The sequence below is a fragment of the Molossus molossus genome, unplaced genomic scaffold (assembly GCF_014108415.1).
Source record: "Molossus molossus isolate mMolMol1 unplaced genomic scaffold, mMolMol1.p scaffold_m16_p_2, whole genome shotgun sequence".
In the NCBI taxonomy this organism is placed as follows: domain Eukaryota; kingdom Metazoa; phylum Chordata; class Mammalia; order Chiroptera; family Molossidae; genus Molossus; species Molossus molossus.
Window position 1 is genome coordinate 9,539,774 of NW_023425355.1, and position 72,089 is coordinate 9,611,862.

At 36.3% G+C, this 72,089-nt stretch overlaps 1 protein-coding gene across 2 annotated transcripts; it reads left to right on the top strand.

Annotated features, from left to right (window-relative positions):
• The first annotated feature begins 18,380 nt into the window (after positions 1-18,380).
• On the top strand, positions 18,381-52,480 carry GPR174 (G protein-coupled receptor 174). 2 transcript variants are annotated; one of them, XM_036271475.1, is made up of 4 exons: positions 18,381-18,615; positions 40,654-40,818; positions 46,670-46,775; positions 49,363-52,480. In XM_036271475.1, the coding sequence occupies exon 4, from the start codon at positions 49,911-49,913 to the stop codon at positions 50,910-50,912; it is 1,002 nt and encodes a 333-aa protein (XP_036127368.1). In that variant the 5' UTR covers positions 18,381-18,615; positions 40,654-40,818; positions 46,670-46,775; positions 49,363-49,910; the 3' UTR covers positions 50,913-52,480. The 2 variants fall into 2 exon arrangements, with proteins under 2 accessions (XP_036127368.1, XP_036127369.1); XM_036271476.1 differs by lacking the exon at positions 18,381-18,615 and adding an exon at positions 38,251-38,376.
• The last annotated feature ends 19,609 nt before the right edge of the window (positions 52,481-72,089 follow it).

Here is a 72,089-nt window from a genome sequence, read left to right on the forward strand (position 1 = left end):
CAATGGGAAAAGGACACCACACAAATAGTAACCAAAAAAGAGCTGAAATGGCTATACTAAGATAAGACAAAATAAACATTATTACAAACACTGTTACTAGAAACGAAGAGAGAAATTTACGATGATGTAAGCATTATTTTATTATTAAAATACTACATTGTAAACATGTTTGTACTTAACAAGATAACTCCAAAATGTATGTAGTACACTGATAGAATTGAAGAAAGAATTGGACCATTCAGCAACAATTGTTAGACTTTAATAACCCAATTTTAATTGATAAAATGAATTCTTATAAGGCAGAAAATCAACAAGAAAATAATGTAAGATGTAAGCACCATAATAGAAATCTATAGAAAACTCCAACAAACAACAGGAGAACACACACTCTTTTCAGGTAGTCATGAAATATTCTCCAGGATAAACTTAGGCTTGGGCATAAAGCAAGAATTAACAAATTTGAATGGATTGAAACTATACAAAGTACGTATTTTAACTACAACAAAATCAAATAAAAAATGAATAAAAGAGGAAACATTATAAATAACACATATAAATTAGGCAACAAACCCATAAATAATTGATGGGTCAAGGGAAAATGTGAAGAAAATGAAAGAACTGGCGTTGGTGGGAACTGGGCGGATGAGGACACGGGGATAAAACGGAGGATATCTGTAATACTGTCAACAGTAAAGACTAAAAAAAATACATTTTGAACTGAATTTTGAAAAATCCACAACATACCAAAACTTATGGGATGGTGCTAAAGCTAAATTTAAAGGAAATTTTTTATTCATAAGGAGCTATATTAAAAATGAAATTTGTCAAATCAATAACCTAAATTTATACCTTAAGACACTAGAAAAGAAGAGCAAAGTAAAGCTGAAGCAAGCAGAAGGAGGAAAATAATAAGGATTGGAGAGAAAATTAAAGAAAGAAAAGAAACAGAAAATAGAGAAAATTTATGAAAACAAAAGTTGTTTCATAAAAAAATAAAAAAATAATTCTATGATATTCCTGTATGCCAACAAATTACAGATGTTAACAAATTTAGATAACGTAGATGAAATGGACAAATTCTTAGAAAGACAAAAACTACTTTACTGACTTTGGAAGAAATGAAAAATCTTAACAGACGTATATAAGAAACATAGATATTATATTAATAGTAATAATAATAATAACTCCCCCTAAAAATAGTCCTCAGGAACAAATGGCTTCCTAGGTGACTTCTGCTTAACATTTGGATAAGAATTAATACTAAGCCTTCTCAAATGCGACCAAAATATACAAGAAGAGGACACACTTCCCAACTTATTCTGTGAGGTCAGTAGTTTCCTACAAGCAAAGCCAGATAAAGCTATCACGAGAGGTGAAAATAACAGAACAATATTCAACATGAATATAGATGCAAAAATCTTCAACAAACACTAGCAAACTGAATGCAATAAATATCAAATGTATTATATTCCACATATTCCAGGAATATAAGGTTGTTTGAACATCCAAAAGTCAATGTTATACATTATATTAATTAAAGGGGAAATACATGATCTTTTTAATAGACATGGAAGAATCATTTGACAAAATCCAATAACCTACCATAATAAAAATGCTCAGCAAAGTAATAAGAGCAGGGAATTTCCCCAATCTGTTAAAGAACATCCACCAAAAACCCAAAACTAACATCGTATTCATAGTGAAAGTGTGAAAATATGAGTGTTTCCACCCTAAAATTGGAAACAAGACATTGATGTCCATTCTCACCACTTCTATTCAATGTTGTACTAGCCAGGGCGAATAGAGAAGAAAAAGAAATAAAACTTCTCTAAATTAAAAAGTAGGAAGTAAACTAACTACCTATATTTAGAGATGACATAATCTTGTGTAAAGAAAACCTTCAGAATAATCTACTAAAAAACTATAAGAACTAATATTAAAACTAATTGTTCCAATAGAACTAAGAAACAAGTTCATCAAGGTTATTGCATATAAAATCAATATATAGAAATCAAGTGTATTTTTTTTCTTTCAATTTTAGTTTCTGTTGGTTTCAGATGTACAGCTTGGTGGTTAGATAATCACATACTTTACATCAGTGGTTCTCAACCTTCCTCATGCCGTGACCCTTTAATACAGTTCCTTATGTTCTGGTGACCACCAACCATAAACTTATTTTTGTTGCTACTTCATAACTGTAATTTTGCTACTGTTGTGTCTTAGGCAACCCCTGTGAAAGGGTCATTCGACCCCCAAACGGGTCACGACCCATGGGATGAGAACAGCTGCTTTACATAGTGTTCCCCTTGATATTTCCAGTAACCCAGCTAGCACCATACATAGTTCTTGTAATATATTTTACTATATTTCCTATGCTTTACTTATGTCCCTATGACTATCTTGTAACCACCAATTTGTGCTTCTTAATCCCTGCACCTCTTTCACCTAGTCCCCCAAAACAACTCCCCTCTGCCAACCACTAGTTTGTTCTCTGTCTGAGTCTCTTTCAATTTTGTTTGTTCTCAATTCCATTTCTATACCCTGGGATGAAGAACTTAAAAATGAAATTAATATAATTTATAATAATATTAAAGTGAATAAATTTAATGAACTATAAAATTTGTACATTAAAAATTATAAAATATTACCTAAATAATGGAAAGGTCCATGCTCTTAAAAATGAACACATTCAGCCCTGGCTGGTTTGGCTCAGCGGTTAGAGTGTCAGCCTGCGGTCCAAAGAGACCCAAGTGTGGTTCCCGCTAAGGGCATGTACCTCGGTTGTAGTTTGTCCCCGGCCCTGGTTGGTCGTCGGGTGGCAGCCACTCGATGTGTCCCTTTCACGTCGATGTTTCTCTCTCCCTCTCCCTCCCTCCCACTTTCTCTGAACAAAAAATGGAAAAATGTCCTCTGGTGAGGATAAAAAAAAAAAATGAACACTTTCAGAGAATTCACAATTTGCAATTTCAAAGCTTAATACAAAGCAATGGTAATCAAAATAGTGTGGTACTGGCATAAAAATAGACTCATTGATTAGTGAAATAGATTTGAGAGTTCAAATATAAAACTATGAGTGTGGAGATATATATATATATATATATATATATATATATAGAGAGAGAGAGAGAGAGAGAGGGAGAGAGAGAGAGTGTGTGTGTCAATAATTGGGAAAATAATAGTTTTTTGAGAGAGAGAGAGAGAGAGAGACAATAATTGGGAAAATAATAGTTTTTTAAATAAGTACTTCTAGGTGAACTGGGTATCCACATGTAATGGAATGATAAATCTTCATGGGCAAAAGTTCTTACTAGATAATATTTTTCCAAAGAAGATAAACAAATGGGCAATAAGCACATGGAAAGATATTCAACATCACTAGCCATTAAGATAATGCAACTCAAGACCAAAATGAGATACCACTTTATACCCCCTAGGATGGCTATAACAAAAAACACAGATAATCACAAGTCCTAGAAATGATATAAAGTAATAATTGGAACCCTTATATAGTTTAAGATTATGAAATGGTGTAGCTAGATGGGAAAACAGTATGTTGGTTCCTCAAATGGTTAAATATAGAGTTAGCGTAGAATCTAGCGATTGCACTCTTACATATTTACTTAAGAGAAATAAAAACTTAATCCCACATAAAAACTTGCACACAAATGTTCAGAGAAGCCTTATTCATGATAGTTCAAAAGTTGAAACATTCCAAATTTACATCAACTGATAAATGAATAAACAAAATATGATCTATCTGCAGAATGAGACATTACTTGGCAGTAAATAATATTGAGGCATTTATACATGTTACAACATAAATGACTCTTGAAAACATTATGGAAATTGAATAAAGTTACTCACAAAAGGCCACATATTTTAGGATTTTATTTATATAGAATGTTCAGGATAGACAAATCTGTGGAGACAAAAAATGTGTTAGTGATTGCTTAGGGCTGGAATGGTGAGGGGAGTGGGGAGTGACTACTAATGCTTTTTGTTTTAAATTTTTTTTTTCTTTATTGATTTTTAGAGAGAGAGGAAGGGAGAGGGAGAGATAGAAACATCAATGAGAAAGAACATCAATTGTTCTCCTCCTGCATGCCCCCCACTGGGGATTGGACCCAAAACCTAGGCATGTGCCCTGACCAGGAATTTAACTGGTGACCTCTTGGTGCCTGGGTCGATGCTCAACCACTGAGCCACACTCGCCAGGCAACTGCTAATACTTTTTGAGGAGGATTTCAGGGACTGTTCTAAAGTGTCTAAAATTGTAGTGATAGTGCACCGCTCTGTAAATACTCTAAACAGATGAAGTTAAAGGTGTTGGATTTTGCCTACATGTTATATACTGATTTAAATGGTAGAATTCTAATTCATGGGACTGCAAAAAATTGTACAAATGGATGGAGGAATTGTTTGGAGAAGTTAACTTTTTAGACGTTTTCTAACACACACCACTGGAAAGGGACTGAGTTTCTTAACTTTTCTCCAATAAATATATATCTAGAATTAGACACAGTAACCTTTTGTAGTTCAATCACAGAGGTAATTGTCAGAGGTAAGATGATGAGATCTCTGTATATAGCAGTAAAATGTTATGCTAGTGCTGGAAACTTAAAGAATGAGAAATTTTGTAGCCACATTCTGAGACTGAATTTGGAACATCTTCTTAATGCACTATCATGGTGGTTTTTCATAGAATAATTTGAAAGCTTGCTAAGTGCTTTGCTTATATTGACTCATCTATACCTCACAATACCTTCATGTAGTAGGTTCTATTATTATCCACATCATACAAAACAGGAAATTGATAAATTGAGAGGCTAAATTTTATGCCTAAAGTTAAAGAGCTTGTGAGTAGCTGAACACCGTTTAGAACCCAGGTGGAATTCTAGACACTACTTTTAACCATTGTGCTTTATGGCCACATGATGTCAAGTTTGGGAAGGATCAAAAATAAGCATGGGTTGGCCCTGGCCGGGTAGGTCAGTTGGTTAGTGTGTTGTCCTGGTGCACCAAGGTTGTGGGTTTGATCCCTGATCAGGGCACATAGAAGAATCAACCAATGCATGCATCAATAAGTGGAACAAGAAAGTGATGCTTCTCTCTCTCTCTCTCTCTCTCTCTCTCTCTCTCTCTCTCTCTCTCATCAATAAATAAAAATGTTAAATATATTAGTGGGTTAAGCCACTTTTTAAAAATATTTTTTAGCTTTTTTTATAATTTATTTTTGTTACAGATGTTTCTCCTTTTCCCCCCATTGACACCCTTTCCCCCCTCCCGCCCCGCCCTATTCCCAGCTTTGTTGTCCATGTCCATTGGTCATGCATGCATGCATATATTGTTGATACTTTTAAAGATGTCCCTGTCCCCCCCCTTTGTCCACCTCCACCCAGCCCCCTTCTTCCCACATTGTTGTCTGTGTCCATGGGATATCCATATATGTTATTTGGCTAATCTCTTAACCTTCTTTTATCCAGTCCCCCTATCCTCCTCCCCTCTGATAGCTGTCAGTCTATTCCATGTATCCATGCCTCAGGTTCTATTTTGTCAGTTTATTTTGTTCATTAGATTCCACATATAAGTGAGATCATATAGAATTTTTCTTTGACTAGCTTATTTCACTTAGCATAATACTCTCCAGGTCCATCCATGCTGTTGCAAAAGGTAAGAGTTCCTTCTTTTTTACAGCCACATAGTATTCCATTGTCCATTGTGTAAATGTACTATAGCTTTAAAAATATTTAAGTGATTTATTCAAATAAATTTTATATAAAAAACATTTTATTATAAAACCCTTGACTCCAGAGCTCTTTTGAACAAATTGACAATATTTGGTATAGTCTTACTTTTCTTTCTTTGTTTAAATGTCTTCTGAAACATCCCAATCTTAGTCTACTTGGGATGCCATAACAGAACACTACAGACTTGTAGAGTAAACAACAGAAATAGATTCACTCAAAATTCTGAAGGCTGAAAAGTCCCAGATCAAGATTCTGACAGGATTCAGTTTCTGGTCAGAGCTTCTCTCCTGGCTTGCAGATAGCTGCCTTCTCATTTTGTCCTTACACGGGGGGCTTGAGAGAGAGAGCATTTTGGTATTTCTTTCTCTTTTTATTTCTTATAAGGGTAGCAGCTATATAGGTTTAAGGCCCCATTTTTATCACTTCATTTAGCTTTTTTTTTTTACTCCCTCACAGCCCTCATTGGAGAGGAGAGGTGGAGGCTGGGAGGTGAGGGTGGAAGAATTGAGCAAAAGAGAAAAAAATAAAGTCACTGAATGAACCTCCTCCAAGCATGGTCACCTTGAGGGTTAAGGCTTCAGTATATTAATTGTGGGCAGGATACAATTTATTTCTTAGCAATTCCCATCATGAATAGTCCAACGTCTGCTTTTGTACCTTCACAGTGACAGGGAATTCATTTTGTTGTCTAAGCTGTCTTTTTAACATTTGACATCATCAATGGCTTGAATGATTTTTCTTACTTTCATCAAGCTATGTCTCTTGGGAGTTTGTATCTACTGCTTCCAGTTCTCCCTTTAGGGTTGTGTTGTTTTATCTGCTTATGTAAAGGGTTTGGAACCATAGCTGGTGGATAGTAATTACTGAATAATATATTGTTATTGTTTGTAACAATTATTATATTATTTTGTTAGTGGTGTTGATTATTGCTCACTGTTCATTGAGTGTGAGCTGTCAGCTGAAATTTCTCAGTCTTTTCTATATGTGATGCTGCTTAGCCACATCACTCCTGTGGTCCTGTTAATTAAGTGGTTGGTTGCCTTTTCTTTTAAACATAAGAGTAAGGCAGGGCATCTTTTCTATTTTAACCCATCTTATTGGAGCCAACCCTGCTTAAGTTCTGTTGGATCTAAAATGATGAAACTTTTCAAAGCTCTGAAACAGTTCCAAATTTACCATTAGGGATCTCATGCAACAGAGAGAAATCCTGAGCCAAAAATAAGAGATATATATGAAGTGGTTGAGGCATGATGCTGTCAGGTTATATCTGTCTAAAGCTAGTTGCTTCAACAGCAGTTGAAGTAAAATATGTGTCTAAAGGATGTGAGGTGTCTGACACCATCATCATCCAAACCAGCTAGATGTCCTTGAGCAATTCTCTTAAGTATTAAATCCTCAGTTTGACTTTCTTCATGAATGAGAAGAGCATAATAATACCTGCTCTACTTATCTTGGAGATCTATTGGGAGTATAGCTTATTACCACTTTTGGAAAGCCTACTTAAGAATGAAGTCAAACCAGAGTAAATGAGAGAAAAGATGTGACAAGAAACATATTCTGCTTCTATTGTCTGAGAACATAGACCCAGAAATGTTTGAAGTCCTAGCAGATTCAGGTAATTGAGCTAAGACATGTTTGTTTTTTCTAAATCTAGTTTGAATTGGGTTTTGGTCACTTGCATATGAAAGAGTCCAAAACATCCGGGGTAGGGCAGGAGCATGGCTTTTGGGATGGGGGAGCAGAGACACAGCCACTCCATACATAGCTGCAAGTGGAGCAACTTAGTCACTACTACCTCACTTGGGTGTTGCTGGGCTGACAGAAAACTGGGTTGATGCTATCCTTGGTAATAGTTCAGTTGTGGTTTATGATGAACTGAAGATGTGACCTTTGTTTAATAAGTGATGGCCAGGAAATTTTTTAGGGCAGTGAAACTTCTGTATAATACTCTAATGGTACATACATGACTCTATATATTTGTCAAAACCCATAGGACTTTACAGCACAAGGAATGAACCTTAACATATGCAAATTTTCAAAAAATCATTTAGGAAATTGAGGAATCCCCAGATGTAATGCAGACTGTGGCAAATAAATGTCACTGCATTACAAATATATAGTGAAAAATTATATATGTCATTGTATGAAAAATATTGAAGATTTTTAAATTAAGCTAAAAAAAAAAAAAGTGGTGGCAAGCAAAATTAAAAAGGCAGTTGCTGAGTCCTAGCCAGTATGGCTCAGTTAGCTGGAGCGTCACCCTGTCCCATATATCAGAAGGTGGCGGGTTCTGTCCCTGGTCTGGACACTTGCAGGAGGCAGCTGATCAATGTTTCTCTCTCACAACAATCTCTCTCTCCTTCAAAATCAATTAAAATACATAATTGCTGATAAATGCTTTCAAGTATCTTTGATCCAATGCCAATTAAAAAGCAGGTCAACATTAAAGAGTTTGTTCATTTGTTGCTGTGTATAATTTCCTTTTTTTTTTTTTTTATCCTCACCCGAGGACATTTTTCCATTTTTTATTCAGATAGAGTGGAAGGGAGAGGGAGGAAGAGAGAGAGAGGGAAACATCGATGTCAAAGGGACACATGGAGTGGCCGCCACCCACACGACCCAACCAGGGCCCCACCCACACGACCCAACCAGGGCCCCACCCACACGACCCAACCAGGGCCGCCGGGGAAAAACTGCAGCCATGGTACATGCCCTTAGCGGGAACCGAACCCAGGTATCTGTGGACCGCAGGCTGACGCTCTAACCGCTGAGCCAAACCGGCCAGGGCGCTGTGTATAATTTCCTAAGCAAAACAATTGAGAAAATGGAATCTAAACCTGTAGGCACATTCTCGATTGGAGATAGTGTGGTACATGAAATCTGCCCAGCCTAATTAAGAAGAAATGTTGATAGCTCATGTGAATGTGGATATTCTGCTCTCACAGATCATTTCAAATTAATTTTCTCCTCTTTAGTCAAAGGGAATTTCAGCAAACCCTTGATAATATAAGTGAGTGATGAAACCAGTTTAGTCCAGTTCCCTAAGTCAAGGAAAAATTCCTCCCTATTGATCTTTCATGATTTTCTACTATATATGAATAATCTATGGAGACCACACCTGTAAAAGACTTTTTTTCCATATTTCCCCCCAATGAAAAGCATCTTCATAATCTACCAATCTCTGCTTTTTTAAGTCAGAGTTGGGGTACATGGCAGGAAAATAAATATATTGTGGCATCCAGCTGACCCCACTTCTTTGGTCCCCCAAGACTATTTCCTTTTTCCAGAGTTCAGCACAAACACAGAGAATGTTGCTATGAAATTCTCATACTTTACTCTGGCTGAAACATGTCTCCTCACCACCTTCACCTTTAATCCATCTTTTATTCTTCATTTCCCTTCAACTATCAGCCTGTTTGCATTCCTTCTATATGTAGAATCCAATTATCTATTTCCATTCAATTTATTCTGTTGTGAATTTATTTTTACCTCACTGTAAAACAGACATTGAACCAGAAGCAGACATTCCTGAGTTGGCAGGGTCCCACCCCTCAGTTTCTTTCATCTCCTGATATAGTCAATTCTCTATTGGAATATGCACAAAGAAACACAGGCAATTCCTAAAACAGGTATTCTAGTTTAAGGATTGCACACATGGTGGTTTTAAGGTATTTTATCTTTTTGAATATTTCTCTTCCTAATCTTATTTGACTTAAAGTAAAATTTCAAAGAGTTTTATATCACACCAATTCACTATGAAGTTAAATGGTTTAGGAGTGTCCCAAAGGGTTTCAACATGTCAGTTTTGGTTTTAAATTATTCCTTGAGTGACTTATTTTGCAATCAATCCTAGCCCCTTTTGCATACTGTGATATAAAATAGTTGGCCAATCTTACAACCCCTTGGAAGATATTCTATGTTGGGTTACCTAATACCCATTCTAGCCTCTTTCTAGTTTGGCTTCCTGTCCTATTAAGTCTGGAAAACTAAAATCTAACTGAAACTGGCAGCTGGTGTACAGGCCTGTGACACAGGTTTGGTTAAGTAGATGAAACTTCATGATACTTGGGAGTAGAAGAACACAATATGTGAGGCTGCAGCCATATTAAGGAGCGGATCTTCAGAAAATCCTCTGAAAAGAGGCATCTGATTCTTAGACAATTTGGGAAAACTACCATATCCAGTCCCTAATGTCATAAGTATATTTGGAGTGGTGGATGGTGACCATACTGGTGATTCTGCTAGAATATGTTCATGGTATGACTGGGCATTGCTCTTGGCTGAATTGCCCCTGTCTGTGTGGTATCTAAGCCTGGTTCTTTGTCTCTGCTAGAGATCCAGTGATTTATCTAATAATCTTTAATAAATCTTTTTCTGTTTAAATTAAGTAGAGTTAATTTTAGAGTGTCTATAACTAAAATGCTAACCTATGTAACTTAAACTTTTAATCCCAACCACAGTAGCTACATCCATTTGAAAATATATTAATTGAATGACTTAGTACTAAGACTTCCTTGCACTCATTTAAAATACCCTTTTTTTATTGAGTCTACCGTGTCCTTGGGTCTTGATTAAATCTGACCAAGTCTTTCCAACAGCTATTAAATATGGCAAAGGAAAAAATGCATCTTATTTAGAAAGATAAGATGGTGGAGACAGAGATTACGTGTTGCAGTGTTAAAAACACTGAACCGAAGTTGAGAAATTGCGTTCTAGTTTTGGCTTTCCTACTTCCTGGCTATAAGAACATGTGCAAATCCCTTACCTTCTCTAGGCCTTAGTTTTCTTCACTGAAAAAATGAAACCAGTGATTTTTAACTTTTTATAGGAGTTGTGCACACTCAAATTTATGGAACTGATAGTGTAGGTAGCTAGACATTGGGAAGAAAGCAAAGTGAATTGGACACAACCTGTTTGTTTCACCAGGAAGCTACAGCATTGTCCTCCAAGGGGATTAACATCCCTCTTTTTCCCCCACATAAGGAGCAACCGGCCATCTGGTACGAGATTGTCAGGGGAGCAGGGGCAGCTCAGGGCATGTACAATAGAAATAAAAATGACACATGGGGAGTTGTTTGACCATAGTGGTCTGTCAGTCTAAGCTGGGAAAAAAAGATCAGTGTCTAGGTGGTAGATCCATCAGCAGCCCACAAAATCTTGGGAATTTGATTGGTTATTTTGAAAAAGCTTCTGGTTAAAACCCCAGGGGAACAAAGAGCATACTCTCTCTGACCTGCACTGGTACATTTGTTGACATGTTCTCCCTCCATAGCCATGTGGCCTTCTCAGCTGCATGGCTGGCAGCCACACAGACTCCAAACTCAGGGGTCCAGGTGAGAATCAGTGTAACTGCAGCACAGCCAAGAATAACCCTAAGCTACCTGGATGGGGACTGAGACCACTAAGCAGCCACCTGCAGGATCCAAACGACTAAGCTTTATATATATTTAATATGAAACAGAAACTCTGGACACTGACCTTTGTTTTGGCCTTGCTGAAGAGATGGTTTGTCCTTTTCCATAGTGGGATGGAAGGAGACGGGACACTGGAAACCCAGGGACAGCCTTCCCGAATAAACCTTGCCTTACCACAATCTCCTGTGCCTTGGGTCTGTGAAATGCTTTTCTCTTGGTCCCATGGAAGAGCCTGATTTCCACCTACAACAAAATCTTTTCCAAGTGTAATGTATTCGCAGAATCAATCTCTCTCTCTCTCTCTCTCTCTCTCTTTCTCTCTCTCTCTCTCCCCCTCTCTCCCTCCCTCCCTCCCTCCCTCTCCCTCCCTCCCTAAAAAAATACATACATTTTCAGATATTCTCTAAGCTGAAGAACCTGTGCTTTAAAATTTCATCAAATATCATGGCCAAAGCCTGTTATTCAACATTTCCATACCCTTTGTACCACCTCTCCTCTTCTGTCATTACTGAAAATACCAGTAATGGTATTTTGGCTGTATCCAAAACTCTGAGCACTCTCTTTTCTATCCACAGTGAATCATCAAGGAAAATAGAGACAGGGTAAGAGAAATCATTTCTCCTTAGAGTCAAAATAATTTCTACTGAGCTTACCCTGCTTATACTATATTGTACAAGATGTGTCACTCTCTGGGCTCAATTTCCTCACTTATAAAATAAGGAAGTTAGACAGATCAGTGTTTTGTAGCCATTTGGGTAATCACTATCTGAAAACCCTCACTTGTACCCTTCCTGCTAGATTGTACTTCCTGATAGCAGATAGTCTGAAGTGGCAATGCTCATTGGTCCAGTGCTTCTTAACATTTTTTGTTCCTAGTCCCTTTCGGTAACCAAATTAAAATGTAGATTTACTTCCCCCAAAAGTGCACATATTAGTGCACGAAGAAAATATCATAAATATTTCAGAGATTCCAGGACTTTCTGAAGTCCATGCATAGCTCACCAGTAAAAACTGATGTACTGGAAAATGTCTAAGGTTTATTTTACTTAAAACCTCTGTGAGTCTCTTATGTTTTTAGCATGTTTGACCAAAGGCAAAGTTGTGTGGTAGATACTTCTCTACACTCTTCCCATCACTCTTCAACATTCTTTTCCTGTTGTCTCAAAACTTCCAGGACCACGACTGAGAGTCAATTTACCTGATAAACTCACAGTAAGTAAAGAATTTGAGGCTATATATGTTACCCTTCTCAATAAAGTTTGCTTTTGCAATAAAGGACACAGAAGTGGAAGAACCAAAAAGAAACACCTGAAACACTGACTTTTCAGACCTGGTGTCAGGTATGTGAGCGGGCTTTTGTGGAGTATAACACTTACATTTAGTATTATATTGCATGGGATAGGTGACCCTCTAGCTTGTGTTTGGAAAAGGGTTTTTCTTTCTCTGTAAGGCTTTGTACACATGTGTATATTTGAATAAGGCTGTATAAAGTGATTTTTGTGGGCTCCAGCTGAATCTTCTATCACCAAGAGTCCAATAAAGTATATACCTTCCCTAAATGTTTATTGTTAGCTATGACTTAAAATCAGTAACAATGAAACCACTCTAGCCTTGGATTCTGTGCATATAGATCCAAATAGCAGCATTTTTCTCTATTCCCTTCAGTCCTATTTTTTATTAGGAAATTCAATGCTTATTTATACTTACACTGTGACTTTTATAGAATATTCTCTGGACATTTTTGAAATAACAAGTTAGGCTCCCTCCAGGACCTGACTTTTCGCAATACATAATAACACAATTATTTCTTATTTTGAACACGGTGTTCTGGACCATTTAATTTTTCCTTTATTTTCTAGATAAAGGATAAAAATTCAGTTAATAAATTAAAGTACTCTACATTGGTTTTGCAAATGAACATGGGTCTTGAGTAAACTGGCTTTTTGTATTTGGCCACTGGGCTATTTGTGTGGGATAGAGAAATAACTCTTCACTAATTTTTTTTCTCCTTTCTTTCTGGATTCAGTGAATTTCTGTAAAGTGAATTCTGTCATTCCACCTTCTTCCGTGATCAAGTCAGAGGCTCACAAAGAAAGAAAGAAAAAACATACAGATATCAGATACAACAAAACTTTGTCAAATAAAGGAGTGGAGCTGATTATCCTGAAACTACTTGAAATTTTGGTACTGAAAGATATTTTGTAGTCAGTTTAGGACTATGTGGGAGTCCCCTAAATATGAAATCTCCCTTATCTCATATTCCCATAATCCCAAGGCTGTGGTAGTTTTTCTCTTGACCCTGGGTATCTCCTGAATCTATATTTACAAGTTCTTCTTTTATTGTCTGTATATTCATAATGATTAATATAATCTGGTTGCAATATTATACTTTACCAAAAGGCACCACTAGGGCCTGAGTATCAACAATGATATTATTCTTTGTCTTAAAATCCTAATTTCAAAACTCCAAATCAATTCTCAGCATTTCTTGACTACCAAGCTGTGTAACTTGGGGAAAGTTACTTAACAACTCTGAGCCTTTTTTTTTTTCAACTATAAAATGGGGACAAATAGTACCTAAAACACAAGATTGTTCTGATGAATAAGTAAGATAAAGATTGCAGAACTGGTAGTATAATACCTAATACATTGCCGACTCACAGACCATAAAGTACCCTACCCTTAAACAACAACAACAAAAAAACCAATTTACTTAAACAAAGGATAAATAGAATTAGTATTTTAACTAGTAACTCCCCCCAAAAAATAATTTAAGTAACCACTTTTTAAAAATGTTTTTAATCTGTTAAATACAGCATTCTGATGTTTTATTGATAATGAAGTGTTAATTCTGTACAATTACATAACAAAGCATAAAGTACTTTACAGATTATAAAGTGCTAAACAAATGCTAAAAATGATAAAATCATGACCAATAAAAGTTAAAACCATAGAAAATTATTCGAAAGGGAAAACCCATGGTATTGATTTACTTATTTGTGTTTTTTATGTTTACTTAAGTCTCATATCTGTGAAAATATCACAAAGTATGTATATCAGTCTAAGATTTCAGATTCACATGTACTTAATTATAATTTTTTTATTAATTTTTGTTACAGATGTTTCTCCTTTTCCCCCCACTGATTCCCCCTCCCCCTCCCTCACCGCCCTGTCCCCAGCTTTGTTGTCCATGTCCATTTTCATGCATACATGCATATAAGTTCTGTGGTTTATCTCTCCCCCACCACTCCCTCTTTTGGGGATTGTCAGTCTGTACCCCACTTCCACGTCTCTGGGACTACCCCATTCCTCAGACTGTTATGTTCATTATATTTCACAAATAAGTGAGATCATATGATGCTTGTCTTTCTCTGCTTGGCTTGTTTCACTTAGGATAATACTTTCCAGGTCCCTCTATGTTGCCTCAAAGGATAAGAGATCTTTCTTTCTTACAGCTGCATAGTACTCCATTGTATATATGTATCACAGCTTTTTTATCCATTCATCTACTGATGGACACTTGGGCTGTGTCCAGATCTTAGCTATTGTAAATAGTGCTGCTACAAACATGGGGGTACATATATTCTTTCTGATTGGTGTTTCAGGCTTCTCAGGGTATATTCCTAGAAGTGGAATCACTGGGTCAAACTTAATTATAAATTAAAATAAGTTCACTTTTATAACTTTGCCCAAAATGTAATTTTAAATTATTTTACTAAATACCAGAACAACCTAACTTAGAAAGACACAGTTGAGTATTTGTTCAACGAAAAAAATATAGTTTTCTTTAGCATTGCCTTGACATGTCTTTTCATATTATATAGTTTTTAATGTATCTTATCTTATTTGGGTGAATTAACTGTTTCTTTGAAGGTTAGTAACTCATGAATCCTGTGGAATAAATTGTAGGTTTCATGGTGTGAATATATTTACAAAAACTATGTTAATGATACTTTGTATTGTACCGTGCATTATTTTATGTACAACAGAACAAAGAAGCTAAGTTGAAAATGTAATTTTGGAATCATAAGGTAAACATTAAGTGATAATGAAACATTTATTAAAAAGAAAATTCTCTTCTCAAACCAATAATAAAAGCTCAAAACTTACCTTTATTTCCACTTTAATATATATTTTTTTACATTTCAGAATTACACTACTGAGAAAGCATAAAGGAATCATCTTGGTCTGTATCCTTAATTTGAGTGGGCTTGACCTTTTTCTTTTTTAATTAGATCTAAGTAAGACAAAATGTCTTCTTTTATGTGTAAAGACAGAATCATAGAAGTTAGCTTTTGAGTCTATTTGTATTTGACCTTTCCTCTGTAACTAACAAGACAAAGTCTTGCCACTGATGATATAACTGCACATAAATCACCCATTTCATAGATGTCATGAGACTGGCCAGATGAAAATAACTTTGGAGAGGATATTGTCTTAAAACTGAAGAAACTTGGATTTAGATCCCCACTTTATCATTAATTCACTGTGATATATGAACCTGGTTCCTTCTTTCTTAACTTCATCTTTAAAATAAAAGCTTATACTAAATCATCACTCATATCCCCTTCAGCTCTGATATACTATTATTATTTAGCCAATTTGTCGTGAAATTTAACAATGTTGCTGTAGGGGTATTCTTTTTATTTTAATCAGGCTAAAGTTGCTTGACCTGAAAAGGAAAGATAAGTGCAGTCTAGCTCAGGAAATTTCACCACCGGGTGTATTATTTCAAAATAAGTGATGATTGTCTCCTAAAGCTTATTAGGTTGAAGCAGACAGGAAGTAAAGAACATACTAAAAGGTGAGCTTGTGCAAAGCAGAAACATTTATGGGTTTTTAGAAAGCTGAAAATATTTGCTTTTTACTTACTGAAATCCTGTTATTCTTTTTGTTTTTTCCTTTTTATTGAATTTATTGGGATTTCACTAGTTAACAAAATTATACAGATTTCATTGCAGAATTATTTGCAATAGCCAAGATTTGGAAGCAGCCCAAGTGCCCATCAGTAGATGAGTGGATAAAAAAGCCATGGTACATATACACAATGGAATACTACTCAGCAATAAAAAAAGAAGAAAATCTTACCCTTTATGACAGCATGGATGGACCTGGAGAACATTATGCTAAGTGAAATAAGACAGCCAGAGACAAAAACAAATACCATATGATTTCATTCATATGTAGAATCTAATGAACAAAATGAACAAATAAAATAGAGACAGACTCATATATGGAAATCCTGCTACTCTTAATAGATTCAGCCCAAACTCTCCTTGTCCTGGAAGACTTGCCTGACTTTCATCCTGAAATTTTACTCCTTATCCCAGTCCTTCAGGATCTCTGATTTCCTCTGTGAAATGTTGTAGCATATATATGTGTTGTCTTATATTTGAGACAATTGCATCTTTTCTGCTTATTTTGATTCTAAAAAGGTGCTGGGAGGTGACACCTTTTCATTTGCCCTCAGCCCTCTCCCATAGTTTTTTCCACATTTTCTCCTCTCAGTTGTATTTGATTTACTGGTCTGCTGTTAGCAGTTATTCAACAGATGTTTGCTGAATGGAGCTAAGACTGTGTTAGAGGGAAGAACATCACAATAAACTCTAGGCACACCAAAAACAAATAGGAAAAAATTATTTAAATAAACAAAGCATAACTTGAATATTATGCCAGAACATGAAGTACAGAACAAAAAGACTAAACAAGGGTGATATATTTTAGTCTACTGTCAACATAGCTGACCTAATGCAAATTATGATTAAATTAGGTTTTTCCCCCTTATATTTTACCCCACTTGCTCAGAACTCTTCTCACCATAACTAGCCTAGTATAAAATTACTAAAGATTGCTTTGGCAGTTCAATTTTATTATCCTGAGATCTCTTCAGTTTTTCTTTATATCCTGCTCCCACCATCTACTCCCATCTTCCCAATTCTAATAAACTCATTCACACCAAGGTTTTCAAGTAAGTGTATTTCTAGGAGCAACAGGATTTGAAAATCAAGACATCAGGAAGAAGGGAACACTTACCTGCAAATGACTGATGTTTCATGTATTAGTGAAGGAAGCACTTTGAAGCAGAGAGCCTTACAGGTTCTCTCTATAATATACCACAAAGGTATGTCCTGACATGAGGCTGGACCTGCACTAACATGCTTCCTTATTCCATGGCCTATTTGAACAACTCTCTTGCTCTAATATAGAAATACTACTCGAGTCTTGAGGATTGCCTTCAGCTGCCTTCTGTTCATCCTCTAGTAGTGCTGTTGGTGGTAGTGGCGGGGGGGTGTTAGGTGCCTAATACAGTGTGGCAATTGGCTCTGGGCTCCGAGGCTTCTTGGAACAGCACCTTCAAGAGGCTGTGTCTATGGGTTTAGGCTACAGGAAACCAACTTCTTTTCACTCAATCCTCCCTAACCACTGAGAGGAAATGGGAGCTTACCTGCACTTCCTTGTCACAAGGACTCTGAGGGGAACGCAGAGTGGGTGAGCAGGAAGTGGGAGGTGAGTTTAGTATCTCCAAATTCCTCTTTAAAAGTAGGGTATTTATTTCAGTGTCAGGAGTTCGGAGGTTTGTACATACAAGAATACTCTAGGCAGAGGTCTACCACATCTTGGCTTCTTGTATTGGGAATTACCTAAGGCACATGCTTAACTAAGGAAATGTCCACTTTGGTACTTAAATACAACAACTGAAGAACAGTGAGAAAGGATCACAGTTTAGATTGCAGTGGTCCCCTAACTATGGCAGGAGCCAGAGGGCACCTAGCTTAAACAAAGGGCTCCATAAAGAAATAGGCTGTGCATTATCACACTCAATGCTGAGTGCAACCACAGGATTAGAAGACAATGCACTGTAGCCCTATAAATAGAAAATGCCAGGCAAGAGGTTCTTATGCTAAGTTTGAAGCTTTTCAGGCTCAATGTACAGCCCATAGTGTAGCCCTGTACCCTGCATCATTAATGAGAGGAAGAGAGAGAAAGAGAGAGAGAGAGCGAGCGAGCGCGAGAACTAGAGCAAGCGAGAGCGAGCTACCCCTTGGAAAACGGAAATGCTCAGTGTTCAGAGTGGCTTGCATATTTCACTCTGACATCTCACTGCCATGTTTTCCAACATGGTTAGTTAATGCTGAGAATTTTTTTTCCCTATTGCTTTCTTAGTTTTTCTTTTGGCTTTCGTTTTGTTTTGTTTTCTTTTACTCTTTCCTCACTTCCTCTTTCTCTCCTTCCTCCCTCCTTTCTTTCGTGTTCCTTTCCTTTTTCCTTTCTTCTCTCTCTGTCTCTCTGTCTCTGTCTCTCTCTCTCTCTTTCTGGTAGTGAAGCGGGATTAGATTGGTGGTGCTCAGAACAGGGAGCCGGAATTGATGCACAGATCAGTAGCATCCTTTTTGCAGTGGCTGTCTCATGAATTCTTTGGAGACCTAAGGAGAAAACAGAAAGGAACTAAAACGGTAGGTTCCAGTTTTTTAATGCATAATTAACACTTATCTGTGCCTTTCACTCTTGATATCCAGAATTTTTTTTTTCACACCAGGTTCTGGGTAACTAGTCAAATTGAAGGGTGGTATAAATATAATAAACCAGAACTATCCGGGTATGTCATTTTCTTGATATTTTCACAAACAAAAATAATTATACTGTTGACTGCTTGAGGTGAGAGAAGAGAGGTAACTTTGAACTTGGATAAATGTAAGTTTGATATGGAGAGATTTTTTCATAATGTTTCACTCAGTTGATAATATATAAAATAGTCCTGTGAACATCTGTAATTTAACCAACTCAATTAAGTTGAGCTACTTGCATAAATATGCAGGATGTATTCAATATATGCTTTGCTATAATTCTTTAAAGAAAATATTTTTATTTGTTGGGTGATTAAAATGGTTAAATTTATGTTGTGTTAGTTTCAAAAGGAGCTCTGATGAAAAATAAGAGAACTGTAATGTCTCAGGACCTTTACCAACGTGAATGCATGATCCTAAGAGCTTGTATAAGTTACATATTTGTATTGTAAAAGTAAATTATAATCAATGTTAGCTATATAGATTCTGCCTTCAAATAAAAAAATCCAGAAAAAACAACAACAAACACTTATAATAAGAGAGAGAGGGGAAATAAGAAAAACAATAATCACAGTTGTTCTGTTCCTCATAGATAAACTATATCAGAATAAATAATTAGTACATTAAAATTCAACAATGAGTAAAATGATATTGGATTAAATTTACATTTTTAATACTTATAATCAATAATGTATTTCTTTAAAAATGTAAGTAAAAGTTTTTTTGGCTTGCATGTTCTTTCTCTTTTTGCTCAAAGAGAAAATATTAAGGGGCATGCCTTCTACTTTTAAACCAAACGATGAGGCTATAAACTACATGTAACTACTAAGAGCAGCATTCATAGATTATAAGAAAGGAAAAGATCGATTTCCACTGTGCGGCTTGATCAAGGATTAAATCTCAAATCACTTTCTTCCTCCTTTCTCTGCTGTCAATAGGGGTGTGTATGAACTTCATTTTATACTGTTCTAATCTTCAGAGGGGAGAAATGTGATAATTTTATTCAATTAGGAGGGCTACTATTTTTAAAAGAGCTTTGATCATTTAGCAAGTAGTATTTCTTTCCTGAAACTACTGTAAAACTCAAGTTTGGTGACAAAGGCATCAGTCTTACAGATAATATTCAATCTTTCTCAAAGAAGGAGTTCACCAGCCATAATAGCAAATATTTGGATCACATAAAAGCCATTCTCCAAGATGTTTGTATCAGAGGGAGGATATTTTTTTTAATTACAGGAAATGTTATTTGCACTTGTGAACACATGCACTGCTTGACTTTGCTAAATGTTTGCAGTAATATTTCTGTGAGACAGAAATCATGTAGTGTGTTTATTCTTTTGGGGCCAGTGTAATATGGCCTGATTATTGGAAAGGCGAATAAACACAAATTTAAATTGACCCCTTCAAAAACATCACTGAATTTCCACCTAGAGGCCCTTAGGAATGAATGAACTCAATTATCACCCTTTGCACGAGGTAACTGAAATGCTTTTTGCCTTACTGTCATAAACACTTTTGGCGCCAATCAGATGCACTGAACCAGCAAGTGAATTTAACTCCTTCTTCTGACCGCTACCTATTTCTGTGAAGAGGGACCACAGATAGTCCTGTTTCCCTTGCCCGTTAAAGTGACCTCTCAGAAGTGTTCTTTTGTGCCATAGGTCTCAAGAATCAGTCTCCAGACTACAAATCAGAGAATAGAAAATAATCACAAAAAGATTCAAATACTGTCACTCACAGGAGCAATGGCAAAAAGAGTTTTAGATGCTTTTATGCTTTCAGAAGTGACAGAGATTGACAATTTTCATTTTACAGTTGGAAAAACTGAGGCTCAGAGAGTTGTAGTGACTGAGCCAAGTACCTCTGTGAATCTGTGGCAGAGAAAAAGCTAGAATTTAGGTCTCTTGATGCCTCATCCAGTGATTCTTTCACTTCTTATTGTCTAAAAATGCTTGAGGTTTAAGAGAGACATGCTTTATTCATTGGGAAAAGTTAAAAGAGTCATTTTGAAATCACTCAAGAACCTTTCGATAACAGGGGCACACTTAAGGCTGTTCCTAAGTGCCCTGATAATGTAGCAAACCTCGATTTGGGGTTTTTAACCAATGTTTTCTTGCAAGAATAGGAGAGAATTTTCCCTACTGCGCCCACAGAAAAAAATCCAAAAATGCAAATCGATACACACGAAGTGTAATACAACAGTAATACAGACATGGCCAGATAATGGATGCTTAGGTGCTATGTTAAATGCCAAGGCAACAGATTGGCCAAGCTATACAACAAGATATAGTATTCAGTAGGTCCTGAGGTGTAGGAGTTTTGAGACTTCGAAAGGCAGTCAAGATTACAGGGTATGTGCCTAGCAAAAACAGGGATATGAAGCTTAGGATAAAGTGTGAGGAAGCATAATATTATACTAATTGGTGGTATGTGAATCCCCAAGAGGATGCAGCAGTTGGAGGCTTGGCTATTGTTAATGTTTATATGACAGGGTGATAATCTGAAATTAGAAAATTAAAGTGAGTTCTCTTAGCATAATACTCTCCAGGTCCCTCCGTGCCATCTCAAAGGGTGAGAGGTCTTTCTTGCTGCTGCATAGTATTCGACTGTGTAAATATACCACAGCTTTTTATCCACTCATCATGGTGAAGTGGGATGGGGGTGGAGTGGGGGTAGGGGTTCAATGGGGAAAAATGGGGGACATCTGTAATACTTTCAACAATAAAGATGAATTTTAAAAAATTAAAGTGAGTTATTTTGGTATAAACAATTGGGAGTGCTGAGTGTGCTTCACAGACATCATTTTCATTTGCAGCAATGGCTACATTAGCATCAGCCAGGAATTAAGATGCAGAGTTCCTGAGAAATAATCAAAAGTGCAGGATATTAACCAAAATCAAGTCTGTATAGTCTCTGGAGACTTGGGTTAGGGCCAGAAATTTCACTGACTCTGATTATCTAGTGAGGAAACCGAAGTTTAAACTATTGAGCATAATCAGTCTGTCTGTCACATAGAAACATGCCTTGTGCCCAGAGCATGAGCTAAAGCTGCCCATTCAGGCTCAGTTGTATCTCAAACAGTATAATTACTATCTCACTAAGTATCTAAAATATACGCAAATGTCTGCCGCCAAGTATAAAGCCCTCAACTCCTTCCTTACTTCTTCGCAATATATTTGTTTCTTCTAGAACACATTTGCTCAGTCTCACACTATTTATGGCAGACAATGGCGAGGCTTTCTCCACATTCTCAGCAACAGAAGAAAGGCCTTAATATTGTTATAATTACAGTTACTTAGCTAAAACTCTTTTCGGCTTTACTTGGTAGATAAGATTTAGGAATATAAGTTAAGAAACATATTACCAGATATTTGTATATGCTGATTACTTATTTTTATGTGAAAAAGTAATTATTATAAATTATTTATAAGGAAACAGTAATGATAATTATTTAAATTTGGGAATATTTAATATTTTTAAGTGACACAAGTTAACCTAGGAATTGATTCTTTAAAAATGTTTAAACTTTGTGGCTACTTTATTTTGATTTTTAAAATTTAAAACTTATTTATTCCTAGACGTGGCATCACTGGGTCAAATGGCAGTTCAACTTTTAAGTTTTTGAGGTAACACCATATTGTTTTCCATAGTGGCTGCACCAGTCTGCATTCCCACCAGCAGTGTACTAGAGTCCCCTTTTCTCCTGGAGAGTATTATGCTAAGTGAAATAAGCCAATCAGAGAAAGACAAATACCATATAATATCACTTATTTGTGGAATATAATCAACAAAATAAGCTAATGAACAGAATAGACCCAGAAACATAGAAAGGAGTACGGTTTAGACTGACAAACCTCAGAGGAAGGAGGTAGAGGGGATGGATGAGATAAACCAAAGAACTTATATGTATATATGCATAACCAGTGGACATAGACAACAGTGCTTGGGGGGGGATAGGAAGGAGGGTGTCTAGGGGGGCAAAAAGGATAAACATCTGTAACAAAAATAAATTAATTAATTTGAAAAAATTGTTTATTTGCTTTACCTTCAATTTTATTTTGTGTCAGTTTCAGATGTACAGCATAGTGGTTAGACAATTATGTACTTTACAAAGTCTTCCCTCACCCCCAATATTTCCAGTGCTTACTCTATTTTGAAGTGTCAGACCAAATGTTGTGCTGAAAAGTGAATGACATGTAGAAGATTTGTTATTTATATAATGTGGGTTTTTTTTTTCTAAAGCCATTTTATTTCAAAACTGCAAAAGGAAATGTTTTCTTGGTTTTTATGATTAATGTCACATCAACAGATACAATAAAGGCACTCTGATTAGAGGCAACCAAAGTAGTAAAACAGTGGCTCTAAATTACAGAAACAATGTGTATCCTAAATTAACTACAAAAAGTTGAAGAGCTCTCTCTCTCATCCCAAGAAAATTAAAGTTGTTGAAACTAATATACATTTGCCAACGTGACTTATATTGTGCATCTGAAAGAATCAAGGATATATACTAGATATATTTGTAAAGAATCTAAAGCAACCTGGCGGGTGTGGCTCAGTGGTTGAGTGTTGACCCATGCACCAGGAGGTCACCAGTTCGATTCTCAGTCAGGGCACATGCCCAGGTTGTGGGCTCAATCCCCAGTTGGGGGCGTGCAGGAGGCAGCCAATCAATGTTCTCTCTCGTCAATGTTTCTATCTCTCTCTCCTCTCTCTCCCTTCCTCTCTCTCTAAAATCAATAAAGAAAAAAAATTAATGAAAAAGAATCTAAAGCAAAACACTAGTGTTGTCTTTAAACACAATGATACAACAAAGCTGGGTATGTTTTATAAATAATTCTATTAGAATTGCTCTAAGATATAAAGCTGTGTTTATATATGCCTCTCAAAGAGGTGAGTTAAATGCTTTTCCAAATAATCCAGTTAATGCAGATAAAGAAAGAGTATAATCCAGGTCCAATAAACGAACTATTCTTCAGTAGACACTGTGTTGCTCTGTTATTGATTTACCCAATTTACCTGGATAGTTTAATTTGTAAGTTTAGATATCTTTTTTTTTTTTTTTTTGGCTTGGGTGATAGGGACCTGCAAAGGTAATTTTAAATCTATATTTTCCTGCACTTTATTAATTTTTATACCAAATAATTAATTAATTAATTAATTTTTATCCTCACCTGAGGACATTTTTGCATTTATCTTCAGGTAGAGCGAGAGGGAGAGAGGGAGGAAGCGAGAGAGAGAAACATTGACGTGAGAGAGACACATCGACTGGCTGCCACCCACACGACCCCAACCAGGGCCGGGGACAAACTGCAACCGAGGTATGTGCCCTTAGTGGGAACTGAACCCGGGACTCTCTGGTTCGCAGGCCAATGCTCTAACCTCTGAGCCAAACTGGCCAGGGCAACTTATTTAATATTCTAAAGATAAAATTCTTTGTCTCTTCCTTCCCACATTTTAATAATAGCAATAATAATAATAATAACACCCTCCTTTTTATCTGAGTCCATTTTTTATCATGCTTTATTTTTTTTGTATTAAATTATTGTTTAAAACTTGTTTTTCCTTCACCTTGACATCTTTTAATTATAAAAGTACTAACAAAGTTGTCTTTTTCTTCCTAAGAATGTGTGAGAGTTAAAACTAGGTGTTACTGATTTCTAATCATTCATAAAACTAACTTGATATAATAAAGTTCAGTCAATTAAACTAGCATTAGTCTCTCTGAAGGACCACTAAAGATAAATATTTGGTTTTTATCGAGAGCAGGCACTATCCATATCAAAGCATCTGATAAAGTAATACCTTCCTCTCTGAACGTCTATTACCTCCTAAAGCTTATCAGAACTAAAAAGAAAAGTGATTTGTGTTTTTCTCATCAATGGGTGTAATAAAGCTACCTCGATGATGTTCTACCTAGCTGAAGCACAGTTTGAATACGACAAACTGTGAAGTGGTCAGTTTTGATAACCAATCCAGATTAAACAAGGAAAGAAGATTTAGGGACCAAGTTATTCAGAGTGGGGAACATCCATTGGATTTTGGGCTACTCAGCTTTGCTCTCATCACTTGATAAAAGGTCCTTTTGGTCACAGAGGATACAGTAAACATCCCTCAATTTTAGATCATGAAATTTGATTAAGCAAAGTATGTGAAGACATTTTGCAATCTGCAAAGAGAACAGTGCTGTTTCTCAGAATCCACAGAGTATGACGTGGGTCATTATTTGACATAGAAGTACTTGTTAATAACCATTTTTGTTCTAAGTTAAAGTTGCAAGAATTAAACATTGAAAAATGTCATCTATGTGTCTGATTCTTTCCTAGGAGGAAAATTACTCAGGAAATTTAAAACTGCTTGACCTCTAAGAATCAGTTCATTTGAAAATCCCTCTGACATAGTCCAATAGGGAGAATATATTAATTTTGATTGCCCTGGGTTGTAAGTTACTCCCTTACTGGAACTTGGGCCAAACATATATAATCAAAGTAAAAACCTAGATTAAACCAATATATGGAGAATACGGGCATGATGGTTAATCATGATGACTCCTCCCCAACTGTTGTGGGATCTCTAATATACTGGATAGAGTTGAAGTCTTTTGTTCATTCTTTTCATGTAGTGTTACATTTGAGTAATTGTTGGAAATATTTTGGATACATATATAATGAAAATTGATGGTGAACCACCCTTATACACTCCCTTCCAAAGACTGTATGATGTTGCTTTGGACATTTTAAGTCTAATATAATAATATTTTCATGCATTAACATCCTTGTCATGTTGGACCAAAAATATGAAGTACTTCTAAGAAGTGATGATCAGTTTATTACCTTTCTTCTGTAACATTTCAGCATGTTTATTAAAAAGATGAAATTGATTTATTTTCATATCTAAAATGTGTTTTCCAAATAAAATTTTAATTTAACATAGTCCTTTTGTGGGTATGGAATTATTTTTAGGTTTTAAAAATTCATTTTGGAATGTAAATTAGTTTTGATTTCTTCAGTCCCACTCCTAGGCATACCGGATTCATTTTCTTCATGGAGAAATCAGAGCCTTTGGCTTTGTGCTATTCTCACAGCTCTGGGAGGCCAGTCTGGTTTTTGTAGCACAGAGAAAATAATAAGAATTCTCCAATGTGATTCAGGGGTTTAGAGGTACATTTACTGGTTCCCAAATTCTCCTTAAAGCTCAAGGTGTGAACTTTAAACCAGGGCCAAATTCCTCACCATGAACTATGGGTCAACATCAGGTTCAGGCCATCCCTGAGCTGTTGATTTTTTCCACTAAAAAAAGTATGCCCTATTCTAAATTGATTATCTTCCTAGTAGTGACACCAGAAAAAAAAATTAATATCTAATCAGCTACAGAGTTTAGGATTCACCAGGTTTTTGGAGCATATCTAATACTGGTTCTAACTTTGATTTTGAGTTTCCTAATAGCCAAAGATAATAATGATTCTTATTTATTGTGCACTGATGAAGTACTATGCATTTGGCAAGAATTGTTATATTTTGATAATAACTGTATTTAATTTCCCCCATTTTGTAGATGATAGATGAGGAAACCAACATTAAGGAAATGAATAACTTTCCCAAAGTTGTATAACTTCCCTCCTGTCTTTCAAATTCAGTTCTCCTAGTTGCCAAAGCTCTTTCCAAAATGCTATGCTGTCTTGATATGATAAAGCCATATTTCACTATTTTGTTCTTTTCCATTTGAGAGTCAGGAGAGTTTATAACAGGAATCAAGATGCACTAATTTAAAAATAGATTTTGGTTTTGTTAGATTTAGGCTGTTAGATTTTGTTAAATCTAGGAAATGAGGTGGTAATAAAACACACAAAATACAGAATAAAATGGATAGAAAGGGGGATCATAGAGAGCATAGATGAAACATTTTAATTCTCATTAACTAATATTTATATCATGTTCACTATTTTTTTCAGTACAGCATGAGTAATAGAAGTTATACACGATACAGCCCTAGCCCACATGGAGTTTATTTACTTAGGGAGGATAAAGTAGAACATATTAATCTGACTATAAAATAGGGATTTAGAAGAAGTATGTGAGTTATTAACACGTTTTGCCTTAAACAGAGTCACCATCCCCATTCACACTAAATTGATGTGTTGCAAAAAGGATATCACATTAGAGATTTTGAAAAACAAAAGTTTTCTTATTCCTAACCTAATCTATGTTATGCTAAGATTAGAGCAAAGGTTCTGAATTCCACATATAAGGCTATGTCAGAGACTAGGACAGAATATGTAATTTTAGATGTAAGTTAAAATCAACATAAAGAAAGCGCTCAGAAGAAAAAGTGCACATAGAGATTCTCCTAAACAGGTCTGGGGAAATAAATTGATTTACGTGTATACTTGACAATTGGCCTCCTACTACACTCTATATTAGCTATATAGTATCAGAATTGGAGGGAAAATTATGACATTATTACTATATAAACTTGATTTTACACACCAAACATACGAGGGTAGAGCTATGTTCATATCTGTGAATCATTTTGTTCCTTAGGACTAAGGACTTGGAGGTATGGGATTCCTGTCCCAGGTTCAGAGTACAATTCATGGTTACATTATGGAGGGAATTAACTGGAATCTAACTCACATACTTACATTTAGCTGATGCCACCAGCTAAAGAAATCTGGGTAAAAAACTAAAGCAAATGTAAGAACAAGGTTTTAGGGTTGTTTATTTCCTAATAATGTTGATTATTCCCCACATACTCCTGCAGTCTTCCCACCCCATATCTATGCTTCCTGTCCAAAAGAAAAATAGAACTAAGGCCTTGGGACATCTGTTTCTGAACTCTGTTTTAAATCACCTTTTTAGTAGTCACCAGTCAAAGGCTTGAGCTTCAAGTTGTGCTTCTCTGGGACTGTCTAGGGGTATAAACCTGAACAAGGCAGTAAGCCTCCTCATTTTTCAGTTTCTCTACTGGTGAAAATGGTGTGATTGAAGGCATTTGTTCTTTAAGGGAATGGATCATCATGCTAATGCCTAATAAGTATTCTGCAATCTTTTGGTCAGACCTCCTTTGTACAATTTGCAAAATGCCATGTGCAATTGGATTGGAATCACACCTGGAAAATTAAGTTGCACCTGCCTTACAACCTGCCAGATTTCCTTCAGCACATGGGAGCGTTATTCTTGGTCAAGCTTGAAGCTTAAATGCATATAAGGAGCAGAATAGTTATAAGGATTGCAGCTGAATAAATGAAAAAGAGAAGTATGAGTTTTATGAATTAGTGAAATCACTGCCTTTAGAAATGCCATATGGAATGTCCCAACCACATCAAGGTTTGTACCCTAATTATATGACAGCTTTCTATAGAGCTTAGCATTTGACTTACTCAATTTAACAATTGATTTTACTTGTTTCTCTCTTGCTTTGTATGTTGGGTATTGCTCATCTCATCACTTCATTTAGTTTTCCTATATTGATAATTTAGAAAACTGTAGCAGCAGGAAAGGGGCTGAAAAGGGAAAATAACATTTGTTCCATTTTGGTTATTTCCTCCCAGTCTTGCATGCCAGCGGGAAAGGACGTTTGTGTGTCTGTTTCTGTATGTAAGGAAACGTGGTTAGGAGGAGAGATGGAGAAGAGGTAGAAATACGTGTTGACTTTTTTTCTGCACATAGTAAAAAACACTGGCTTCCATGTACTTTGTAACATTAGTAAGGTTTACATCCAAATGGCATGGCTATAGCCACACACATATTAGAGAATGTGTAGTTGAGAGGAAGTGGGATGTGGATAAAAGAACACAATGCTTTTGAATTAAAACTTAGATTTTAGTCCTCTGTGCCATTAACTTGCTATATAACTCAGGATGAATTCCTTACTTTCTCTAGCCCTCAGTTACCTTGTTTGTAAAGACTAAAGCATCAAAAGAAATTGAAACATTATAAAGTCTCATTGAATTATTATCTATGTCAACTTTGGGCTCATCAATGAAAACAGTGTTTTGTCCGATGTGCTCAGTAAGTATGCTCTGACTGAACTTGTCCATGTGTAGGCTGCTGATCAGGCTTCCGTGTATGTGGTATCTAACCTGTTTAAAACATCTCCCCTAATCTCCTCCCATAGTACTCTGATCCTTTTTTGCTTGGGTCTACTATGGTTCCCATGAATTCTTAAAATAAGTCTGCTGGGAATAGACCTGCACACTCTCTTTGAAGGTCCTGGATAAAACCTTCTACTCCTCTTTCAGTAATGGAAATCTATTTATAAAATCTCAGTGGTTTTGAGCTTGAAAGTAGACACACTAGCCCTAAGGAATGTTTTGATGTGGACATAACAGGAACAAATCTGTACCAACCAGGAAGGGCTGCCTGAGTCAGTGGCTCTTGGATTGGTTTCGGAGACTAGGCAGTTAGGGTTGTGGTGTGAGAACTCTTCATCAGACCTAAGTTGATAAAACATTGGAAAGGAAAGACACAGGATTTCTTCATATCTTTTCCAAATTTTGTCTAGTATTGGGCTTGTCTACAAGTTCAGACTTTCCACTATACTTAGACTATTAGCACTCAAAGGAACCTGGGGGATAACTTAGTACAACTTCATTTTGCAGATGAAAGACTGAGACCCAGAGATAGAAGGGACATTCCCAAGGTAACACCACTAATTAGTATAACGTCAAGGCTAGAAGTTATGTCTCTGATCAGTGTTCTTTTCCCTACAACCCACTTTCTGTCAGCTTTGTACCAAGTGCCTTGTCTTGGGAGTTGAAACAAAATGCAAATAAAACAGAATGGCTTTAATGTATAAGGCTGTTCTGGAAGAAATTGATGAAGTGACCCCAAAACCAAAACCCATTTTTGATATCTTGTCTGACTCCTGTACATGAAATATAATAAATGAACTGACTTAGAGATTGTTGAAAAAACTAGCTTGAAACAAATTTGCTTAAATGGCAACTATTAAGTTGGTTGCTTGCCTTCTGTTTTACTTGCCCTCTTCTCTCCTTTGTAGAATTCCTACCAACACTTATGATAAAAGCTGGATTTTCAAGTTATCCTACTATGTTACACCACCTAAGACTATCCCCCTCAAGATTCCCTGAGTCCCTTCTTCTACCAAGTAAAATGTATCTCTCTTTGCATTTTATCCCACTCACTTTCTATAGTGAAAACTAGCTTATCTAATTGATTACAGTTAATGGGTTAATATAACAATCCTCCTTGTAATATTTTCATTTTATTAGATTATTAGAGACAAAGTGCCTTAAAGTATTTTATTTATAATGGGGTATTTCAGGGAAGGCTGAAAGCCTTGGCAACAGATCATTGGGTAGAGTGGAGCAGAGAAACATGGGGCATGGTTTTTGATGCCTCTAAATCACCCCACATAGGAAACCACCTACAAGCATTGCAAGGGTATGTCTATAAGGCAGTTTTGTGTAGAAGACACTTTATCTCTTAGCACCTTTAGTGACAGCCTGTGGCCAACTGGATCTCCCTCCATGTACATTCACTGACCAATGAAAGAATTGTGGTCATTAGAACTCAGAAAAGATCCCAACTGAGAAAAAGTCAGTTTGTGCCCTCCAACTGTGCTATGAGTTTGGCTAGAAGCTGTGGGATTTTTCTAAGATAGCTCTTCATACTTAAGAGCTCCTTGTGACCAGGCAGTGACTTGTGAACCTTGCCACTTACATTACTACCTTCTCCCACCCTTTCCGAAGCCTGCCACATCAAAAAGAAATGTCAAATGGTAAAGGAATTCCCACTCACTCTACTTTGCTACCACTAAGTACTAAGTGTAACTCTCTCCATGCTCTCTTTTGCACATGGTAAAAATTTTGAGGGTCTCGGCTTTCACCTGTTGTAATTTCCCAGTCTTTTGTGAAAATCTTCTTCAATCTACAGTTGGTCACTGTTCTATGTTCTTTCAGGCACGAATACATTAATTCAACCAGATTCCCCATAGCTTCCTTATGAGACCCTATTACTCTGACTAAGGATTTCCATCAGCACTGGAGAAAATATTAGGTACTCAAGTGTGGTTTTCACTTCTGTTGTTGGTATCATCCCTGAAAGAGTGCTCTTTCAGTCTGTGGGCCCTGGGCAAATATTGTCCACTTTAGTCATACAGTAGAGAATAAAGCAGAGAATAATGTGTGTGTGCATGCGTGTATGTGTGTGTGTGTGTGTTTTGAGGAAGGGGATGCCATTGCTGAGAAGGAAGATTATGGTAGCTGTAGGTGAATCGCATGAATCTTAGGCAAGTGTCTATTCACTTATTAGTAAGCTTAAAATTCAATGAGTCTTAGGATACTGTCTGTTTAAGGATGGATTTGAAAGATACGGATTTTGGAGAAGGGGAATTGTGTTATGTTTGCTTTCGGTTCCTTTTATAGGTGTATATTCTTGGGAGAACTCTATTACCATAGAACCAGCCTAGATATCTAACCATTGAAAGGAGACATGTCTAATAGTTAAGCTCAGTTTAAAAATCATGAGGAAAATGACTACATATTATCACTTAAACATGGAGAAAATAGTCACATTCAGTTGTATCTTTAATCAAGAGGTCAGGGTTTTAATAATTAATATAACTCCTTATGGTGCGATACTCTGTATGTGAATACAGAGTGTGCATGTTTAACTTACATATTTCATATATGGGTTTATGTATATCTGGAAGCCAAACTGAAGCCATTCCATCCTTTCTTTCTACTTGCATTTTCTTGTAAAAAGAAAAAGAGCTTCTGTTAGAGACCACTTAAGATATTTTCTCCCTGATGTAATCAGGATGAGCGTAGTTGGAGAGCTCAGTGAAACAAGGAGAAAAATATCAGGCACCTGTCTGAAACATATTATGCTTGTAACACTCATAAATTACTGATTAATAATCAGTGGAACAGCCTACAGAGCTAATAGCATACTTCTATTGTCAAAAGTAATTATGGGTTGGCTCAAGTAAAATACTACACCTCATTTGAAAGTATTAACAAATTAAAGTGCTGATTGAGCCTGAATCCTTGTTGTGATATGAAATTCAAATTAACTTGGGGAAATTCAAATGCATTTTAATTAATAGCCCTTAAAGTCCCTGATCATGATATAACCCCAGACTTAAGAGAAAGTGAAATACACAACCACTACTACTAACAAACAAATAAAAAAACAAAACAAAACAAATAACAACAATAAAGACATTTTATTAATAAGGATGAAAATATACTTATGTACATTTTTTAAATGATTTCCTCTGGGAAATATTAGCTGGCCAACTTTTTTGGGTGGACCACAGAATTTATGTATGCATGTAATTATTTTACACTGTTTAAAACACTAAGAATTTATTCATTTTAGTTAATATACTTATATAACACTTACTAGAGAAACTTAGAAATATTAACTTATTAAATGCTCATTCAGCCAGGCAAAGGAGATTTTTTTTTGGTAATGAATACCTTGGTGTGGCATGTAGGATATGTTGATGGCATAGTTGGAGAGGTTGTGAGAGTAATGGAGGAAGTCAGATAGAGCTAGGACTAAGGCAAAGATAATGTAGATCAGAACAATGTTATAGAAAGGACATATGACCTAGTAGTATAAATTGGAGACAAACAAGCGAAGTGGGGGCAGAGGAAACTTTGGGGCAATAGGCACATGATGCAGTGAGCAGATGAAGTTTCATTGAATTGTACACTTGAAACCTGTATGGTTTGGGAAACCAATGTCACCCCAACAAATTCACTTTATTAGTGATATCAGTAATATTCCCAAAATTGGGAAAGATAAGGAAAGAGAAGCATCTCAGTTTTAGATAAATTTACTCTTAAGATTACTAGCCATTTGTTTTAAACTTCTTATAATCCCATCTCTGAAGCCTTGTCTAAATGACTGATAGGTAGATATATAGATAGATGATATACATTCACTGGAAAATTGGTCTATAGTTTTATTTATTTTTTCTTTATTATGTATAGTCTTTGTCTTGTTTGAGTATCAGAATAGCACTGGCTTCATAAAATGAGTTGGGTGGTATTCTCTCATCTATTTTCTGACAGATTGTATAGAATTGATATTAATTCTTTAAAAGTTTGCCCTGGCTGTTTTATCTCAGCAGTTAGAGCATGGGCCCACAAACCAATGAGTCACAGGTTCAATTCTGGTCAAGGTTGTGGTTTGTTCATGGCCCTGGTCAGGTTCGTGCAGGAGCCCACCAGTCAATGTGTCCCTCTCACATCAATGTTTCTCTCTCTCTCTCTCTCCCTCCCTCTCTCCCGTTCTATCTGAAGTTAAATAGAAAAATATCCTCGAGTGAGGATTTAAAAAATAAATAAGTTTGATAGACTTTTTATTAGCAATATGGCTATTCAAATTATTTATTTTATATTGAGTTAGTGGTAGCAGTTTATGCTTTTTATGAAATGGGTCCACTTCTTCTAAGATATTAAATTTATGTGTAACAGTATTTCTAATATTTTGTTATTATTCTTTAGTATCTATATGTCTTTTAGTGATATTTGTGTTTCATTTCAGACATTGCTGATTTTTTTTATTTCTTTTTTCTTTGTTCATCTTTCCATCTTGCTTGGGATTTGCTAATAGTATTAAACTTTGCAAAAAAACCAAAACCCAGATTTTTTTTCATTGATTTATTCTATTGTTTTCAATATAATTAATGTTTTTAAATACTCATCTGAGGATATTTTTCCATTGAGTTTTTTCAGATGGGGGGGGGGAGAGCGAGAGAGAGAGAGAAACATCAATGTGAGAGAGACATATTGATTGGTAAACCTGCAACCTTGGTACATGCCCTTGACCAGGAAGAACCCAAGACCTTCTGGTCCACGTGCTAATGTGCTAACACTGAGCCAAACAGGCCAGGGCCAATATAATTGATTTTTGCTCTTATCTAGATTATTTCCTACCTTCCACTTGTATAAGGTTTAATTTGCTCTTCTTTTTCTAATTTCTTGAAGTGGGAATGTAGATATTTGATTTTAGACTTTACTTATTTTCTACTGCAAGGATATAATGCTATACATTTAGAAACACTGTTTTTATTTCGTCTTTAATAAGATTAATAAGATGCATTTAAGGAAAATGAATTATACATAAATCCAAGTTTATGCTTAAATCGTGTCTAAACGCATCATAAGCCAAATTCATTCCTCAGGCCTAAAGGTGTCCAGAAGTCCAGCTTTGCTCTCTGAGTAGATAATGACATAGAGAGATAAGCTCTTGGCTTATGTCAGAAACAAAAATTAGCACACCAACAGGAAAATTTAATAAGAAAAAAAATATATAATCTTTTTATAACTGCATGTTTGGGAGACCAGTGCCTGTTCAATATACTTTCAGGTACTTGCTGTGTCCCCTGGCTATGGTAAAGGAAGGACTTGTCATTTCCTGCTATAAAAAGGCAGCAGGCTGTGGTAAAGAAAGTAAAAATAACACCACATTGCCACAAAGAAGTGTGTGTGTGTGTGCACGTGTGTGTAGTAGGGAGGTGCAACCTTTTAAAAACCAACTTCTATTTGCATTTCTTTTAATCATAATAAAATGTGGCTGCTTAAATGTATATTCTAAATAGTTTAGATTTTAAAAAAATGTAATGAGTATCTTTTTAATCTTATGCTATGCCATAGATCATAGATTGCAGATAAATATGGGAAATTTTAGTTGAGTAATTTTTTAAATGTCAAATGGACATTAGCTTGTAGGGACCTCTGTTACTGTAAAGGATGTGTTTTCTCTTTGATTGTTTTTGAAGTTTCTACAATTTTATTCCCAAACACTTAGGTAAATACATTGTGATTATTTTGGGGTAGCCATTGAGGAAATCCTGATTAGTTCAATGGGATGGCATTGAGAGCATGTATTTTGTTCACTGCCAGGTTATCAATAAGGAAGAGAAAAAATTTCCTGTTGAGAAAAAAGACACTTTTATAAAGAAGAAAAATAGATGTAATTCCCAGTCAATAAAGAAAAAGTTATTTAAAAAGTGGCCTCTGTAATCTCCAAATGCTTTGTAGTGACCAGTATCAATGACTAAAACAATAGCTAGAAATGACTAAATATGTGTTTAGATTTTATAACTTAAAGAGCCTTTAAATATATACAGCAAAAATTACTCAAACTGGATAACTTAAAAAATGGTCCTGGATGCCCAGTTGGTGTGAGTCAGTGGACTGAGTGTCATCCCATGGACTGAGTGGTCCAGGTTCGATTCCTGGTCAGGGCACATGCCCAGGTTGCAGGCTTAATCCCCAGTAGGGAGTGTGCAGGAGGCAGCCGATTGATGTTTCTCTCTCACATCAATATTTCTCTCTCTCTATCTCTCTAAAAAAAATTAATAAAAACATATTTTTAAAAAATGATCCTGAAAATGTGCTGGAACATTTGTACTATCTGACAGATATTTCCTAAATATCTGCTAATGGACATCTATTTAGTACACGTCTGTTCTAGTATTTTGAGAGATATACAGATGATCAGGACAGAGTTCCTACTCTCAAGGATCTTGTAATTTGGTGGACATAGAGACAACTAACTATGCCATCAGACAGGATGGAACACATCAGGCTATTACAGATATGCAAGCAACATGCTGTGGAAAGTCAAATGAAAGAGAGGTCATTTCAAATTGAGTGACTCAGAAAGTCTTGGAGGAGGTTACAAGAGAATAAAAATTCTCCTTTTTATCAAGAATTTTTGCCCTGGCCAGTTTGACTCAGCAGTTGAACGTTGGCCTGCAGACCCGGGTTCGGTTCCCACTAGGGGCACGTACCACAAAACAAAAAGAAAAAAAGAAAGGAAAAAAAAAAGAATTTTCATGTCAAAGTGGGAAGGTGGGAATGAGAGGCTGGAACATAAAAGCACTCAGGCTAAATTGAAAGACAGAGACATCAAGGTACATGATCTATTCAAGGACAGCCTGGCATTGCAGAAACCTAGAGCATTTGGAAGAGTATAACATGAGTCTGGCTAGAAAGAGAATATAGAGCTTTAAATGTCAGAGTTTTAGACCATCATAATATGGACATTTGGAGGATTTTGCACCAGTGCATGATATGCTTCACTCTGTATCTGATAGAGACATCTGCAGAAATGTTAGTCTAAAATAAGAAAGTTATGCTATTTAACATAATAGAAAGGAAATAGGGTTATTACTCATGTCAAAATGTAAACAGAGTTAAAATATGAATGTTTGTTTTTCCTTCTGAAATACTGCTGGGTGTTACTGATACCATTCTGGAAAGGTATAAGAAGTTTATATTGAGATGTCTTATTTGCTGGCTTATTTATTTTAGCTAGAAACTTCCACTCTGTCCTTTGAGTCAACCCAAAGTAGAAGCTCTTATTATTTTTGTAAGATCATCTACAAAAATTTTGGAAAAAAGGGATTTTCTGAGATTCATACTTCTCAACTCATACTATAGATTGCAAAATGAGAGAGAGAGAGAGAGAGAGAGAGAGAGAGAGGGAATATAAATTTTAAATTCAAAGAACAAGATCACACAACATTGGCTTATCCCATCTTTTTTCAATATATCACAGTCTTGAATCATGTTACTATTCACTCCAGTGAAATAAGGAGTCATAAAAAATGAACAAAATACTACAAATAATGTCACTTACTGGAAAATTTACTTTATTTAATAGAAGAACATTATGCAGTGAACACAGTATTCAAAATTCCAATCAAATATTGCCCATGCCCCAAGCTCCAAGGACTGACATGATCCCAGGTTTGACTCGAGATTGGGTCTGTGATACTTTAGGATATTTCAACCCTGTCTAGGAAGGAGTAAAATTTCCAGGTCTTTGAGAATCTAGTACCTAAAATAATGGTATGAGAACAAGAGAGTGTTATATGAAAGAGTTTCATGAGACTCAATTTTCACCACCTTTTTCAATCAATATGTTTGATGTCATCTTATAGAAATGTGACAGTAGTTATGTTTGCTGTTTCATACCCAGGGTATCCTTATTTCAGACTTGTGCTATAGAGACCTCCAAGTAAATATGTCATGGCTTGGATTTTTGTATCATGATTACAGTATATTTAGAGACATATCCAGGGCAACATACACTTACTCCTCTAACACTTTACAGTTATAATTCATTTCTCAAATATGGTGGCTTACAAAATAAGGAGAATCTGTATTAAAAACGATGTGCCACCCTATCTGCTTCCACCTGTCATAGAGTTTACATCACTGGTGGAAGACTAATCAAAGAATCCATCCAGTCATCTTCTTTTCTATTGAATTGTTTTTAGAGAGAGAGAAATATCAATGTGAGAGAGAAACATTTATTGGTAGCCTCAAAGATGGGCTCCAACTAGGGATTAAACCCACAACCTAGGCACGTGCCCTGACTGGGAATCAAACTCACAACCTTTTTGTGCACAAATGCTCCAACCAAGGACAGTCGTCTTGCTTTTCTGATGATATCTCAGTGTTAGTAACAAGAAAGATGCCTCTAATAGGCAAGAGTTTTCAGAAGGCTCAGGTTGCTTCTACTAGTCAAGAGGGTTGTACTGCTGGAAGAAGTGTAGGACTGCAGTAGTGGTTCCTGGCATGTGGTCACTCCTTGAGCAGTGACTCAAGGACTCGGGAGGCTTATATTTTGAAGTGAGAGACAAAGCAAACTCTGCCAAATTTATAGGATTACTTTCCAAGCACAGAACACATGGTAGAAGATTGAGAAGTAACCAACCAGGATCCTGTTTGGTTTGAGAACCAGATAAGCCATGCTGCAAAGAACCAAAAAACAAGATAAGTCCAACAAAGACAAAACTGCCACTAGTGGTGGTGGTGGTGGTGGTGGGGGGGGCTTATTGTCAATTACCTGGGATAGCAGTGTTCAGTGTGTTGTATCCCTCTCCCATGCCTGATTCACATCCTGATCTAAGGATAGAGATCTGTTATCATTTAAAATTCAAGAATGAGATTCCCATATTTTAGATTAATTGCTTTCCTCTTGGGATAGTAAATGTTTTATGGGCACTTTTGGAGTAATTATTAAAAGTTCCAAGGGTAGTTTTTAGGGTAATCACTAAGGGCTAAACAACTCCTTTTTTACCACTTGCATTTAATATTTAAAATCTTAAATGTCCATCATTTTCCACCAGGATTATTTATGCAGTTTTTGAAGATCCTAGTGTCTGCTGAGAGGTTTTCACATCACATTTTTGTTCTTTAACATAAAATGTTATAGATTTGGGGTAATATAGTATGGATAAAATAGCCCCAAAATGTAAGTAAAACACGAGTAACTATGGCAGGTGGACTATTAAGTACCAAGACCAGAGAAAGCTGATACCCTAACTGAGCTGAAAGGCAAAGTATGCAGAAGCTCTGGGATCTATTGCACATGATCCAGAAATTCAGAGTTTGTGGAAGGTGCTGATATTACCCAAGAAAATCTGGTCGGGATTAAGTTCCTGGACTCTAGCTTTAACGGTGGGAATCTGGCATTCCAAGTCTAAACTCTCTTTGTAGAGCAAAAGACTTATCCATAAGAAAAAGGAGTTTCAGCCCAGCCAAAAGTAGAAAAGAATTTCTTTCTTTTTTCTTAAAGCAGAGCTTTTTGGCAACCTTTGAAATCACACCATGTTAAATAGCTACCTACACCCAAAATCAAGAACAACACTGAGGTGAGGCCCTGGAGACTGGTTTAATTTTCCAATCCACTCTTGCTGTTTTTACCAGAACCTATAATGTTGGTTTATATCTCCACTTTTGCAGCCTATTAAACCTAGGAAGCAGTAGATAGGACACACTCTCAAAGAAAAAGAAATTGCAGGAAAAGGACTGCAAAACCGTGAAAAGGGACAGAAGGACCTGATTATCTTGGACCTTAGTTTATTTCATGTAATTTTGGAAGCTTATAACTTTCCTAAAATTCCCTTTTCTTTTCCAAATGCTCATGTCTGGTCTGAGACACAAGGTGAACATTCAGAAAAACTGAGGAAAATTCCCACAGCCAAGTCAGCACTGAGAACAGGAACTACTACATGCAGTTTTCCTACTGTAACATAACTTATGATCTCCTCATCACATCTACAAAGCAAAAATACTTGAAATTTAATGTGTAAAATGGAACTCTTTAATATGTTGACTTGTATTTTAGATGAAAAATTATGATACACGTACCCAAAGTGGCAAACAAGAGAGTCATTGACAGTGAGATAGATATTGGGTTACATATAATTCTAAACTGTGCTATCAAAAGCGATTTACTACTTTCTCTAGTATTTTAACTATGTAAAAATAAAAATTTGAGATCCAATATGAATCATAAGTTAAACAATAGTCAACAAAATGGAGGTATATTAAAATTGTTTACAAAAGAATATAGCATATATAAGATGAAAGATCTTCCCATTAGGTTGAGCTCTGCTCTAGATGCTCAAAAAACATTGTCAAATCTACTTGAGTTCCTACTACACACAAAGCAGCTGGGCATTTTAGGGATGGAAGATTATAAAAGTCAGTAAAACATAAAACACAGGGTTAGTGGGTAAGGAGCTCAAAATTGTGTGGGATGTATAAGAAGGAAGCATATTTATCCAAAGTACTATGAGAAACAATGAGAGAAGGATAGATCAACCACCACTTATCTTGTTGTTTTTGTTTTTGTTTTTGTTTTTTAGCATCCTCGCCCGAGGACATTCTTCCATTTTTTGTTCAGGTAGAGTGGGAGGGAGAGAGAGGAACAGAGAGAGAGAGAGAGAGAGAAACATTGACGTGAAAGGGACACATCGAGTGGCTGTCACCCGCACAACCAACCAGGGCCGGGGACAAACTGCAACCGAGGTACATGCCCTTAGCGGGAACCGAACCCAGGTCTCTCCGGACCGCAGGCCAATGCTCTAACTGCTGAGCCAAACCGGCCAGGGCTCAACCACTTGTCTTGAACAAATTGTCAGCTAATAGAAAAATATCAATTAAGATTATTTTTTAAATTAAATTTTAGTTTTCAATCACAGTTTGCATTCAACACTAGTTTGTAATAGTTTGAGGTGTACAATATAGTGGCCATTCATATACTTTACACAGTGATCCCATTGATATTTCAAGTACCCACCTGGCACCATACATAGCTATTACAATATTATTGACCATACTCCCCATGCCATACTCCACATCACGTGACTATTCTATACCAATTAGTATTTCTTAATCCCTTCACCTTTTTCACCCAACCCTGTGACTTGCACACCTGTCTGGCAACCATCAATCTGTTCTCTATATCTCCCATGTTTCTTTTTCTTTTCTTATTTTTTTATCCTCACCCAAGGACATTTTTGCATTTATCTTCAGATAGAGCAGGAGGGAGAGAGGGACGAAGAGAGAGAGAGAAACATCGATGTGAGAGAGACACATCGACTGGTTGCCACCCACACGACCCCAACCAGGCCGGTGATAAACTGCGACCAAGGTACATGCCTTTAGCAGGAACCAAACCTGGGTCTCTCTGGTCCACAGGCCGATGCTCTAACTGCTGAGCCAAACTGGCCAGGGCTCCCATGTTTCCTTATCATATATTCCTTTATGGAAACTACTTTCTTTATGTAATCTTTCCTTAAATTCTTTGATTTCTGCTATTTGTTTATGAACATTATATTTTTCAAATTAAGATAAGATCTTAGAGTTTTATTTAAATTGTATTGCAAGTAAAAAATAGTTTGGAAAAAATTTCAAATTTGTATATTTTGTATTCTCATCCAAAAATAGTGCATAAGTTTGAAATATTCTTTATGACTTTCAGGAATTTTGTAGTTTATTTAATGTAGATCTCATATATTTCTTGTTCATTTTTTTCTAAGTACTTTATATTTGATACTAGTATATATGTTTTTTCAATTATACTTTAATTATTTAATACTAGTATACAGAAAAGTTATGTCATTTTCTTTATTTTGTTACAGCTGTCAATGTAAGAAACATTCAAACCTGTGAAGAATTTTTGTGAGTTTATTTGAACCCAAACTGTTGACAACTACCTGGAAACAAAACCTCAACGGATTGAGATAATGCTCCGGAGAATAGCAGTTTTGCACCTTATTTCATACATTACAATCAAAAGAGAAAACGTAAGTAGGTTACATGAAATCCATTGGTGATAGATTAGGGAGGTGGGAAAAAGCAAAGCAGGGAAACCCCTGGGATTGGATGAAAAGTAAAATGCTAGATACATGCATCTTTTAGATAGGTGGGTACATGACAGTTAACAACAAAAAATTAACTCAATAACAATGAAGGAGTTTTGGGTCTCTGCAGTGTGGCACCTGTGCTTTGAGGAGTCCAGAAAAAGGAAAATTACTATGACATTCCAAAGATATGTTATCATACATGCAAAAAGACAACAGACAGGCTTAGTTAAGGTAAAGACTGACCTTTGTCAGGGAAGATTCCAGCCTAAGACATGACTACCTGTCATACATAAACTGCTTTTAGTTAAAAGATTTTCATTTCAGACCATCCTTTGTGGTTACTTTAGATCTTTGAGTTTGCAAGGTCACCATACAAGCCTTATCTGAGCTCACCATACAAGCCTTATCTGAGCTCGTCAGTTTAGCATGTGGCCTCTTTTTGTTCACACATATTAAATTTTCTTGTTAATTTTAGTAATGTTTCTTTTCATTCTTTTGAATTTCCTAGTTATGAAATCATATTATTCATAAACATGATCATTTTATTTCTTTCCTCATATCATTACTTTTATTCTTAACTTCGATGTTTTTTTTTTTTTTTTTATCCTCACCCGAGGATATTTTTCCATTTTTTTGTACAGATAGAGTGGGAGGGAGAGAGAGGAAGGGAGAGAGAGAGAGAGAAACATCAACGTGAAGGGACACATCGAGTGGCTGCCACCCGCACGACCAACCAGGGCCGGGGACAAACTGCAACCGAAGTACGTGCCCTTAGCGGGAACCGAACCCGGGTCCCTCCGGACCGCAGGCCGACGCTCTAACCGCTGAGCCAAACTGGCCAGGGCATTAACTTCGATGTTTTTAAATTCATTTATTCTTGAAAATATTACAGATGTCCTCTGTCTTTTTCCTGTTGACACCTCCTCCCTGCTCCCATCCACTCCTACCTTCACCACACTTTTGTCTGTGTCCATTGGTTATGCATATGTGCATTTTGATTAAATTGTATTGGTTATGTTGCCAGTGGAAGTGGGGTTCTTATGGTGCCATGAGGAAAAGTATTTCCAAAGACCCACAGGGTGGATGAGGTCTGGTGGTAATTTTTATTTGTGTTGCAAAATAAAAAACATGGCCCATCTCTGTCTGTCTCACCATGGAAAAGCAGGGCCAGAAATAGAGTCAATGTCCAGATAGTCTGTGAAATGTCAATGTTTAGTACCAGTTCAGCATCTGGCTAGCTTCACTTGTGTTCCCAGCTACAATCTGTTGCGCTGTTGCTGTATCTGGGCTCCTGCCTGGAGCCTGCAGCAACCTAGCTTCTAAGACCACATGGCTATAGAAAGAAAATGTTCAAATGCACAAGCAAGTGTGGGTCACAAGCAAGAGAGACAGAGTGAGAAAAAGCACCTTTGTTTACCTCAAATTATGTATTCCCAGGCTTGGAAAGAACCAGAAGCTTTTTCAAAATAGCCAATCAGCTTCCCAAACTTTAATGGGCTTCTGATGGAGTCCACCCCCTAGCCAATGATCATTTTCCCAGGTTAGACTAACAGACCTCTTTGGTCAAGCACTTCCCCTGTGCCATTTTGACTTTATCATGCATATGTGTACCTCCCCCAGTGATCTGTGGGGAATGGACTGGTAGTTCTCTGGGCAGAGTGTGAAGCTGTGGCTTCCTGGTGAAGCAAACAGGCCTCTGCTTCCCAGCTGAATATGTTCAACATGTCTGATTCTCCCTTTGTGTTCTTTCCCTCACTGATATCTAGCTAATGTCAGTAACAGTTAGAACTTCAAAAGAAAAATACTATAGGAATTCACAGGTGGGAATGATCATAACTAGGAAGAGGATAATGAAAACCTTCATGAAGAAGCTAACTCTTCTCTATAGTGGCCTTGAAAGATAGGCAGGATTTCAATAGGTAAGGATGGAGTAGAACATTTGAAGTAGAAAGAAAATCAAGAACACAGAGAATGGAGATAGGAAAGCACAGGGAATGTCAAAAAACTTATATGCATATATGCATTACAAATGGACACAGATAATAGGGTGGTGAAGGCCTGGGGTTGGGGGAGAATTGTGTTGAGAGGGTAATGGGAGAGAATAGGGGGGACATCTGTAATACTCTCAACAGTAAAGATTTTTTTAAAAAATGACTGCATTGGTATTGGTCTTGCCCTTTACAACTCAAGGAATTCTCTCAGATTTAAAGGCTCTATGATTTGATTCTCTGGGGACATTGTTAAAATGTAGACACCTTGGTTTCATTTTTTGGTAATTAAGATTAAGTCCATCTGGGAATATTCATTTTAACATGCACTGTAGCTAGCTCAGGGACCACCTTTTGAGAAACCTTGCCTAATAAAACCAGAAAGAATAAAAATAGAAACCTATAAATCATGTGGATAAGATCAAGACCCTGAGAGATGGGAGCTGTGAAAGGACAAACTAACATGTTTTTTTATGAGTGGTAGGAGCAAGGAAGTGGATAGTTACTAAAGTACTCTTTAAATTTTTTTTCTTTGTTGATTTTTAGAGAGAGAGAAAGGGAGAGGGAGAGAGAGATAGAAACATTGATGAGAGAGAACATGGATTGGCCGCCTCCTGCGTGCCCCCCACTGGGGATCAGGCCCACAACCTGGGAATGTGCCCTGACCGGGAATTAAACCGGCAACCTCTTGGTGCATGGGTCGATGTTCAATCACTGAGTCACACCGGCTGGCCGGACTAAAGTACTCTTTAATTATCAGTACAGATTTCAATAGCCTCTGGAGTCACCCATCCCCAATACCCATTGGTGTGCTCTGGTCTCCAGGATTCAAAATAATTGCAAACTAGGATATCTGAGGAAAGAAAGAGTGACTGAACATTATTCACTGGTGATGTGAGGTTGAGTGACGGCCCTCCTGGTATCTCCAAGTAATTAAAATTAAAAGAGTACTACTCAGATCAGAGGAACAAGATTCACTACCGGCTGAAAAAAAAATGCACTTTTGATCTCAGCAGAGACATTTAGACTCAGCTAAATGAAAGAATTTTCTAGAACAGTGGTGCTACTCACAATAACTGCACTTCCTGTCCACACATATGTATTTTCTTCCTTCATGAAGTTTGCCGATGGGGAATTCATAGAAAGTGTCAGAGGTAAGAGAAGTTGGGAGCCTGATTGAATGTGGTATCCAGGTAGAACACCCCCTTTAAAATAAAATAAAAAATTCTGATAAAACATTTGGTGGGTCAAAAATGATGAATTCACTAGAAGAATTAACCAGGCAATAACTGTCGAAAGTATTTTAGTACTATGCTGTAGTCAGCTCTTTACATTGATGCAGTTGCTAGACAAGTTTACTGGAAAGATTGAAAGCAATTTGACTTTGATGATTTTCAAAAGTGATAAAGATGTTTGAAATTTGCTATGTATACTGATCAGAATCAGAAGGAAATCGTTCTGCTCTCTTTTATCCAATATGTGTGATTACTCATGTATCATGATGATATAATTGCCTCTCACACACATGTACACACCTTGTTAAGCCCCACATAATTTCAGTCACTTGAAGCACTAAGTCTACTTTTTCTTGGCTTATTAAAGTGTTTACCTAACCAGAACTCTAAAATAGAGCTGGCTTTTGAGCAAGTGGTTGCCTATGACATGATTGGATGGTTGCTCGGCAGGGCTCCATATCCAAAAATATAGTGTCTACTTGACACTAGTATGTCTCAAAGGCTACCATCAGAAATGGGGTTATTTGATGATCAAGCATTTTTGATAATTAACTTTTTTTATTAAAATACAGACACACATTTTGATGGGGGGATATTCTAATATCTTCATAGACAATATTTTGCTCAGAGGAAGTCTCAGTAAAATAATACAAAAAGCTATACCTGATCTTCATTTGAACCAAGCAAGTTTTCCCTGAATAAGCAACCAAAGACATAATATTGCTGAAAAATACTCTGTAATTATATGCAAAGCAAAATTTAATGAAAACTTCATGTTTGAATAATCAGATAAATATTCATAAATAAAAATAATACCTTTCCATGAGAACTTCAAATGAAATACTGTCTTGTAGATTGCTAGAAATCAGGCTAAATTCAGGCCCTCAGTTTTATTTTTCTCTTATTTTTAATCTGTTCCTAAGGAAGTTAGTAAAATTAAAAAAGAATAAGATAGTGAAGCAAGAAAAAAATTGCTCAAAAAGTCTGGTTGGTTTTTCAAATGAATATCTCATTCAAAATTGGAATCTGTTCCAGTATCTGCTATAATATGGATTCTTTTCTGAAAAAGGAAAATCTCAAACATAGTGGTGTGCTCTAAGAAAATTCCACCTTCATCTTTTGTCTTTATCATGCTGAGATAAAGGAGTATTTATATTCATTATAGCACAGTTGAATATGTTTTTTTCGTGTTTGAAAGCCTTTCCAAATATCCCAAGCAAATTTTTATACTAGAAAATGTTATATAAACACAGAGAAAGCATCATCAGATCCCCCAGGAGGAAGACAAAGGAATCTTAAATGACATGCTGTATTCAGGAACATTTCAAGGTTACATGCCAGAGTATGCTAATGAAAATGCATTAAAATGTAGCCAATGAGAAAATGACCAATGGGAAAAGTACGGATTTCAGGAGAGTACTCTTGACTTTAAGTTCACTTAAGCAAAAAAATATTCTTAATATTTTAGTTGCTTCCCTTCTTTTGTGCTTATAAAGTATACAGTATATTACTTATAAACACATGTTTCATATTGTATGGCAATTATCATTTTGCCTCACTAGACTATAAGGCCCAAGAAGACAGAGATCATATGCCTTTCTCCACTGTTTATATCTCCACTACCAAGAATGGTGCCTAGCAAGTAGTAAATGCTGAATATATGTTTGCTGAATAAATACTGGATGAAACCATCACAATCCAAACATGGCTCTAGGTGCTCTAGGGCTTCTTAAGGTATATAAGACCTAGAACCTGACTTTAAGGAGTTTCTGGCCTTGTTGTTGTTGGGAAGAGTGGGCAGGGGAATAGGGGGCATCAATACACAAACACAAATTACTAACAAAAAGAAGAGGAAGGTAGGTGCTTTAAAAAAGTATAAATGGGGATTTAGGAAAAAGGGGCTAGCATAATAGTATTGAGTTAATCAAAAAAAAAAAAAAAAAAAACACACACAAAAACAGGAAAACTGAGAAAGGCCTTTACAAGTAATTGGTAGGACTGATAGGCTATATATATATATATATATATATATAGGCTATATATATATATATATATATATATATATATTCAGGCTGAGGCAGCAGAATGAGCAAATTCTGTTTGTGAAAAACAAAAAAAATTCATTTGAACACTAAGCAGCTCAGTTTGGCTGGAGTGCCAGGTATGTTAGCAGAGTAGTAGGAGACCAAGCTCTAAAGGTAGACGACACTGTATTTAAGGAAGCCATTGAGTGCCAGATTATGTACTTTGTGGTTTGTTGGGCAATAAGGAGTCATTAATGCTTTTAAAAGCATTATGTAGAATGGAATAGGAAAAGATAAGGGATGGGGAGACAAATTAAGTAATAAAGGCCTGAACTAGAGTATAAACAATGACATTTTTTAATCCTCACCCAAGGATATGGTTATTGATTTTGAACAGACAGGAAGTGGGTGGGGGGGGCGGAAAGAGAGAGAGAGAAAGAAACATCAATGTGAGAGAGAAACATTGATCAGTTGCCTCCCATACGTGCCTCTACTTGGAATTGAACACACAACTTAGGTATGTGCTCTGACTTTTTTGGTGTAGGGGAAGATGCTCCAACCAACTAAGCCACCTGGCCGAGGCTAAACAATGAAACTTTTAAAAAATGAGATGATCATGAGAAATCATGCAATTACAGAAAATAGTAACAGTAAGTATAATAACTAATGTTTATTGAGCACTTATGTACATTATGCTAAATGGATTACATAGGCAGCTCATTTAATTCTTACACTGACTGTAAGTTAGATCCTATGATAAGTTTCATTTTACCAGTGAGAAAATTAAGATCAGAGGGGTTTAGTGATATATCCAGGGTCACATAGCTACTAATTGAAAAAGCAAGAATTTAAACCCAGGTTATGGTGACTCCTAAACATACATTTTCCCCTGATAGTATGCTATCACTCCTATTGGAACTTGTTTGGAAGTGGAGAATAAGTGACAAAAAGTCAATGTCTCCAATACTTTGAGATAACCTTGGAAAATAGTGGTTAACTTAATAGCAATTAGGAAGTCTAGAACAGAATCTTGCTTGAAGTTTTGAGCATGGTAATTTTTGTTTGTGATATACTGATTTTTGTAGCCAAATAATTTTTATTTACTAAAATTATCTCATTTAACAAATACTGAGCATTTACTCTGTCTTAGACAGTCCTTTGTTCTGGTATACAACAAGTAAAAAGAAAAAACACACAAGAATCCCTGTCCTTATGAAATAAACACTCTGCAGGGGTACATATATACCAAAAAATAAATAAGTAAAAACATAGAGTATGCAAATTATGATTGATAATAGATAAAATAAGTACTACAGCGTGATGGGGAATGCTGTAGGAGAGTTGCAGTTTCTTAAATAAAAGATAAAGGAAAACCTAAAGAAAAGGTGCCATTTGGGTAAAGATCTGAAGGAAATAAAACAGAAAAATAACTTGGCTAAAGTATTTTAGGCACTGGGAGCTTCCAGTTCAAAGGCTTTGATGCAGGGGTGTGCCTGGTCCATTCACCTAACAGCAAGCATGACAAAGTGCAAGAATGACTGGAGCAGAGTGCAAGGGGGAGAAGCAATGGGGGCCAGATTATATAGGATGACACAGGCTATTATAAGGACTTTGATTTTTCCTCTTGGTGTGATAAAAAGTCATAGATTTTAATCAAAAAGTTAAAATGATTTGACAAGATATGGCTTTTAAAATAAATGTAAAAGATAACTTCCTTTTACTAGTTATAGTGAATTTGACATGATGATAAAACATCCAAGAGAAGAGGTCTTATATATAGTTAGAAAGAGAGCTATAGCCCAGATGAGATGATATAGATTTAAGATTCATTAGACATGACAGGAGAAGTGAATGAATGTTCAGCAGAAGTTGACTGGAGGTATATTTATAAACTTCTGTCTAATTAGTGACATTAATTGGCAATGCCTTTTATGTAAGCAGTTTAAAGGAAGTTCAAAATCCAAAGCTTTTCACATTTTGGTATGCCATCTAATTTCTCCTGTCACTTAATCATAATTCCTATGTGTAAATATTTCAAAGATGTATTTCAGTTTGGCAGCTGAAGGACCTGTAATTTTAACCACACTTTCAATATTGAAGTTCTTTACAGTTGTACTTCCTTGTATTTTATAACACCATTTCTCTACTTCCTTATCTAAGAACTCTCAAGTATTTAACCTCTTTAACCTGAATGCATAGTTCATGTCATTCATTAGGACTTTTAATTAAACTGAGCACCATATCTTTGAACAAAAATAGTCTTTTACTTAACAGGCAAATTAGTCAAAATAATAGAAATAACAATCCCTTCAGGGGCTGAATCAAGCACACTTTAGACCACATGGATTTGATAATCCAAAGCAGGATGTTTCATAATGCCTATTTCATTTTTGTTCTTCCCACATATCTTTAAAGTCACTTAAGTCCTCCTGGATTTCAGCAGCCTTAAGGCAACTACCCAGGTCCCTAAGCTAAAGTTTGTTTACCTCAGAATAAAGGTCATGGACCCAGCTGAATCAACTTTCTGAGGATTTTGATTCTCTTTCTGGTGCTATGGTTTGTTGTCTTGGATAATTGAGAGGTGACTACATGACCTATATAAATGGAAGTATTTAAAGAGAGGCTGCCCACTTCTTCTCAGACATCTGGGGAGGATTTGGACCAAATCAGTGGCCCCTAAATAATGGCTCAAGGACAAAAGCTGGGTTGGCTGTATCTGAATCACATGGGGAGCTTTTTAAAAAATGTGAATATCAGGCCCTATGTATTGAATCAGTATCTCTAGAGATGATACCAAGAAAGAGATGGAAAGTTGTATTTTTTAAATGTCCCCAGATGTGTCTGACAATCAGTGAAGTTTGCAAAGTGATGGTCTAAATCAGAATATCTCAAATGCTATTATGCAAAATAGGATCCTGTAGTTATTGTTAAACCACAGATTTTGATTCAGCAGGTATCAGGTAGGGCAGGAGATTCTGCTGTATTTCTAACAAGCTCTGAAGTAATGCTGGTTCAGGATCAAGTTTTGAGTAGCAAGGGGCTAGATTACCTCTCAGAATCCTTGTAAGTATATTTTCTTATGATTCTGAAGTGCCTTATAGAAACAATGGAATATCACCCTTACTCACATCAGAACTTCCTATTCAAAATGATAGAATTGTCTACACATGGGTTTTTGTTTTGTTTTGTTTTGTTTTGCAAAAAGTGCCAGACAATAATTTTTTTCTTCACTTGCAGCTCTGCCTTTGTTTTCCACTTTTTAGCTTTCAACACATAACTGACAAAGTCCCAGAAAAACTGGTTTATCCATATTGATCATCTCTGAAGATTTGCAGACCCACTGAGTACTAAAGAAAACCTTTCTCCTATGAGCCATAAAAAGAAAAACAACCTGCCAAACACTTGTAAAGTGACGGCTATCACCATATGGGAACTAGAAGAAGTGCTATATGGCATATTCATGATCAAAATGGGAGAGAATCAACTGTCATGAGATCTCAGAAGGCCTTATAACAGAGTAAACTAAAGGGTAAAATAACAGCTTGTCATCTGTGCTTGCACACTAGACTTCCATGTAGTTACCTATAGACAAATCCAAAGCAAACATGCAGATAGTTCTTTGAAAATCATGTGTAGAGGCCCAGACCTGTACAGTAAGAAGGAGGTTATTTTATAGTCAGTCTCTTTAAGCCATTGATGATCTATCTTTAAGAAAGAGAAGCAGTTGATTGTGAATTTAGGTTTTGAACTGCCATTTGGCAAAGACATTTTCTCTGGGTAGAAAAATGCCTGCAAATGACACGTGTGCTGGGCCAGATGGAGACAATACAGATTTTCGGTATTTTATCTATGCAGTGACATACGCTGTCATTCTTGTGCCAGGTCTCATAGGGAACATATTAGCTTTGTGGATATTTTACGGCTATATGAAAGAAACAAAACGGGCTGTTATATTCATGATAAACTTAGCCATTGCTGACTTACTACAAGTTCTCTCCCTGCCACTGAGGATCTTTTATTACTTGAATCATGACTGGCCATTTGGGCCTGGCCTCTGCATGTTCTGTTTCTACCTGAAGTATGTCAACATGTATGCAAGCATCTATTTTTTGGTCTGCATCAGTGTGCGACGGTTTTGCTTTCTCATGTACCCCTTTCGCTTCCATGACTGCAAACAGAAATATGACCTATACATCAGCATTGCTGGATGGCTGATCATCTGCCTTGCCTGTCTGCTCTTTCCTCTCCTGAGAACCAGTGATGACACCTCAGGCAACAGAACCAAATGCTTTGTAGATCTTCCTACCAGGAATGTCAATCTGCCCCAGTCTGTTGCCATGATAACCATTGGCGAGTTGATTGGGTTTGTCACTCCTCTTCTGATTGTCCTGTACTGTACCTGGAAGGCTGTTTTATCACTTCAAGATAAATATCCTGTGGCTCAAGACCTTGGAGAGAAAAAGAAAGCCTTGAAGATGATTCTAACCTGTGCAGGAGTGTTTTTAATTTGCTTTGCACCTTATCATTTCAGTTTTCCTTTAGATTTCCTGGTCAAGGCCAACAAAATTAAAAGCTGCCAAGCCAGAAGGGTGATTCTGATATTTCATTCTGTTGCCCTGTGTCTTGCTAGTCTTAATTCCTGCCTTGACCCAGTCATATATTACTTCACCACTAATGAGTTCAGAAGACGGCTTTCAAGACAAGATTTGCACGATACCATCCAACTCCATGTGAAATCCTTTGTGAGCAAACATACTACTTCTACTATGACAACTGAATTATGCTAAATAAAAAAACAATGTAGTCTGAAATGAAAATATATCAGAACACATTTGTAATACCCCAAGATACTGGGAAGTAATCACAGGAAGCGCTCCCAGGTTTTCAGTTATGTTCTGTCTTACCTATATGAGAAATTATAACAGAACCTATTTAGAGCATTATATTCTACCAACATTGATGTTGACATGTCCATGTAGTGATTTGTCACCAAATCTTTAAGACTTGAGGTACAAAATTTCAGTTATATCCAATACACATATGCTCTCAACTAGAGTCAGCAGTTTTATCTGTGAACCTCAGACAAAAAGAGAGAGCTTGTCATTATAAGCATTTGGTTTTGTTACAATGGACATTGAGTACTTAGAGGCAATGTAGTTATCTATTTATACTGGTAATAACAGTTTATATTCCAATATTGCATTTTGATTATATATTAAGTGGGATGGACCATATATTATTCTGTGAAAATAAAGTGTTATAAACATGGGATCCCTTTATCTCACATGTGTGATGACACTCTAGGGTTTGAAGACTCAAAAAGCTATTTCCTTCATTTCAGTGTCAATATGAAACATCATCTGTCACACCTGTTCATAGAATAAAAAATCTAAACTTGGGCCTTTGGTTTGTTAAAAGTAAGGACAAGAAACAAATTCACATACAATAACTTTCTATGACTGTGTAAGCTGTCATAGTGAATCTACCCAGGGCAGATAGCTTGTCAAAGTCCATACAATGTGACTGAAATTGTCTCTAGGAGACAACAGATAGGTGGCAATCCCAGAATGATTTTCTTAAACTATTTCCAAAGAGTACCTCTGGAGATGCATGAACCTGCCTAGTAAAGGGAGATTCCACCATGCTTCCAGAGTGATGTTGAGGTATCTCTGACAGGATACTATATTTTCTGAGCCTATGGAAGAAGTAGAGCACTAATTAATCACTAAGCTTAAGCCAGAGCAAAAGGATGAAGTAATTTGGGTACACCTCTTAAAACGTCACCACACTGTATTTCTTATTCTAAGTTACTTGGCAACTGTCAAGCCACATTTACAAGCCAGGGTAGGGTGTGTAAGCAGCCAGGCATGTGGACCCTAGTCTTCAGTAATTTATGTGGTCCAGCTTTGCTTCAACTGTACCATTCTAAGGTCTGTTCCTCCTACGTCCTTGCAGCTGGAGAAGTCAATTCTTTCACCTTTAAAAAAAAGTGCATGAGATTAATTTTGGCACCATTGGACACCCCATACAATGCATTGCTTGCTGCCTGTTTGGTACTAGTATTCAGGAATTCGACCCAGGATATGAATAGTAATTAGACCTGAGGTCTAAATATTACAATAGTTTAAAACTTGTTCCAGAAAAAGGCTCTAACTTCAAAGAATGTTCTACTCAAAATATGCATGCTACATAATAAAAATACATGCTACTTCTCATCTGGAAGGAATGTGGAAAGGAGTTATTTTAGGCATACAGTTATGATACTAATATGTTTGGGGGGAACTTGTGGAATCAAAATGAATTCTAATATCCAAGTTGAATGGAAATTTTTCTAATGTTTTCTCTGGACAAACGTTGATTTTGTTTGTACTTTGTTATTAAAATAATATCCTATTAGAATACTGACTTTGTGCTGCTAGCAATAGTGTATCTATTTACCTCCTAATTATTAATTGTATGGTACATTTTTGATGTGTTAAATAAGTGTTAAATTGTTTTTTTTGCAAAAGGATAACTGTGACTATGTCTGGTCTGTCTGCCTTAAAGTGATTTGTGTTTGTATATAATGTAGTATTGTAAGGGGGCCACAAGTAAGAATTTGTGGTTACTTGTAATGGAAGAGTCTTTTCTATACTAAATGTGTTAACTATTTTCTACATAAGCATGAATTATACTTGTTATGCCATTTTGTGAGAGACCAGTGATATAATTTTACTAATATATTAATCTCACTTTGATTATATCTTTTTTAAAGGGGAGGGAAGATATTTCCAGGAGACTATTAACTTTTTAGAGAAATGGTTGAGGTTAAAGTCCACTTATTAGGCAGCCCAGAAGCCCTGACAGATCATTTATATCATTAAAGAAGAGGACAAGTTCCAATATTCTTGAGCTGCTTAACTAGGACTACCCCTACTCTTCAGGCCTTTCCATCTAAGTTTGTATTCAGTGCTGTGATTTACTTTATCTACCCCTCCTCCGCATCAATATTTTGTCTTCTGTCTTATTCTTTTGTTCTTCAAATCAGTAATCTGATCAATTTATTCACACTAAGGAGCTAATGACTAATGTTAGTTTAATGTCACTTTGCCCAGGGATATTTGAAGGTTAGGCTTTAGGAAATTTTAACTCAAAGTCTTTTAATCCCTAACTTTTTTTATTGGAGGAAATTTAAGACACTGAAGCAACCCAGCTGGTGTGGCTCAGTGGTTGAGTGTCGACCCATACACCTAGAGGTCAACGGTTTGATTCCCGGTCAGGCACTTGCCCAAGTTGTGGGTCAAATCCCCCGTGAGGGGGCATGCAGGAAGTGGCCAATCGATGTTTCTATCTCTTGCTCCCTCTCCCTTCCTTTCTCTTTCAAATCAATAAAGGAAAAAAAAAAAAGGACACTGAAGCAGACTAGGAGAAAATATTTTAAAGAAGTTGGTTTTATAACAGTGTATTTCAGATTATATATAAGTGATCACCTATCTGGCTTACCTTAATGGGAATGCTACATTCTAAGATATATATCTACGAGTAAGGCTATCAGTTTCTCAGATATCTGCTTGCTTGCTTGCTTGCTTTTTTACTTTCTCCCTTCCAAATCTGGACCTGATTTTTAGGAGGGAAAAATCTAAACTAGGAGATAAGTAATGCTGCAGCTGCTATCAAGATAGCAGCTTTCTCTCTGAGCTTCTCCTTTCCTTAGAGAATCTTTTCTTCAAACCTCCAATTTATCACTCTCTGGGTTCAATAAAATTGGTGCAAAAAGTAAATAACCATAACTAAAGTAATATATAATTGAATATAAGTAAGCTCACACTTTCTATATGAAGTTATTTGAGTTGATTCCAAGATATGTACATAATTATTCCAACAAGACAGAATTTGAATATGGAGGGATTTCCATGTTATTATTATTATCATTATTGTTATTATTTTATTAAAATGTTTTATATGTTTTCATTTTCACTCAGTTAAGCAGCTAATTCTATTAACCTGTAATTTCATGAAAAGAGCCATCTGCCATAGGCACAACAAATCAAGTTAACTTGGTCTGAATGGGTGCATAAGTGAAATTCTTGTGCAACTTCATTTTTATTTTATCTTTTTGTTTCTACTCCCAAGACACTGTGAAAATGTTGCACTTGGAATTTATTTATGTCTATAATTTATAACATATATTTTAATAATAAAGATGGTCTCTGTAATTACATAGAACTTTCTGCCTCCAGAAGTTAATGTATATTTAATCACTTTATAAGCAAACTGATATACATAAGTATCTTTGTCAATGTTCTCACACACATGGATAAGAGTACCATTAGACTCTACTCTACTTTTCTCTCCCTGAGGAGGTGCATGCTTTCCTCCAATGGAAAGGTAAGTCGTTCCCACGATACTACCCCAGCCCTTATCCACTCCTCCCGTAGATCAATTCTTTACCATCCATACTCTACTAAGGTTATTCCCCACCATTGCATTTTGACCAAGTTTATTTGAATGACTTAAAGTCCTGTATTTTCTAGAGTATAAAAGCAGATGAGGTGACAGAGGAAATATTGTTTCTTTAGCCTTATAGGTTGGTAAGAACTGACCATCTGATTTTTCTTGTGCATTGGCAGGGGGGAAAAATCTATCCTTCATTTCTCCCTCTGTTCTTCCCAAAACAGATCTACTTTTTTTTTTTTTAAGTGAATTCAGGACAATTGTCTCTGACCCTCCTCTCATCTTAGTTATCTTTTTAGCACTTTAGCGCACCCTCTCCATCCCATCTATATCCCCAGTGCTTTCAGGAGGCCCAGGTATCTTCTGTAACAACCAATATATAAGAAATTATGCATTTTGGCTGTTGCAGATTTTCTTATGAAGTGGTAAATGCTTTCCTAAGGAGAGATTTCTGATGTTTTGGTAGAGCTGAAAAAAAAATAGGATATAAATATGGAATCTGCTCCATGCTTCAAATGTTCTCAAATCATGTATATTGTGCCTTCCTGAAGCCAGCACAAAAGTTACTTGACTGTATTCACCACCATATTGGGGGGTGGGGGTAGGATGGAGTGAGAGATATACTGTCAAGTAAAAATGGCTATTTTAAGTCATTTATTGCTCAGTTATTAAAGAATATAATGTGAGTTTGGGAGCAGGCAGTGAGTTATAACTTTCTTGAACTTCACAGACCATTTCCTCAGCAGAATTTACTCAGCTTTAATCATCTATTTGATTTTGCTAAGATCATATTTCTTCTATTGACTAAGTTTTCTTCAACTAACCTCTTACTGCACATCTGCTTATTCATCTATAGGCACATACCTCATTTAAAGCCTTAGATTTTCATTCTTGGATCTCTTCCATGAATAATAGAATAACTGCTCTTTGTAGGGTAGTTTTGTCATTAGGCCTGTCTCCCTGGCGCCTGTGTCTTCATTTTTGCAGGAGCTTCAGAAGCAGAGCTGAGAGGTAGAACTAGGATCTTTGGTCTACAAGTTTGGTCAATAATGGCAAAAATTATTTTCAGCTTTTTCTAAACAATGTTGATTTGGTATATTTCATACCTTTGAAATGCTGATCTAATCAGAATAAAAAAACATAAACAACTTGAAACAATAATGGTCCAAGTTTAAACTCAGGGAATAAAAGTGTGAAGTAATTTTTTAAAGGACTTCTAAATTTTATTTTTCAGTTAAAGTTTACATTCAATATTATTTTGTATTAGTTTCAGGAGGACAGCATAGTGGACAGAAAATAATATACCTTATAAAGTATCGCACCAATATTTCCAAATACCCACCTGGCACCATACATAGTTATAATATTATTGACAAGATTCCATATGATATACTTTACATCCCTGTGATTATTTTGTAACTACCAAATTGTACTTCTTAATCCCTTAACCTTTTACACCCAGTCCCCAAACCCCCACCTCTCTGGTAACCATCAATCTATTCTCTGTATCTATGAATCTGTTTCAAAGTTGTTTGCTCATTTATTTTGTTTTTTTTTAGATTCCTTACATAAATGAAATAATATGGTATCTGTTTTTCTCTGACTCATTTCACTGAACATAATACCCTCTAAGTCCATTCATGCTGTCGCAAATGGTAAAATTTCATTTTTTATTTTATTTTATTTTATTTTATTTTATTTTATTTTATTATCCTCACCCGAGGACATTTTTCCATTTTTTGTTCAGGTAGAGTAGGAGGGGGAGAGATAGGAACAGAGAGAGAGAGAAACATCTATGTGAAAGGAACACATCGAGCGGCTGCCACCCACACGACTGACCAGAGCCGGGGACAAACTGCAACCGAGGTACATGCCCTTAGCGGGAACCGAACCCGAATCTCTCAGGACCGCAGGCCGACGCTCTAACCGCTGAGCCAAACCGGCCAGGGCTAAAATTTCATTTTTTATGGCTGAGAAATATTATATGTATGCATCACAACCTATTTATTCACTCATCTGTTGATGGGCATTTGGGTGCTTCAATATCTTGGCTATTGTAAATAATGTTACAATGGACATAGGAGTGGATATATTTTTTTGAATTAGTGTTTGTGGTTTCTTCAGAAATATAGCCAAAAATGAGATTCCTGAGTCATTAGACACTTCTATTTTTAATTTTTTGAGAAACCTACATAGAGTTTTCCACAGTGGCTGCACCAGCCTGCATTCCCACCAACAGTGCATGAGAGTTCCCTTTTCTCCACATCCTCACCAACACTTGTTGTTTGTTGATTTATTGATGGTAGTCATTCTGACAGGTATGAGGTGATCACTTGTGTTTTTAATTTGCATCTCTTTGATGATTAGTGATGAACATCTTTTCATATGTCTATTGGCTATCTGTGTATCCTCTTTGAAGAGGTGTCTATTTAGGTTTTCTGCCCATTTTTTTTTAATCCTCACCCGAGGACATTTTTGCATTTATCTTCAGATAGAGCAGGAGGGAGAGAGGGAAAGAGAGAGAGAGAAACATCGACATGAGAGAGACACATCAACTGGCTGCCACCTGCACAACCCCAACCGGGTCCGGGGACAAAGTGCAACCAAGGTACATGCCCTTAGCGGGAACCAAATCTGGTCCTCTCTGGTCCCCGGGCCGACCCTCTAACGGCTGAACCAAACTAGCCAGGGCTTTCTGCCCATTTTAATTGGATTTTAAAAATAAAATGTGGATATTAAACTCTTATCAGTTATATCATCGGCAAATAGCTTCTTCCATTCAGTAGGTTGCCTTTTCATTTTGTCAATGGTTTTTTTTGCTGTGCAAAAACTTTTTAGTTTGATGTAGTTCCATTTCTTCATCTTTTTTTTTTTTTTCTTCATTTGTTTCCCATGCTCAAAGAGATATATCAGGGAAAAAAATAATGCTATGAAAAATGTCAGAGATTTTATTGTCTATGTTTCCTTGGAGTTTTATGGTTTTGAGTCTTACATAATCAGTTTAGTGTATATGGTGTAAGAAGGTGGTCTAGTTTCACTTTTTGCATGTATCTGTCCAGTTTTTCCAACTCTATTTTTTTAACACCCTGTTTTCACTCCATTTAATGTTTTGAGCCCTTTGTCAAATATTAACTGACCATGTAATGGTGGGTTTCTTTCTGTGATGTTCCAGTGAAATATATGTGTGTGTGTGTGTGTGTGTGTGTGTGTGTGTGTGTGTATGGTCTGTTTTATGTAAGTACCATGCTGTTTCAATACTATAGGCTTGTAGTATATTTTGATATCAGGTAGTGTGATATCTCTGTGTTCTTCTTTCACAAGATGGCTATTACTATTCAGGGTCTTCTGTGGTTCCATATAAGTTTTTGGATTATTTGTTTTAGTTTTGTGAAATACGCCATTGGTATTCTAATAGAATGGTATTGAACTTATAGATTACTTTGGGTGGTATGGACATTTTAATTATGTTAATTCTTTCCATGAGCATGGTATATGCTTTTATTTATTTGTATATTCTACAATTTCTTTGTTCAGTAACTTACAATTTTTCTGAATGCAGGCCTTTTACCTCCTTGGTTAAATTTATTTCAATATTTTTGTGGGTTTTTTTTTTTTTTTTTTTGATGCAACTGTAAATGGGATTATTTTCCTTTTTCTCTTTCTGGTATTTCATTATTGGTATATAACAATGCAACTGATTTCGGAATAATAAGTTTGTATCCTGTTACTTTACTGAGTCAATTTTAGTAATTTTTAATGGAGTCTTCAGTGTTCTCTATATACAGTATCATGTCATCTGCAAATAATGACAGTTTTACTTTTTCATTTCTAATTTGGAGGCTTTTTATTTCTTCTTGTCTGATTGTTGTGGCTAAGGCTTCCACTACTTGGTTTAATTAGAGTGGTGACAGTAGACATCCCTGTTTTGTTCCTAATTTTAAGGGAAACCCTTAGTTTTTCTTAGTTGAGTATGATGTTTGGCCTATATTATATTGAAATATATTTCCTCTATTCCCATTTTGCTAAGAGTTTTATCATAAATAGATGCTGGATTTTGTGAATGACTTTTTCTGCATCTATTGATATAATATGATTTTTATTCTTAGTTTTATTTATGTGGTATATCACTATTACTTTAATAGATTTTCAGATATAGTACCAACCTTGAATCCCAGGAATAAATCCCACTCAATCATGGCATGTGATTTTTTAAATATATTAAATAATTCTGTTTGATAATATTTTGTTGGGAATTTTTGCATCTACATTTATCAGGGATATTGGGCTATTGTTTTCTTTCTTGGTAGTTTCTTTATCTGGTTTTAGAATTAGGATATGTTTGGTCTTAAAAATGATCTTGGGAGTCTTTCCTCCTCTCAAATTTAAAAAAAATAATTTGAGAAAGAAAGATGTTAGGTCTTCTTTGAATGTTTGGTAAAATTCTCCTGTGAGGCCATCTTGTCCAGGGCTTTTGTTTGTTGACAGTTTCTTTTGTTTGTTTTTGTTTTTATTACTGCTTTGATTTCATTAGTTGTAATCTGTCCATTCAGATTTTCTGTTTCTCTTTGATACAGATTTGAAATATAGTATATTTCTGGGAATTAATCAATTTTTTCCAGAATGTCCAATTTGTTGGTATAGAGTTGTTCATAATACTTATTATAATTCTTTGTATTTCATTGGTGTCAAGTGTTACTTTGTCTTCTTTCATTTCTAATTTTATTTATTTGGGTCCACTCTATTTCTTTTCTTAATATGTCTGGTGAAAGGTTTATTAATCATTTTTATATTTACAAAAAAACAGTCCTTTTTTAATTAATCTTTTGTATTTTTTCATAGATTGTATTGTTTATTTCCATTCTGATCTTTATTGTTTCCTTCTTTCTACTCACTTTGGTATTTGTTTGTTGTTGTTTTCTAGTTCCTACAGATGTAAGTTTAGATTGTTCATTTGTTATTTTTCTTGTTTCCTGAGGTAGGACTGAAATGCTATGAATTTCAGTCTTAAGTCTGATTTTACCGTGTCTAATAGTTTTGGGGTTGTTGTGTTTTCATTTTCATTATTTCAAGGTAACTTTTGATTTCTTTTTTATATTAATTGTTGACCCATTCATTGCTTAGTAATGTGTTATTTGGCCTTCATGTCTTTGTGTGTGTGTGTGTTTTTATTGTAATTTATTTCTATTCCATTATTGTTGGAAAAGATGCTTGATATGATTTCAGTCTACTTAAATTTACTGAAACTTGTTTTGTGTCTAACATGTGGTCTATTTTAGAAAATGTCCCATGTGGCCCTGTCCAGTTTAGCTCAGTGGTTAGAACATCAGCCTGCAGACTGAAGATCAAGTGTTTGATTCCCAGTCAAAGGCATGTGCATGGGTTTCAGGTTAGATCCCTGGTCCCAATTGGGGTCATTCAGGAGGCAAACAATCGATGTGTCTCTCTCACATCAGTGTTTCTCTCTTTCCCTCCCTCTCTTCCACTCTATCTAAAAATTAATGGAAAAAGATCCTTGAGTGAAAATTTATGAGAGAGGGAGATAGAGCGAGAGAGAGAGAGAAGGTTCCATGTGAACTTGAAAATAATGTATATTCTCCTGCTTTGTGGTAAAATGCTATGAAAACATCAATTAAATTCATCTTGTCTGGTGTGTCATTTAAGGCCACTGTTTCTTTGTTGATTTTTGCCTGGAAGATCCATACATTAATGTCAATGGGTGTTAAAATCCTCTACTATGACAATATTACTGTCAATCTCTCCCTTTATGTTCATCAAGACTTGATTTATATATTTCAGTGCTGCTATGTTCAATGCATACATGTTTACAAGGCTTGTTGCAATGATCCCTTTACCATTGTGTAATATATCTTTTTTAGTCTCTCTCTCTCTCTCTCTCTCTCTTTTTTGTTAATCCTCACCTGAGGAATTTTTTCCATTGATTTTTTTTTTTTTTGCAAGAGCAATAGGGAAGAAAGGGAAGAGACAGAGAGACAAACATTGATGTGAGAGAGACACATCGATTGCCTCCTGCCTGTGCCCCAACCAGGGCCATGGATCAAACCTACAATCTAGGTGCATGACCTTGACTGGGAATGAAACCTGTGACCCTTTGGTCTGCAGGCTGATGTGCTAGCCACTAAGCTACACCAGCCAGGGTTTTCTTTGTCTCTTATTATATCTCTTGTTTTGAAGTCTATTTTGACTGACATGATTATAGCTATACCAACATTTTTATTACCAATTCCATGAAATACCTTTTCCATCCCTCTACTTTCAGTCTCTGTGTATCTTTCATTCTGAGGTGGGTTTCTTGTAGACAGTATATGCATGGGTCCTGTTTTTTTTTCATTCAGCTCCCCTATGTCTTTTGATTGGAGCATTTAAGCCATTTACATTTAAAGTGATTATATATCAATAAATATTCATTGCCATTTTATTCTTTATAATTATGTTCCTCTATTTTTTTTATTGTTCTCTTAAAGAAATCCTTTTGACATTTTTTGTAATAGTGGTTTGGTAGTAAACTTTTTTAGTTCATTCTTGCCTGGGAAACTCTTTATTTCTTCTTCAGTTTTAAATGATAGCCTGGCTTAGTAGAATAGTCTTGGTTGTAAAGTCCTTGCTTTCATGACTTTAAGTATTTCATGCCAGTCCCTTCTGGCCCCAAATGTTTCTGTTGAAAATCAGATGATGGTCTTCTGGAAGCTCTTTTTTAGGTAACTAGTGGTGTTTCTCTTGTTGCTTTTGAGATTCTCTCTTTGTCTTTAACCATTGCTCGCTATTTATTTATTTATTTATTTATTTATTTATTTATGTCTTGGTGTGGGCATTTTTGGGTTTATTTATTTATTTTGAGACTCCCTGTGCTTCCTGGCCTTGTGTGTCCTTTTTCTTAACCCATTTAGGGAAATTTTTAGTCTTTATTTCTTCAAATCAGTTCTTTTCTTTTTCTGGTACTTTTATGATGCAGATGTTGTTATGTTGGATGCTGTCCCAGAGGTCCCTTAATTTATCCTCATTCTTTTAAAATTAGTTTTTCTTTTTGCTGCTTTGTTTGAGTGTCTTTGCTACCTTTTCTGCCAAATTGCTGATTTGATCCCCTGCTTCATCTAATCTGCTCTTGATTCTTTCTAGTGTATTCTTCATTTCAAATATTATATTCTTTTTTTTACTAGTTCTTTTTTATGGTTTCTCTATCCTTTTTTATGCCTACTGTCTCTTTGTGTAAGTTCTCTCTTATTTTATCCAATTTTCCCCTAAATTCTTTCAGCATCTTTATAAACATTGTTTTGAACTCTATATCTAGTTTATTGCTTGCTGACATTTTATTTAGTTCTTTTAGGGGGAGGTTCTCCTGTACTTTTATTTGTGTCCCCACTTTCACTGCCTCTCTGTATTTGTTTTTGTTAGGTAGTTCTGTCACGTCTCCCAGTCTTGGTATGATGGCCTCATGTAGTAGGTGTCTTGTGGGTCTCAGCCACATAGTCTCACTGATCACATGAGCTAGGTGCTCCAGGAATGTTTCTTGTGTAAGTTATGTGAGCTATTTTGTTTTAGTTGAGTCTTGATTGCTGTTGGGTCATCCATGGCTGGGGCTGATCCTCAGGCTGTTTGACTATGAAGATTGACTCCAATCATAGCATATAAGTTTCTGTGTGGGGACTGACCCAACAAAGAAAATTTGCCCCAGGAATGTCTGATGCCTGCTGAGATCTCCCTTTGGGTGTGCTGCTTCTGGAAGTATTTGGGTAGTGCTCTGATTTTTTCTAAAGCCCATCACCAGATGTGTTATTTCTAGGGAATCTTGGGAGAGACTCTGGTGAAGTTACATGTCAGGCACTGTCTGTGACTGGCCCTGAACTACATCTTTTAAGCTTCAATGTGATCCACTATTTTTTGAATGCCTCTGATGAGCCTGGGTATATGTGAGAGGGGCCACAGTGCACATCAATGCCAGCATCTACCAGCACTGAACACAGGAACACATCAACAAAAGGCCCAAGTCACAAAAAGCCCTGTCTTTGCCTGCCTCTATCTTCCAGCTTCTTTTTAGGCTCAGTCACTGAAAGAGCCTCTGGACATACTCAAGTTTAGTGAAATAGCTTCTCAGTGAGTCACCAGGTGAATGCAAGTGCTGTTCACTAGGTTAACACAGATTCAAACTCGGCATAAATGTGTTTGAGGTCACTCAGCAAAAGTCCCAGGGCGCACCAAAGCCAGTTGCCACCTGCCAAGTACCATGAATCTTTGTGGTGAGGCAGTATCTCAGGGAGTTGTTATGGAGAGGCTACCAGACTTTATCAGACTCAAACATCAATATTTGGCCATGCAAAAGATGGGTTCTGTACAGGAATGGTGGCACTGGTCATGTGTGCAAGGGAAAAATAACCCTATCCATAGAGTCACACAATCCAGTCTCTCCCCGTCTGACCAGACTTCATTGAGAGCCTTCCAAGAAAGTCTGCATCACAGTCCCAGGCTGGCATCAGCAAGTCAACTCCTCTGCAAACTGTGTGATCTGCTGGGCAAGACCCCCTGAGAGTCAGGATGGTGGTGCTATGGGATGTCCCATCAGGGATGGCATTCTTCAAGCTCGCCAAGGTGGGGTCAGGGGAATGGCCTCCACACAAGAGCCTAACAACTCCATCTCTAAGACCCCCTGAGTTTGTTTAGACCTCCTCAAGAACCTCTAATAACTACACCATGGATTCAGGCAGCTGACATGTCTGCAAAGTTTGATCTCCACAGGGTGGTGTGACAGGGATACGAGAGGTTGGGACTAGTAGATTCTTTAATGCTGATGCTATGTGGAGAGAAGTACTTAACCCAGGAAAGAGAGACTCAGCACAAGGACTCTAGCACCTGTCCTTTCAGCTCTCTTCCTGGAGCCATACAAACCAGTCTCTCCTCACACAACTCTAGTCTGCTCCAAGCCACCCTCCCTTTGCAGGTACTCAAGGTGAATGTCAGTGAACACGGTTTTATATGCTAGGCCTTTAAGAGGGCACTTGGGTTTCTAGAAAATTCCCACCTCTCCATGGCAGGCACAATTCCTGCTGATTTTCACAGCCACATGTCATGTGGGTTCCTCTTCCTGGCTTTCATGCTCCAGGCTGGTGACCTTGGCATATGGTTGAGACCTCACATTCTTCAGGATCTTTGCAGCTGTGAAATCTTTCCAGATTCTCAACTGCTACAAGTGGGTACTGGGCCAGCCCTTTTTATGTCTCCACCTTTCTTACCAGTCTTGATGTTGCTTCTGTAAATCCTTGGTTATAAAACTGTTCAGAGGGGAGAGGGATTGGGGGGCTTGATGAAAAAGGTAAAAGGATTAAGCAAAAGTTGGGTGTAGGTAGAAGAAGATAAAGGGGATAAATGAGCCTTGACTTTGGGGGGTGAAAATACAATACAACATACAGATGATGTATTATAGAATTGTACACTTGAAACCTATAGAATTTTATTAAACAATGTCAGCCCAATAAATGTAATAATTTCTTTAAAACTTCTATTTAGCTAGTCTTAAGTTGGTTATTCAGGGTGATTGTTCTATAATTTAGCTGTAATTGAAGGTTTTTTCTGTGGAAAGGTGAGTGTAACTTCCACCTACTCCACCACCGTCTTAGATCTAAAGTCATTTGTCTTACTATAAACCTTCCACACCATGCTTGTTTAAATTAAAACATATAATACTGGGTTTAAAATGGTGTGAAATTCCCTCTGTCACTAAATAAATTTAACTTATCCACTCAGAATAAGATTTCAATATATATATAAAAGTTCATGTATATTCAAAAGAAGAGCAATTAGTATAATATACCCTCATATAACCATTATTTAGCTTCAACCAACATCAGCACATGGCCAATTTTTTTCCTCTATGCCTGCACCCAATCTTTTTACCCCAGATTATATTAAAGTACATTGCATATATTATATAATTCCATCTTTATTTAAAAAATAATAGAAACATTTAAATAAACTATTTAATAAATTATAAAAATGGGTCAAGGAATAAGAACTGATGGTATGTTTTTTTTCAGTAATGACATCAAACTCTAAATTTCAAGTATAAATATTTTCTTTTGATCAGTATGAACAAGTTACAACTTAGATGCAAACATCTGTTTTTCTTAGATGAGCTTTCCTAGTACTGCAGAAGTGTGATGAAGACTAATGCTGAATTCAGTTCAGGGATTTCTTGGTCCAAATATATTATGGTTCCCATGGGAAAGAGTTCAATATGTACAGTTCCACTAAATGTAAAAATTCCACTGCAGACAGCTTAAATGTCTACATTTTGGTCAAATTTATTCACTTAAGAATACTCCTAGAGCAGTATTAGAATGCATGTATGTAAACATACACCCTGAAATTTTTCTGAGACCTATGTCATAATTTTGTGAACTCTGAATACTGCTCTTAGTGAGTTGGCTTGAGTTCCCTAAAATTTCCCTTGGACATTTCACATTTTTTTCTTTGAATCTGTCCTGACAAGCTATATTAGTTAGGCCATGGGTTCAGCATTGATTAATAGCACTGTGGCTTAAACTAAAAAAAAAAAAAAAGTAGTTATTTTTCATGTAAGAATCTTAGCCAGTTGGAGGATTTTTTGCAAGATATTTAAATATCTAGAGTCTTGTCTTGTTACTTCAACATTTATTGTGTGTTTCCTTAATTGAACTGCTTGATCTTATCACATCAACATTATTGCTAGTAGGACTGGGAAAATGGGGACAGGGAGACATGACTTCTCCTTTTAAGGGGATTACTGGAAACTGTGAAATCCTGTCTGCTTGCAATCAGCTGGCTAAAATTTATTTACATGCCCCTGCCAAATTACAAGGTAGATGGAAAATGTAGTCATTATTCCAAGTTGCCACATGCTAAGCTAAAATATATTTTTTATTATGAAAAACATGGGAAACCAATGTGAGGAAAATGTATATTCTCTATCATCGTATGGATATCAAAGGTAGTAGTGATGTCATGTTGCCCTAAGGACTTCATATGAATAGTAAACCCCAGAAATCTGTTGTATGCTCATTCTGTTTTATAAAACCACGACTTCCCTCTATTAGAGTAATATTTATTCCTCCTTTGGAGTTATCTAAACCATCCAATGGCATCTATACCTACAGCAAAAGGAGCAGCAAAAAGTTATAGTGGTGGTGCTTTGAGAGTGCATGGACAAGGCTTAACACCTGCAACACAGAGAATCAAGAAGGTAGATATGGGAAATGATTTCATTAGTTGGTGTCCTACATAAATTTTCAATTTTTTTGTTCTCAGAGAGTAAGCAACTTTTCCCTTTTCTGACTTTTCACCAGAGTCAACTCAGGTGAAAAGCATAGGCTTGACCTCAAACTTAATTGATCTAAGGGATTAAAATTTCTTTAAAAAATGTTTTGTGGTATCTATTCTCTCTGCCTAGAATGTTCTTCCAACAGCTATCTTGTTCCTTCAGTTAAAGGCCTTCAGTTCTGAAAGTTGAACACCATAGCTAGAGAGCTCCCCACCTTTCCAGACGTAAGTTCATTTGTAATAAGTGGCCTTGATTTTTTTCCCCTCATAGTTTTTTATAACTTGTATTTTATTTATTTCTTTATAATTTTACACACTATTTGAATATAATATTTGTTCAATTTTTAAATTTTTTTTTTTTCTAGAGAGAGACAAAGGGAGAGAGAGATAGAAATGTTGATGTGAAAGAGAAACATTGATCAGCTGCCTCCTGCACACCCTCTACGGGGCATTGAGCCTGCAAACCAAGCATGTGTCCTGACTGGAAATAGAACCGGGACTTCTCAGTCCATGGGATGATGCTCAATCCACTGAGCCACACCAGCCAGGCTACCATAGCTTTTTTATTTACTCATCTACCGATGGGCACTTGAGCTGCTTCCAAATTGTGGCTATTATAAATTATGTTGCAGTGCACACAGGGTTGCATATATTCTTTCGAATTAGTGTTTTGGGTTTCTTCAGATATATTCCCAGCACTGGAATCATTGGGTCATAAAGCAGTTTTATTTTTAATTTTTTGAGGAAACTCCATACTGTTCTCCACAGTGGCTGCACCTGTCTGCATTCCCACCAACACTGCACTAGGGTTCCCTTTTCCCCATATCCTCACCACCTCTTGTTTATTTACTTATTTTTTGTGATATGTTTTTATTGATTTTAGAGAGAGGAAGGAGGAGGGAGAGAGAGATCGAAATATCTATGAGTGAGAAACATCAACATCTGATGGGCTGTTCCCTATGTGCCCCCTACTGGGGATCCAGCCCGCAACCTGGGCATGTGCCCTGACTGGGAAATGAACCAGGACCTCTCAGTCCGTAGGATGATGCTCAATCCACTGAGTCACACCAGTTGGGCAGTATTTGTTCACTTTTGCGTCTGCAGCACCTACCTTATTACCTGCAAAATAGTAGACACTCAAATATATGTTGGGAGAGTGACATCAGCGACCTGGCAACATGAGAAGTTTCTCCTTTTTATTCCCATTTTAATAAACAAAGTAGACATCCATACATCACCAGAGTATTTTTGTGTACCTTGCTCTAAAACCCAAGAGAAATCTTGCCCACCATTTTAGACATTAAGAGATAAAAACTTCTCTAAATGGGCTGTACAACCAACAGAAGCCAACAAGACTTCCTGGATCCATTTTGCTGCTGTCAGGAAAGTATTGGGTGAGTGCAGAATTGGGAAGATACCCACCAGAGAGTATTTGTAGAAGTCTAACCTTCTGAAGGGAAGATCCAACACAACATTGGAGAAAAAGAAAGAAAGAAAGAAAGAAAGAAAGAAAGAAAGAAAGAAAGAAAGAAAGAAAGAAAGAAAGAAAGAAAGAAAGACATAAGTTTTGTTGCAGTGGAGCTGTTAAGAAAAAAATCCCAAGCAAACAAAAAACCTTTCCTGGTGTTCCCCACCTAAAAGAAAGCACTGATTGGGATGATTTATCTGCCAGAGGAAATCTCTTCAAAGGGGAAAGGAGACAGTGGCAGGAGAGAGCCTGTTCCCTCAGCTGAGTGGGAGGCTGCTGGAGAAGTCAATTTCTCTCCATCAGCACCCAGTGTAATAAAGTTGGAGCTTATCAACTGTAGGGAGGGAGAATATTGAAAACAAGGCAGATCAGAATTTCAAAGGGCTTTGAATGGATTGTGTTTAGCAGAAAGTCCAAACATGTGTCTCTAATGTGCCAACCTTTAGGATTTAGTTACTGGATCCACAAACACTCCAAATATACTGAGTGCTAAACTCAGACTTCCTGCAACTCTGTTGTGACGTCTTTGTGTGTGTTCCCAATTGTGTCAGGGAGAACAAGTTCTGGTACACAAGGAACATGCTCAAAAATAGGCAACAGTTGGGGGCAAGGGAGTAACCACATACTTGAGGTATAACAGCACATTTGGGAATACAAAAGAGGTTTCTAAAAGCCAACCTGCTGGATTACATGAATCAAAGACATGAAAGCTTAGTTAAGGAGATATCTGTTATAGCAAATGTGAAACCAGAAACATATACCTATAAACAAATATTTTTTATTGATTTTAGGGAGATGGGAAGGGAGGGGAGAGGGAGAGAGAGAGAGAGAGAGAAAGAGAGAGAGAGAGAGAGAGAGGGGTATTATTCCACTTATTTATGCATTCATTGGTTGATTCTGGTATGTGCCCTTCTTTGGCTCAAACCTACAACTCTGGGATATGGGGATGATGGTATAACCAACTGAGCTACCTGGTCTGGCCAACAAATATTTTTAAATCAGGGAAATATAGAAAAAAACAATAAATGATCATTTTTCTAGCAAACTCAAAGATACAGAACATTGCAATGTAACCAATAAATAATTTATTTAAATAGCTGTTATGAAGCAATTCAATTAATTACAATGAAACTCATAAATAATTAAATGAAATTAGGAATAAAATTATTTAACTGAAAAATTACTTTTCCAAAAAGATTGAAATTATTAAAACAACAGAACATTTGGAGCTGAAGAATTCAATGAATGAGAAGAAAAATGCAGTGCAGAGCCTCTGTAGGACAGCAGACCAGATAGAAGAAAAATAAGTGACTTGGAGGATAAGAGTATAAAAATAATACACTTAGAAGAAGAGCAGGAACCAAGATTTTAAATTAGTGAAGAATGTCTATGAGAGCTATGGGATCCAATAAGAAAATAAAATAGTATAATAATTTGGCTTCAAGAAGAAAAAAAAGGAGTTAGTGCCAGAGAATTTGTTTAAAGAAATAATACCTGAAAACTTTCCAAACCTGGGGAAAGCTTTGTACATACAAAAACATGAATCTAATAGAACACTCTATAATCTCAATTCAAAAAGATCTTCTCCAAGACATTATAATAAAACTGTCAAACATCGATGATAAAGAAAGAGTCATAAAAGTAGCCAGGGAAAATGTACAGTAATTTACAAAGGAAACCCCCATTGGTTATTGGCAGATTTCTCACCAGAAATTCTACAGACCAAGAAAGAGTGGAATGACATATTCAAAGTGCTTAAAGAAAAATTGCCAGCCAAGAAAACATTATCTGATAATGGTGTCCTTCAAATATAAAGTAGAAATGGAGCTTTTTCCAGATCAAAAAACCAAGGGAGTTTCTACCACAAGTCCTGTTTTGTAAAAAATGTTGAAAATTCTTCACACAGAAATAAGAATACACTAATCAGTAACATGAAAGTACATGACATACTGGTAAAGGTGAAAAAATAGACTGTCAGAATTAGAAAATTATAACTCTGTATTAGTACAAAAGTTAAAGCATAAGAAAACAAACATTAATAAAACTTTAATAACTTTTTAACCAATACATAATTTAAAAAGAAGTAAATTGTGATATTCAACACACCAAAAGAGGAGTAAAAAGATAAAACCCTTAACTAATTAATTTATTTTTGTTACAGATTTATTTTGTTAATTTATACAATTTTTGTTATTTTCCCCCCACTGATTTCCCCCTCTCCCTCCCTCCCTGCCCTGTCCCCGGCTTTGTTGTCCATGTCCATTGTTCATGCATACATGCATATGAGTTCTGTGGTTTATCTCTCCCCCACCACTCCCTCTTCTGGGGATTGTCAGTCTGTACCCCACTTCCACATCTCTGGGACTATCCCATTCCTCAGACTGCTATGTTCATTATATTCCACAAATAAGTGAGATCATATGATACTTGTCTTTCTCTGTTTGGCTTGTTTCGCTTAGGATAATACTTTCCAGGTTCCTCCATGTCGTCTCAAAGGATAAGAGATCTTTCTTTCTTACAGCTGTATAGTACTCCATTGTGTATATGTACCAAGGCTTTTTGATCCATTCATCTATTAATGAGTACTTGGGCTGTTTCCAGATCTTAGGTATTGTAAATAGTGCTGCTACAAACATGGGGGTACATATATTCTTTCTGATTGGTGTTTCAGGCTTCTTAGGGTATATTCTGAGAAGTGGAATCACTGGGTCAAATGGAAGTTCAATTTTTAATTTTTTGAGGTAACACCGTATTGTTTTCCATACTGGCTGCACCAGTCTGCATTCCCACCAACAGTGTACTAGAGTCCTCTTTTCTCCACACCCTCGCCAACACTTGTTGTTTGATGATTTGTTGATGGTGGCCATTCTGACAGGTGTGAGGTGGTACCTCATTGTTGTTTTAATTTGCATCTCTCTAATGATTAGTGATGTTGAGCATTTCTTCATATGTCTCTTAGCCATTTGTACGTCCTGTTTGGAGAGGTGTCTATTTAGTTCCTCTGCCCATTTTTTAATTGGGTTCTTTGTCTTCCTTTTGTTGAGTTGTATGAGCACTCTCTATATATTGCAAATTAACCCCTTATCTGATATATCATTGGCAATTATGCTCTCCCATACAGTGGGTAGCCTTTCCGTTTTGATGATTGTATCTTTCGCTGTGCAGAAGCTTTTGAGTTTGATGTAGTCCCATGTGTTTATTTTCTCCTGTGTTTCTATTGCCTTAGGGACTTATGGATTCATGAGTCCCATTTAAGTCTTTTATCCATTTTGAGTTTATTCTTGTTTAGGGTGTAAGTTGATGGTCTAGTTATATTTTTTTGCATGTAGCTGTCCAATTTCCCCAACACCATTTATTAAAGAGGCTGTCCTTACTCCACTGTATGCTCTTGTCACCTTTGTCAAATATTAATTGAGCATATTGCCTTGGGTCCATTTCTGGGTTCTCTGTTCTGTTCCACTGGTCTATATGCCTGTTCTAGTGCCAGTACCAGGCTGTTTTTATTACAGTGGCTTTGTAGTATGACCTGAAATCTGGTAATGTGATCCTTCCAACTTTGTTCTTCTTTTTCAAGATTGCTGTGGCTATTCGAGGTTTTTTTTGGTTCCATATGAACTTTTGAAGTATTTGTTCTAGGTAAAACCTTTATATGCATTAACAAATAAGTTGCTATCAGCCTAAAATGAACTGATTATCTGTAAGATGTTTGATGTAACTTATAAGATAACCACAAAGCAGAAACCTAAAGTAGATCCAAAAAGGGAAAGGAAGACGAAACAGAGAATGCTACCCTGGAAATTACTAATTAATGAAAATACACACAAAAAAAAGTGAAAAGAAAGCAATGGAAATACAAAATGATCATAAAATAATTAATAAGATGGAATTAGTAAATTCGTACACATTAATAATTATTCAAAATATGAATTCATGGGACTCACTATTCAAAAGAAACACAGTGGCTGGATGTATAACTATAAGCTGTCTAAAAGAAGCCCATTTTAGATTTCAGGACACACTAACTCAAAGTAAAGAGAAGAAAAATGTATGCCATGGAACTAGAAAGCAAAAAAAGTGGTGGTAACTATACTTGTATCAGACACAATAGACTTTAAGCCAAAATTGTAACAATAGACAAAGGTCATTATATATTGATAAAGTACTCAATACATCAAGAAGATATAACATCATAAATATATACACACCAAACATTGTAGCAACTAAATATATTAAACAAATACTAACAGATCTGAAGGGAGAAATAGACAGCAATACAATAATGGTAGGGGTCTTCTATCCCCCATTTTCAACAATGATAAAGCATTCAGACATAAAAGTCAACAAGAAAATAGATTTTAGCTATACATTGGATCAAATAGACCTAACATATATCTATAGTACATTTCATCCCAGTGCTGCAGGATACACATTCTTCTCAAATGCACACAGAATATAGTCAAGGATAGATCATATGGTAAGACACAAAAAGTCTTAGCAGATATACTAGATTTATTGCAGATATCACTTTGTAAATTATATAAATGTCTAACCATTATGCTGTATGCTGCAACTAATATAAAATAATATTGAATTAAACTTTTAAATTAAATAGTAAATGCGTGGCTGGTGTGGCTCAGTGGCTGAGCATCGACCCATGCACTAAGAGGTCACCAGTTCAATTCCTGGCCAGGGCACATCCCCAGGTTGTGGGCCAAATCCCCAGTGGGGGGGGGATGCAGGAGGTGGCAAATCGATGTTC

What these genes read in the sequence shown, in the direction of transcription:
- GPR174 (XM_036271475.1), top strand. Translation starts at nt 49,911, where the DNA reads ATGCCTGCAAATGACACGTGTGCTGGGCCAGATGGAGACAATACAGAT.